The sequence below is a fragment of the Hypomesus nipponensis genome, chromosome 14, assembly GCF_054491055.1.
Source record: "Hypomesus nipponensis isolate SF chromosome 14, ASM5449105v1, whole genome shotgun sequence".
Taxonomy (NCBI): domain Eukaryota; kingdom Metazoa; phylum Chordata; class Actinopteri; order Osmeriformes; family Osmeridae; genus Hypomesus; species Hypomesus nipponensis.
Window position 1 is genome coordinate 8271879 of NC_140374.1, and position 72089 is coordinate 8343967.

At 39.7% G+C, this 72089-nt stretch overlaps 2 protein-coding genes across 4 annotated transcripts; one reads left to right on the forward strand and one right to left on the reverse strand.

Annotated features, from left to right (window-relative positions):
• Positions 1–9981: 9981 nt before the first annotated feature.
• On the reverse strand, positions 9982–47170 carry LOC146258487 (uncharacterized). Of its 3 annotated transcripts, none has more exons than XM_084673152.1 (2): positions 42798–47170; positions 9982–10250 (listed from the first exon to the last, which is right to left on the reverse strand). In XM_084673152.1, exons 1-2 carry the CDS (start codon positions 43695–43697, stop codon positions 10239–10241), a joined length of 912 nt encoding a protein of 303 aa, XP_084529278.1. In that variant the 5' UTR covers positions 43698–47170; the 3' UTR covers positions 9982–10238. The 3 variants fall into 3 exon arrangements, with proteins under 3 accessions (XP_084529278.1, XP_084529276.1, XP_084529277.1); XM_084673150.1 differs by having other exon boundaries at positions 42794–47170; XM_084673151.1 differs by lacking the exon at positions 9982–10250 and adding an exon at positions 38675–39391.
• Positions 14745–15837, forward strand: LOC146258488 (uncharacterized). Its single transcript, XM_084671690.1, has 4 exons — positions 14745–14862; positions 14997–15152; positions 15229–15321; positions 15541–15837. Exons 1-4 carry the CDS (start codon positions 14779–14781, stop codon positions 15835–15837), a joined length of 630 nt encoding a protein of 209 aa, XP_084527816.1. The 5' UTR covers positions 14745–14778.
• Positions 47171–72089: the final 24919 nt, after the last annotated feature.

The window sequence follows — 72089 nt, forward strand, 5'->3', positions numbered from 1 at the left end:
TGTCTGAATGGTTTTCTTGATGTTTGAAGTGTTATAACATGCGTCTGTGACTGTTTATACATGGAAAAGGCGTTTAGTGAAGAAGTCTATTCCGTGGAATCACTTTTTGAGACTTTCATTTTTGTATTGCTCTAAAGTGCTTTTCAGCTCCTGAATAGCGTTTTCAATGCATTTACAATTTTTGGCATGTAACTTCTGTCTGAATGGTTTTCTTGATGTTTGAAGTGTTATAACATGCTCGTGGCTGTTTTTACATGGAAAAGGTGTTTTGTGAAGATGTTTAGCCCTTAGATTCACTTTTTGAGTGTTTCATTTCTTTATTGCTCTAAATCGCTTTTCAACTCCCATATAGAGTTTTCAATGCATTTACAGAGTTTGGCATGTAACTTCTGGCTGGATGGTTTTCTTGATGTTTTAAGAGTTATAACATGCTTCTGTTGCTTTTTATACGTGGAAAATGTGTTTTATGTAGATGTTTAGCCTTTAGATTCAGTATTTGAGACTTTCATTTCTTTATTGCTCTAAAGTACTTGTCAGGTCCTGAATAGCGTTTCAATGCATTTACAAAGTTTGGCATGTACCTTCTGTCTGAATGGTTTTCTTGATGTTTGAAATGTTATAACATGCTCGTGGCTGGTTTTACATGGAAAAGGTGTTTTGTGAAGATGTTTAGCCTTAAGATTCTCTTTTTGAGACTTTCATTTTTTCTTTGCTCTAAAGTGCTTTCCAGCTCCTGAATAGCGTTTTCAATGCATTTATAGAGTTTGGCATATAACTTCTGGCTGGATGGTTTTCTTGATGTTTTAAGTGTTATAACATGCTTCTGTGGCAGTTTATACATGGAAAATGTGTTTTATGTAGCTGTTTAGCCTTTGGATTCAGTATTTGAGACATCCATTTCTTTATTGCTCTAAAGTACTTTTCAGGTCTTGAATAGCGTTTTCAATGCATTTACAAAGTTTGGCATGTACCTTCTGTCTGAATGGTTTTCTTGATATTTGAAGTGTTATAACATGCGTCTGTGACTGTTTATACATGGAAAAGGCGTTTAGTGAAGAAGTCTATTCCTTGGAATCACTTTTTGAGACTTTCATTTTTGTATTGCTCTAAAGTGCTTTTCAGCTCTTGAATAGCGTTTTCAATGCATTTACAATTTTTGGCATGTAACTTCTGTCTGAATGGTTTTCTTGATGTTTGAAGTGTTATAACATAATCGTGGCTGTTTTTACATGGAAAAGGTGTTTTTTGAATATGTTTAGCCCTTAGATTCACTTTTTGAGACTTTCATTTTTTTTTGCTCTAAAGTGCTTTCCAGCTCCTGAATAGAGTTTTCAATGCATTTACAGAGTTTGGCATGTAACTTCTGGCTGGATGGTTTTCTTGATGTTTTAAGAGTTATAACATGCTTCTCTGGCAGTTTATGCAAGGAAAAGGTGCTTTGTGAAGATGTTTAGCCCTTGGATTCACTTTTTGAGACTTTCATTTTTTTTTGCTCTAAAGTGCTTTCCAGCTCCTGAATAGCGTTTTCAATGCATTTACAAAGTTTGGCTTATAACTTCTGTCTGAATGGTTTTCTTGATGTTTTAACTGTTTTACCTGATGTTTGCTTGATGTTTACTTGATGTTATACTGTTTTCAGGTCCTGAATAACGTTTTCAATGCATTCACAAAGTTCGGCATTTAACTTCTGGCTGAATGGTTTTCTTGATGTTTTAACTGTTATAACATGTTTCTGTGGCTGTTTATACATGGAAAAGGTGTTTTGCGAAGATTTTTATTCCTTAGATTCACTTTTTGAGACTTTCATGTTTTTATTGCTCTAAAGTGCTTTCCTGCTCCTGAATAGCGTTTTCAATGCATTTACAAAGTTTGGCATGTAACTTCTGTCTGAATGGTTTTCTTGATGTTTAAAGTTTTAAAACATGCTTCTGTGGCTGTTTATTCAAGGAAAAGGTGTTTTGTGAAGATGTTTAGCCATTAGATTCTGTTTTTGAGACTTTCATTTTTTGGTTTCAATACATGGACAAGGTGTTTTGTTAAGATTTTTAGCCCTTAGATTCACTTTTTGAGACTTTCATTTTCTTATTGCTCTAAAGTGCTTTTCAGGTCCTGAATAGCGTTTTCAATGCATTTACAAAGTTTGGCATGTAACTTCTGTCTGAATGGTTCTCTTGATGTTTGAAGTGTTATGACATGTTTCTGTGGCTGTTTATACATGGAAAAGGTGTTTTGTGAAGATGTTTAGCCTTTAGATTCCGTTTTTGAGACTTTCATTTTTGTATTGCTCTAAATTATTTTTCAGCTCCTGAATAGCGTTTTCAATGCATTTACAAAGTTTGGCATGTAACTTCTGTCTGAATGGTTTTCTTGATGTTTGAAGTGTTATAACATGCTTCCCTGGCTGTTTATATATGGAAAAGTTGTTTAATGAAGAGGTTTAGCTATTCAATTCCTTTTTTGAGACATTTATTTTTTTATTGCTCTAAAGTGCTTTTCAGCTCCTGAATAGCTTTGTCAATGCATTTAAGAAGTTTGGCTTATAACTTCTGTCTCAATCGTTTTCTTGATGTTTTAAGTGTTATAACATGCTTCTGTGGCTTTTTATACATATTAAAGGTGTTTTGTGAAGATGTTTAGCCTTTAGATTCTCTTTTTGAGACTTTCATTTTGTCTTTGCTCTAAATTGCTTTCCAGTTCCTGAATAGCGTTTTCAATGCATTTACAAAGTTTGGCATGTAACTTCTGTCTGAATGTTTTTCTTGATGTTTGAAGTGTTATAACATGTTTCAGGGGCTGTTTATACGTGGAAAAGGTGCTTTGAGAAGATGTTTAGCCCTTGGATTCACTTTTTGAGTCTTTCATTTCTTTATTGCTCTAAATTGCTTTTCAACTCCCATATAGCGTTTTCAATGCATTTACAATGTTTGGCATATAACCTCTGTGTGAATAGTTTTCTTGATGTTTTATGTGTTATAACATGCTTCTGTTGCTTTTTATACATGGAAAATGTGTTTTATGTAGATGTTCAGCCTTTGGATTCAGTATTTGAGACATTCATTTCTTTATTGCTCTAAAGTACTTTTCAGGTCTTGAATAGCGTTTTCAATGCATTTACAAAGTTTGGCATGTACCTTCTGTCTGAATGGTTTTCTTGATGTTTGAAGTGTTATAACATGCGTCTGTGACTGTTTATACATGGAAAAGGCGTTTAGTGAAGAAGTCTATTCCTTGGAATCACTTTTTGAGACTTTCATTTTTGTATTGCTCTAAAGTGCTTTTCAGCTCCTGAATAGCGTTTTCAATGCATTTACAATTTTTGGCATGTAACTTCTGTCTGAATGGTTTTCTTGATGTTTGAAGTGTTATAACATGCTCGTGGCTGTTTTTACATGGAAAAGGTGTTTTGTGAAGATGTTTAGCCCTTAGATTCACTTTTTGAGTCTTTCATTTCTTTATTGCTCTAAATTGCTTTTCAACTCCCATATAGAGTTTTCAATGCATTTACAGAGTTTGGCATGTAACTTCTGGCTGGATGGTTTTCTTGATGTTTTAAGTGTTATAACATGCTTCTGTGGCAGTTTATACATGGAAAAGGTGCTTTGTGAAGATGTTTAGCCCTTTGATTCACTTTTTGAGACTTTCATTTTTGTATTACTCTAAAGTGTTTTTCAGCTCCTGAATAGCGTTTTCAATGCATTTACAAAGTTTGGCATATAACTTCTGTCTCAATCGTTTTCTTGATGTTTTAAGTGTTATAACATGCTTCTGTGGCTTTTTATACATATTAAAGGTGTTTTGTGAAGATGTTTAGCCTTTAGATTCTCTTTTTGAGACTTTCATTTTGTCTTTGCTCTAAAGTGCTTTCCAGTTCCTGAATAGCGTTTTCAATGCATTTACAAAGTTTGGCATGTAACTTCTGTCTGAATGTTTTTCTTGATGTTTGAAGTGTTATAACATGTTTCAGTGGCTGTTTATACGTGGAAAAGGTGCTTTGAGAAGATGTTTAGCCCTTGGATTCACTTTTTTAGTCTTTCATTTCTTTATTGCTCTAAATTGCTTTTCAACTCCCATATAGCGTTTTCTATGCATTTACAATGTTTGGCATATAACCTCTGTGTGAATAGTTTTCTTGATGTTTTATGTGTTATAACATGCTTCTGTTGCTTTTTATACATGGAAAATGTGTTTTATGTAGATGTTTAGCCTTTGGATTCAGTATTTGAGACATTCATTTCTTTATTGCTCTAAAGTACTTTTCAGGTCTTGAATAGCGTTTTCAATGCATTTACAAAGTTTGGCATGTACCTTCTGTCTGAATGGTTTTCTTGATGTTTGAAGTGTTATAACATGCGTCTGTGACTGTTTATACATGGAAAAGGCGTTTAGTGAAGAAGTCTATTCCTTGGAATCACTTTTTGAGACTTTCATTTTTGTATTGCTCTAAAGTGCTTTTCAGCTCTTGAATAGCGTTTTCAATGCATTTACAATTTTTGGCATGTAACTTCTGTCTGAATGGTTTTCTTGATGTTTGAAGTGTTATAACATGCTCGTGGCTGTTTTTACATGGAAAAGGTGTTTTGTGAAGATGTTTAGCCCTTAGATTCACTTTTTGAGACTTTCATTTTTTTTTGCTCTAAAGTGCTTTCCAGCTCCTGAATAGAGTTTTCAATGCATTTACAGAGTTTGGCATGTAACTTCTGGCTGGATGGTTTTCTTGATGTTTTAAGAGTTATAACATGCTTCTGTGGCAGTTTATGCAAGGAAAAGGTGCTTTGTGAAGATGTTTAGCCCTTGGATTCACTTTTTGAGACTTTCATTTTTTGGTTTCAATACATGGACAAGGTGTTTAGTGAAGATTTTTAGCCCTTAGATTCACTTTTTGAGACTTTCATTTTTGTATTGCTCTAAAGTGCTTTTCAGGTCCTGAATAGCGTTTTCAATGCATTTACAAAGTTTGGCATGCAACTTCTGTCTGAATGGTTCTCTTGATGTTTGAAGTGTTATAACATGCTTCTGTGGCTGTTTATACATGGAAAAGGTGTTTTGTGAAGATGTTTAGCCTTAAGATTCTCTTTTTGAGACTTTCATTTTTTCTTTGCTCTAAAGTGTTTTCCTGCTCCTGAATAGCGTTTTCAATGCATTTACAAAGTTTGGCTTATAACTTCTGTCTGAATGGTTTTCTTGATGTTTTAACTGTTTTACCTGATGTTTGCTTGATGTTTACTTGATGTTATACTGTTTTCAGGTCCTGAATAACGTTTTCAATGCATTCACAAAGTTCGGCATTTAACTTCTGGCTGAATGGTTTTCTTGATGTTTTAACTGTTATAACATGTTTCTGTGGCTGTTTATACATGGAAAAGGTGTTTTGCGAAGATTTTTATTCCTTAGATTCACTTTTTGAGACTTTCATGTTTTTATTGCTCTAAAGTGCTTTCCTGCTCCTGAATAGCGTTTTCAATGCATTGACAAAGTTTGGCATGTAACTTCTGTCTGAATGGTTTTCTTGATGTTTAAAGTTTTAAAACATGCTTCTGTGGCTGTTTATTCAAGGAAAAGGTGTTTTGTGAAGATGTTTAGCCATTAGATTCTGTTTTTGAGACTTTCATTTTTTGGTTTCAATACATGGACAAGGTGTTTTGTTAAGATTTTTAGCCCTTAGATTCACTTTTTGAGACTTTCATTTTCTTATTGCTCTAAAGTGCTTTTCAGGTCCTGAATAGCGTTTTCAATGCATTTACAAAGTTTGGCATGTAACTTCTGTCTGAATGGTTCTCTTGATGTTTGAAGTGTTATGACATGTTTCTGTGGCTGTTTATACATGGAAAAGGTGTTTTGTGAAGATGTTTAGCCTTTAGATTCCGTTTTTGAGACTTTCATTTTTGTATTGCTCTAAATTATTTTTCAGCTCCTGAATAGCGTTTTCAATGCATTTACAATGTTTGGCATGTAACTTCTGTCTGAATGGTTTTCTTGATGTTTGAAGTGTTATAACATGCTTCCCTGGCTGTTTATACATGGAAAAGTTGTTTAATGAACAGGTTTAGCTATTCAATTCCTTTTTTGAGACATTTATTTTTTTATTGCTCTAAAGTGCTTTTCAGCTCCTGAATAGCGTTGTCAATGCATTTTAGAAGTTTGGCTTATAACTTCTGTCTGAATGGTTTTCTTGATGTTTTAACTGTTTAACCTGATGTTTGCTTGATGTTTACTTGATGTTATACTGTTTTCAGGTCCTGAATAACGTTTTCAATGCATTCACAAAGTTCGGCATTTAACTTCTCGCTGAATGGTTTTCTTGATGTTTTAACTGTTATAACATGTTTCTGTGGCTGTTTATACATGGAAAAGGTGTTTTGCGAAGATTTTTATTCCTTAGATTCACTTTTTGAGACTTTCATGTTTTTATTGCTCTAAAGTGCTTTCCTGCTCCTGAATAGCGTTTTCAATGCATTTACAAAGTTTGTTATGTAACTTCTGTCTGAATGGTTTTCTTGATGTTTAAAGTTTTAAAACATGCTTCTGTGGCTGTTTATTCAAGGAAAAGGTGTTTTGTGAAGATGTTTAGCCATTAGATTCTGTTTTTGAGACTTTCATTTTTTGGTTTCAATACATGGACAAGGTGTTTTGTTAAGATTTTTAGCCCTTAGATTCACTTTTTGAGACTTTCATTTTCTTATTGCTCTAAAGTGCTTTTCAGGTCCTGAATAGCGTTTTCAATGCATTTACAAAGTTTGGCATGTAACTTCTGTCTGAATGGTTCTCTTGATGTTTGAAGTGTTATGATATGTTTCTGTGGCTGTTTATACATGGAAAAGGTGTTTTGTGAAGATGTTTAGCCTTTAGATTCCGTTTTTGAGACTTTCATTTTTGTATTGCTCTAAATTATTTTTCAGCTCCTGAATAGCGTTTTCAATGCATTTACAATGTTTGGCATGTAACTTCTGTCTGAATGGTTTTCTTGATGTTTGAAGTGTTATAACATGCTTCCTTGGCTGTTTATACATGGAAAAGTTGTTTAATGAACAGGTTTAGCTATTCAATTCCTTTTTTGAGACATTTATTTTTTTATTGCTCTAAAGTGCTTTTCAGCTCCTGAATAGCGTTGTCAATGCATTTTAGAAGTTTGGCTTATAACTTCTGTCTGAATGGTTTTCTTGATGTTTTAACTGTTTAACCTGATGTTTGCTTGATGTTTACTTGATGTTATACTGTTTTCAGGTCCTGAATAACGTTTTCAATGCATTCACAAAGTTCGGCATTTAACTTCTCGCTGAATGGTTTTCTTGATGTTTTAACTGTTATAACATGTTTCTGTGGCTGTTTATACATGGAAAAGGTGTTTTGCGAAGATTTTTATTCCTTAGATTCACTTTTTGAGACTTTCATGTTTTTATTGCTCTAAAGTGCTTTCCTGCTCCTGAATAGCGTTTTCAATGCATTTACAAAGTTTGTTATGTAACTTCTGTCTGAATGGTTTTCTTGATGTTTAAAGTTTTAAAACATGCTTCTGTGGCTGTTTATTCAAGGAAAAGGTGTTTTGTGAAGATGTTTAGCCATTAGATTCTGTTTTTGAGACTTTCATTTTTTGGTTTCAATACATGGACAAGGTGTTTTGTTAAGATTTTTAGCCCTTAGATTCACTTTTTGAGACTTTCATTTTCTTATTGCTCTAAAGTGCTTTTCAGGTCCTGAATAGCGTTTTCAATGCATTTACAAAGTTTGGCATGTAACTTCTGTCTGAATGGTTCTCTTGATGTTTGAAGTGTTATGACATGTTTCTGTGGCTGTTTATACATGGAAAAGGTGTTTTGTGAAGATGTTTAGCCTTTAGATTCCGTTTTTGAGACTTTCATTTTTGTATTGCTCTAAATTATTTTTCAGCTCCTGAATAGCGTTTTCAATGCATTTACAAAGTTTGGCATGTAACTTCTGTCTGAATGGTTTTCTTGATGTTTGAAGTGTTATAACATGCTTCCCTGGCTGTTTATATATGGAAAAGTTGTTTAATGAAGAGGTTTAGCTATTCAATTCCTTTTTTGAGACATTTATTTTTTTATTGCTCTAAAGTGCTTTTCAGCTCCTGAATAGCGTTGTCAATGCATTTAAGAAGTTTGGCTTATAACTTCTGTCTGAATGGTTTTCTTGATGTTTGAAGTGTTATAACATGTTTCAGTGGCTGTTTATACGTGGAAAAGGTGCTTTGAGAAGATGTTTAGCCCTTGGATTCACTTTTTGAGTCTTTCATTTCTTTATTACTCTAAATTGCTTTTCAACTCCCATATAGCGTTTTCAATGCATTTACAATGTTTGGCATGTAACCTCTGTGTGAATGGTTTTCTTGATGTTTTATGTGTTATAACATGCTTCTGTTGCTTTTTATACGTGGAAAATGTGTTTTATGTAGATGTTTAGCCTTTAGATTCAGTATTTGAGACATTCATTTATTTATTGCTCTAAAGTGCTTTCCTGCTACTGAATAGCATTTTCAATGCATTTTCAATGTTTGGCATGTAACTTCTGGCTGAATGGTTTTCTTTATGTATGAGGTGTTATAACATGCTTCTGTGGCTGTATTTACACTGTAAAAAATATTTTTGGAAGGTGGTAATTATAACCCATGCAAATCGTTTATATTTTACTCGAAGTGTATTAGTCAGCAAGCAAATATACAATTATGGGTAACTTACACTACTTATTTTTCAACAGTAATAATTGCAGCCTACAAAAAACATAATAAAATCTACCCAAAAATGATTAGTCTGTTATACACCGTGCGCTTGCTTCAACGCTGGTTCTTTGCGCCATGGTCTATCCTTTCGTTCATTCGGCGGGATCCTGTCTGGTGTTGGGTTGTTCCCTTTAAGGTAATATTGCTTTTTACCAGGTTGCTGTGTGTCATATTTAATTTTAAATGTATATGGTATTGTCGGCTTGCTTCTGTGTAAGACAAATACTTTTAATTTGTAGCCTTCTCTAGGCTGTTAACAAGTTAGTCTAGCTAGTTACTCAATGGCAGTCTTTCAGCAAGCTAGCTAATAACCAAATGCAAGCTAATGCCGGAGTTGAAAGTTTAGCTAATCCTACTAACCCTAAAACGTGGGTTCGTATAATGGAGATGATGGAAGATATGTTGGTTATGTTAGCTACTTTAAACTAGCTAACGTTACCTATCGCGGTACTCATATGTATTGCTTTCACGGCTGTACAACCTGTAGTGTAAGGCTCCAAATTTAAGCTAACTGCTAGCTAGCTAGCTAACGTTACAGGTAATGTAAGCTACCTAACGTTATCGCTATCAAACCTAGCTAAAAAAGGCGTTAACCGGATGGTCACTTTGCCTATATAAAAAAAGTAGCTAGCTTTTTTTTAAGGCAGCGGTTTTAAGCATTTTTTTTTTATTCAGTGTGTTATAGGTATTAGTTTAACATTAGCGTTAGAGCCAGAATAGTAGATGCGTTGAGGGAGCGACCGGTACCAGTGCGGCAATGTGAGAGAAACACGTGAGAAAAAAGAGATGGACAAGACGATATAAAGTGAGTTGAAAAGTGTCCAATAAAACAGCAAGTTTTTATGGCTTCGTCAGTTTTCAATACTGCTTGCAAGACGCACGTAAATTCATATTTTTGCATCGATGGTGTACAGTGGCGGCATGACCGTCCATAGATTGATCAACCTTATCTTTTTTCGAGCTGGTTACAAGTGGCACACAGGTTTCCAGGGGACTCAAAAACGGGTGAACCCAAGCGGGTGAAATTAATCTATCGTCAGCCTTTTTCTCATATGTTTGAGATATTTGATATATGTATAACCTTCCATTTCAAATAAGCGGACGAAATACACAATTAATTGTGATCCATTGTTATAAAAGTAGCGTAGCTATTGAAGGATTTAGATTGTTTGTGTCTATTCCAATATGTAATGATGGTATTCAATGACACAAATATGTGTTCTAGAAAGAGTGGTCTGGAGTCGCAGAGGTCCGATAATATCAGCTTTAATGCAGCAGTTGGAAATCAACAAGTACAGAGCTCTGGGGCTGTCTACGCTTCCCTACCCGCAACAGAGTTTGGGTTGGTTCACAAAGTCCAACTGGCTATCTGTCCCTGCCCCAGCATATGTTATACAGTGCAATTGAAACAGAAATATCAAAAAAGGGTTGAGCTTGTTCTCTCCTGTATCAGGGAGTTGTTCTTCCTTACGCATCCCACCTGCTCGGGCTCTCTCTCAGCCCGCATTCAAGGTTGCTTCTGAAATGGAGAGATAACAACACAAAATACAGCCTGTTTCCCACACCCTGTGTGAGACACAATGATTTAAGCCTGAACACACTTCTTAGTTCATAAGACATACATTTAATAAGCACAATACATAATTTTAATACATGCATCCTTTATAAAGTCTTATGAGCATTGTTCCCGTTGCTATATAATGCACAGTGCCCGTGAAGCATTTGGTGATTAAGTTGCCACAAATATTAATAACTGGGATTATAGATAGTGCCATGCCCGTGATACAGCTAATGACTATAGTTCTAGAATTGTAATGTATTATAAATTCTTTACTATACATAGGTCAGTGTTGAGGAAGTGTGTGTGGTCGAGGGAGAGAGAGAGTGAAGGTGAATGTGCACAGAAGCCCCGCTTGGAGCAGAGGAGAAATAAGCTGAATTTTTTTGTACTGTTAACTGTAACCCAAATTATTGTCATGTCTAGACATCACTACTGCTCTCCACTTATGAACTGTTGTTGTTGTGATTATGTACCATGTATAAATAGCTGTGTGTAGCTTATGTGTCAAGCCAAAATGCTTTGATTTAATGTCCTGCCTAAATCTTCAGCTGATACAATTACAATAAACAATGTCTTGTGTTTCTGAATATCTTTTTCTTCCACAGGTGGATCTAACGGAAACCATTGAAGAGCATTTGAGAGGCATTCAGGTATGCCAATTTTCACAAAAGATACATAAACTTTTGATACTTTAACAGAACTGAACACTGACCAAAGACCCTCAATTGAGGAATATTATGGGTGTGCTGCCTCATTGCAAATGAACTGGCTGTACAAAATATGTCACTTTACAACATCCAAACGGTTGGACCTATTCAAACACTATAGATTACAACATGGGCATTTTGGTTGAAACCAGTCCATACCCTGTCTCCATTCGGATTGCCCTTGCAACTTCAGGACATGGGGTGCAGTGCGGACACATTTGTCCAGGTATCACTCACACACAACTGACCCAGGCCAGCTCCTTTCCTTCAAATGTTTAGTGTGTAATTCACACAGTTTCCACACAGAGATACTCTATTTTGAGCACCTTGGTGTCCACCTTAAAAAGTTTGAAACTGTGTCTTGTGTTTTTAAAGATTGTGATTACAAGACTAATATATATATACACAACATTCCACAGTCATAATAGCAGGAAACATTGTCCCCATTCACTGGAAGACTTTAAGACCTCTGTTTTCTTTAACTACCAAAGTCAAACACATGAAGAAAGATCTGTTGAAAGTGAAAACTACTGTGACTCTCCCCTTGTGGAGGATAAAGACTTGAACAAAACTATTATCAAGAGACTAGGTTTTCTCCTCCTTAAATTGGAATGCATTTTCAATGTGTCTAATACATGCATAGATGAACTAGTAGAGGAACTTAACTTCCTTACATCATCTGCATCTGGCCCAGTTATTAAAGAAATCATATTGAGCACTTTGAGCAAGAATGGTTGTACTTTTGAAGATTCAGTGATTTCAGAACTGGTAAAAGATCTTTGCCAGCTAAACCCTTTCACTGCAGCTTTAGGGGTGGATGGGCCCTTAAGCACACACAATAGGAGAGATCAATTTATAAAGGAACATCTCTCACTGACTGAGCCAGTTGAGTACATACTTGATGTAGGTGAGAAAAAAACCTTTCAGTATGTACCAATTCTACAATTATTGTCTCAACTTGTAAACAACAAACACATCCAAGACACAATATTACAGAATAGAAAGCAATCTGATGCTTCTTCTGGATACAAATCATTGCATGATGGATCATACCTAAGGGAAAACAGCTTATTATCTGGAGATGAGCTTAAACTCCCACTCAACCTTTACTTAGATGATTTTGAAGTATGTAACCCTCTGGGGACGTCCCGCAAGAAGCATAAAGTCACGGCTGTATACTGGGTGTTTGCAAACATCCCTGCTACCTTGCAATCTACTCTAACATCCATTTACCTAGCCATTCTTTGTAAGGCAGATGATGTCAAGAAATATGGATACACCAAAGTGTTGGAGCCACTGTTGAGAGATCTAAAATGCTTGGAAGATGATGGTATTTTTGTACCAAGTCTGGGCAAAGTGTTCAAAGGTACTGTGTTCTCCGTAATTGCAGATAATCTTGGAGCACATTCTATAGGTGGATTTGTTGAAAGCTTTTCTTCCTCACACTTTTGTCGCTTTTGCATTGGAGATCAATCACAGGTCCAGGAGCATGATGTTACAGAAGGAATGTTTCCTCTACGGACTATGTCCAACCATAACAAGCATGTCAAAGCAGCATTGTCTGACACGTCTAAGTCTCATCATTTTGGAGTAAAAAGACAGTGTCCCATCTCTGACAAATTGAGTTACTTTCATGCCACATCAGGTTATCCCCCCGACGCTTTGCATGATTTGCTTGAGGGGATCGTACCTTTGGAATTGGCACTGTGTTTCAATGTGTTTATAAAGAAGAAATACTTTTCTCTTGCGGAGCTTAACAGTTCCATCCGTCAATTTCCTTACAAGTGGTATGACAAAACAAACCGTCCTCAAGATATTCCCCTGAGTTTTGCATCACGCAAGAGTGTAGGAGGAAATGCACATGAAAACTGGTGCTTGTTGCGGATGCTAGCTTTTATGATTGGAAGTACCAGAAGATGACAGAGAATGGCAAGTTTTGATGACCCTGAAAGCTTGTCATGGCTCATTACCACACAGTTGAGACACTAGGATACCTGGAAAGCAAGATCAGTGAACACCATTACAGGTATTTGGATGTGTTCCCAGAGGAGAAATTAAAACCAAAACATCACTTCCTTGAACATTATCCACGGCTTACAACTGCTTTTGGGCCGCTTGTGGCTCTCTGGACTATGCGTTTTGAAGCCAAACACAGATTCTTTAAAAGGATTGTGAGGCAGACCGGGTCTTTCAGAAACATTCTAATGACCAAGGCAAGAAAACACCAATTAATGATTGCATACCACACTCATGATGCTACTATTCAAAAGCCAACATTATTGGTTTCTAGAATGACCCAGGTGTCCATGGAGGTTCTAACAGACATCATTAAAGAGTCAATTGCAAGGAAGTTTCCCAGTGCATCGGTCGTTAACATGACAAACAAGGTGACCATATTCGGCACCGACTATTGTGTTGGAATGTTGTTACATTTTGGGTCAACAGGAGGATTGTCGGACTTTGGAGAACTACTCCAAATAATCATTGTGCATGAAAACCCTGTCTTTGTTCTGAAGTTGCTGAGTGGGTGGTACCATGAGCACTTGAGAAGCTTCAAAGTAGAGCCCACAGCCAAGATCGTAGTCATTCAGCACGCAGAAATGAAAGATGCATACCCCTTGGCTGCATAATATACAGCAGATGGTCGAATGGTGTCCCTAAAACACTTCATTTGCACATCAGAGTAGGTTTTACACTTCATTGAATTATTCTGTTATCATGCCATAACAATCATGTGTGTCTAACATTTCAAATTTTAACATGCTGCAATCATTTCTCTTTCTTTCTCGCTACAGGTGATGACAACACATACTCCAAACACGTCAGTCGTGTTGCGAGTCATTCTTGAAGAACATGATATACGAAAAATAAAGCTTCCATCCAGAATTCCAAATACGGTGGAAGATCTTGTTTCAATCATCGTTGAAACATTACAATTACATGGGGAGTTTGGATTATTGAACGAGGACCAACATTTTGGGAACCAATTTTTCAGTGTCACCTCAACAGCCAACCTGTACGACAAGGCCACTGTGAAAATTGTAAGAAAAGAGCCTCTGGTCAAGCTTGACCTGTGTCCACTAGATGAATCTTGTCTGTCCTCTACCCTGAGTTCAGCAGACAGCTACCCTGCAGATAATAGTGAAGTAGACACCAACGCTGTGGATGACTCTGCATCATCCAGCTCACAAGACACCATTCTTCTCACTGCGTCATGCCGCTCTGCTCCATGGCCAGTGCCGTTTCAAGTCCCAATGTTTTCCCGCGATGTTGAACTTATCCTCGCAGAGGCAAATAAGACATATCATACCAATGGAACACACTTCCATGATGCCAGTGTTAAATCGGCAATAATGCAAGACCTTGCGAAAGACATATTCTCTTACTCAGCCTACCCTTCAGGTCAGCAAATTTGCTCAGTGGCTGAAGCCCTCGTTGAGAAGTTTCCATGCCTTAAGGAGCTTGGGTCCTTCGCAGGGATGTATGGTTGGCAGCAACGCCTCAAGTATAAGATGCACAACTACCGTGCCAAGCTGAAATCACGAAAATATGCCTATCCTGAAATAGAAGTAAACACATTAAAGAGGAAGCAAATGAGCGATGCAGCCCAAGCCTAAAATGTTAAAAGGCCAAAAAAAGCAGAGGTCAATTATCTTCCTCCCCACCCTGTTGGAGAAAATGATGACACGTTGGAGAAAGAGAGGCTTGAGTTAGTTGAAGAAACGAAAAAGAAGAACAACGAAAAGATAATCGGAGATAAAACGTCCAAAACCTTTTCAATGCGAAGAGTGGAGGTGGTGACCCTCAGCCCAGCTGTCAGTGTCTTCAAAGAGAGGTGGCCTGTATTATTCAGTGAGGCTCAAGTAAGAATGTTTTGTTAATATTTTTTCAGTTCATCTCATTTGTCTACTTAAACTTCGTTTTGGGTCTTTTAGAATTGGTGACTATCATTGAGAAAGTTGTGTGAATTGAAAATGTTCCTTTACTCATTTCCTAGATCAAAGAGGAGTTCCAACGTATAACAACAATTTCCCTGGAACAGACGTTCATGCTGAAGCTTGATGGGTACACACCACGTCTTCTGCAGTTGATGCGGGCCAAAGGAGGAGCTGCTGGTACAAGGATGCTTAATCTCTTGAACACTGTATATGAGGTATAGTTGTTTTTTCACAAAAAGTGTAAAGAATTTGCAGAAATAAGTTTAGTCACTAAAATGCATCTATTTACAGTCCCAATGTGTCGAGCAAAAGAGGGATGCAGTTGTCTGTTGCCTAATTGAGTACCTTGGGGAATGTCAAGAGGAGCTCTTCCAAGACTGCCAGGTATGTTATTAAATGATCGATCAACTAAGGTATCACATGGCTTGCCCTGATGTAATTGTTTAGTCTTGGATACCAGTCACACATGGATATATATGCGTAGATATGGCATCGGCCACTGCTGTTTATTGGAGCGATATGTCAGCAATGTGGCCATTTTAGGACTGACATGCCACGCCTCCTAATGCAAATGTTGTTTTTGTGTCATTTTTTAAGATGGAGGACGTACATGAGGGCCACATGGACCAAACAATGAAGGTCCTTGTGATCCACAATCCTGCAGGTGAGGAGGATCCAGCAGAAGTGTCAATTGTAATAGAGGGAAACCAAGTGCACACGTGTGGATACCGAACCAAGGCATGTGTGCTGTTGATGGGCTTGATCTACGCCCTCAACCTGGAGTATCCGAAGAAGCTCAAGTACACTTTTGAAGTGTTTCAGAAACTTTTTTTGGAGCTTGATGGAGCAAAACTGCTCAAGAAGGTCCAGAGCCTCAAAAATAAGCTACTGATGAACTGATATTAACTGTGTTGCAGCACAGACTCTTTTCTTCTTCATCCCAAAGGACTCTTTGGATCTTGGAACTTGCGTTAGATTTTCTTCTATCTTAAATGGGTTGGAAATGTACCTCATTGCCTATGTAAAATGTCTCTCTAAATGAGATTGAGTGAACACTGAGTTAAACATTTCATGTTACTGCTCAAGAAGGTCCAGAGCCTCAAAATACATATATTAACAACATAAATAGTGAGATCATCAAGACATCATATATATTATATTATTTGGAAATACAAAAAATGGATTGCACATATAATGTAATTGAATCTGTAGTGGAGAGGGCTGTTTTGAACATTTGATTGAATAAAAAAAATTGTGTTCAATTATATCCTGTGTCTGACAATATTTTTAAGTAAAGCTTACTTTCCCCGAATAAGTAATGGTTAATAAGTCATACAGTTTGATTACAATTATTAGGTATTAAGTACTTACAATCTAGAGTTTATATGACCTACTTTTTGTAAGTAATCAGTTGTATAAAGTGTTGATTAATGTTGGGTAGACTATACCTAATTTATTTTAGTGTATCATAGTAGTAAAACGTAGGTACACTTTACTTAACACATGTGGTGGAATCTACACAGACAGAGTGCAAATTGTTATCTCACATTTATTAAGTAAATTCTATAGGTTGTTTTTTATAGTGTATATGAAAAGTTGTTTTGTGTAGATGTTTAGCCATTAGATTCACTTTTTGAGACTTTCATTTTTTATTGCTCTAAAGTGCTTTTCAGCTCCTGAATAGCGTTTTCAATGCATTTACAATGTTTGGCATATAACTTCTGTCTGAATGGTTTTCTTGATGTATGAAGTGTTATAACATGCTTCTGTGGCTGTTTATACATGGAAAAGGTGTTTTATGAAGATGTTTAGCCTTTACATTCAGTATTTGGAACATTCATTTCTTTATTGCTCTAAAGTGCTTTTCAGGTCCTGAATAGCGTTTTCAATACATTTACAAAGTTTGGCATATAACTTCTGTCTGAATGGTTTTCTTGATGTTGTATGTGTTATAACATGCTCCTGTGGCTGTTTTTTACGTGGAAAAGGTGTTTTTTGAAGATGTTTAGCCTTTAGATTCCATTTTTGATAATTTCTTTTTTTTATTGCTCTAAAGTGCTTTTCAGGTCCTGAATAACGTTTTCAATGCATTTACAAAGTTTCGCTTTTAACTTCTGTCTGATTGGTTTTCTTGATGTTGAAGTGTTATAACATGCTTCTGTGGCTGTTTATACATGTAAAAGGTGTTTTATGAAGATGTTTAGCAATTAGATTCCGTTTTTGAGACTTTCATTTTTGTATTGCTCTAAAGTGCTTTTCAGCTCCTGAATAGCGTTTTCAATGCATTTACAAAGTTTGGCATATAACCTCTGTCTGAATGGTTTTCTTGATGTTTGAAGTGTTATAACATGCTTCTGTGGCTGTTTATACATGGAAAAGGTGTTTTATGAAGATGTTTAGCCTTTAGATTCCATTTTGAACACTTTCTTTTTTGTATTGCTCTAACGTGCTTTTCAGCTCCTGAATAGCGTTTTCAATGCATTTACAATGTTTGGCATGTAACTTCTGTTTGAATGGTTTTCTTGATGTTGTATGTGTTATAACATGCTCCTGTGGCTGTTTCTACATGGAAAGGGCGTTTTGTGAAGATATTTAGCCATTAGATTCACTTTTTGAGACTTTCATTTTGTATTGCTCTAAAGTGCTTTTCAGCTCCTGAATAGGGTTTTCAATGCATTTACAATGTTTGGCATGTTACTTCTGTCTGAATTGTTTTCTTGATGTTTGAAGTGTTATAACATGCTTCTCTGGCTGTTTATACATGGAAAAGGTGTTTTATGAAGATGTTTAGCCTTTACATTCAGTATTTGGAATATTCATTTCGTATTGCTTTAAAGTGCTTTTCAGGTCCTGAATAGCGTTTTCAATACATTTACAAAGTTTGGCCTATAACCTCTGTCTGAATGGTTTTCTTGATGTTTGAAGTGTTATAACATGCTTCTGTGGCTGTTTATACATGGAAAAGGTGTTTTATGAAGATGTTTAGCCTTTACATTCAGTATTTGGAATATTCAATTTGTATTGCTCTAAAGTGCTTTCAGGTCCTGAATAGCGTTTTCAATACATTTAAGAAGTTTGGCATATAACCTCTGTCTGAATGGTTTTCTTGATGTTTGAAGTTATAACATGCTTCTCTGGCTGTTTATACATGGAAAAGGTGTTTTATGAAGATGTTTAGCCTTTAGATTCCATTTGTGAGAATTTCTTTTTTTTTGTGTGCTCTAAAGTGCTTTTCAGGTCCTGAATAACGTTTTCAATGCATTTACAATGTTTGGCATATAACTTCTGTTTGAATGGTTTTCTTGATGTTTGAAGTGTTATAACATGCTCCTGTGGCTGTTTATATATGGAAAAGGTATTTTGTGAAGATGTTTAGCCTTTACATTCAGTATTTGGAATATTCATTTTGTATTGCTCTAAAGTGCTTTTCAGGTCCTGAATAGCGTTTTCAATACATTTACAAAGTTTGGCATATAACCTCTGTCTGAATGGTTTTCTTGATGTTTGAAGTGTTATAACATGCTTCTGTGGCTGTTTATACATGGAAAAGGTGTTTTATGAAGATGTTTAGCCTCTAGATTCCATTTTTGACACTTTCTTTTTTTATTGCTCTAAAGTGCTTTTCAGGTCCTGAATAGCGTTTTCAATACATTTACAAAGTTTGGCATATAACCTCTGTCTGAATGGTTTTCTTGATGTTTGAAGTGTTATAACATGCTTCTGTGGCTGTTTATACATGGAAAAGGTGTTTTATGAAGATGTTTAGCCTTAACATTCAGTATTTGGAATATTCAATTTGTATTGCTCTAAAGTGCTTTTCATGTCCTGCATAGCGTTTTCAATGCATTTACAACGTTTGGCATATAACCTCTGTCGCAATGGTTTTCTTGATGTTTGGAGTGTTATAACATGCTTTTGTGGCTGTTTAGACATGGAAAATGTGTCTTATGAAGAGGTTTAGACTTTAGATTCAGTATTTGAGACATTCATTTCTTTATTGCTCTAAAGTGCTTTTCAGCTCCTGAATAACGTTTTCAATGCATTTACAATGTTTGGCATTTAACTTCTGTTTGAATTGTTTTCTTGATGTTTGAAGTGTTATAACATGCTTCTCTGGCTGTTTATATATGGAAAAGGTGTTTTGTGAAGATATTTAGCCATTAGATTCACTTTTTGAGACTTTCATTTTTTATTGCTCTAAAGTGCTTTTCATGTCCTGGATAGCGTTTTCAATGCATTTACAAAGTTTGGCATATAACCTCTGTCTCAATGGTTTTCTTGATGTTTGAAGTGTTATAACATGCTTTTCTGGCTGTTTATACATGGAAAAGGTGTTTTATGAAGATGTTTAGCCTTTACATTCCATTTGTGAGACTTTCATTTTTTATTGCTCTAAAGTGCTTTTCATGTCCTGGATAGCGTTTTCAATGCATTTACAAAGTTTGGCATATAACCTCTGTCTGAATGGTTTTCTTGATGTTTGAAGTGTTATAACATGCTTCTGTGGCTGTTTATACATGGAAAAGGTGTTTTATGAGGATGTTTAGCCTTAACATTCAGTATTTGGAATATTCATTTTGTATTGCTCTAAAGTGCTTTTCAGGTCCTGAATAGCGTTTTCAATACATTTACAAAGTTTGGCATATAACCTCTGTCTGAATGGTTTTCTTGATGTTTGAAGTGTTATAACATGCTTCTGTGGCTGTTTATACATGGAAAAGGTGTTTCATGAAGATGTTTAGCCTTAACATTCAGTATTTGGAATATTCAATTTGTATTGCTCTAAAGTGCTTTTCAGGTCCTGAATAGCCTTTTCAATACATTTAAGAAGTTTGGCATATAACCTCTGTCTCAATGGTTTTCTTGATGTTTGAAGTGTTATAACATGCTTTTGTGGCTGTTTATACATGGAAAAGGTGTTTTATGAAGAGGTTTAGACTTTAGATTCAGTATTTGAGACTTTCATTTTTTATTGCTCTAAAGTGCTTTTCATGTCCTGCATAGCGTTTTCAATGCATTTACAATGTTTGGCATATAACCTCTGTCTCAATGGTTTTCTTGATGTTTGAAGTGTTATAACATGCTTTTGTGGCTGTTTATACATGGAAAATGTGTCTTATGAAGAGGTTTAGACTTTAGATTCAGTATTTGAGACATTCATTTCTTTATTGCTCTAAAGTGCTTTTCAGCTCCTGAATAAGTTTTTCAATGCATTTACAATGTTTGGCATGTAACTTCTGTCTGAATGGTTTTCTTGATGTTTGAAGTGTTATAACATGCTTCTGTGGCTGTTTATACATGGAAAAGGTGTTTTATGAAGATGTTTAGCCTTTAGATTCCATTTTTGACTCTTTCTTTTTTGTATTGCTCTAACGTGCTTTTCAGCTCCTGGATATCGTTTTCAATGCATTTACAATGTTTGGCATGTAACTTCTGTTTGAATGGTTTTCTTGATGTTGTATGTGTTATAACATGCTCCTGTGGCTGTTTCTACATGGAAAGGGCGTTTTGTGAAGATATTTAGCCATTAGATTCACTTTTTGAGAATTTCATTTTTTATTGCTCTAAAGTGCTTTTCAGCTCCTGAATAGGGTTTTCAATGCATTTACAATGTTTGGCATGTTACTTCTGTCTGAATGGTTTTCTTGATGTTTGAAGTGTTATAACATGCTTCTGTGGCTGTTTATACATGGAAAAGGTGTTTTATGAAGATGTTTAGCCTTTACATTCAGTATTTGGAATATTCAATTTGTATTGCTCTAAAGTGCTTTTCAGGTCCTGAATAGCGTTTTCAATACATTTAAGAAGTTTGGCATATAACCTCTGTCTGATTGGTTTTCTTGATGTTTGAAGTGTTATAACATGCTTCTCTGGCTGTTTATACATGGAAAAGGTGTTTTATGAAGATGTTTAGCCTTTAGATTCCATTTGTGAGAATTTCTTTTTTTTTAGTGCTCTAAAGTGCTTTTCAGGTCCTGAATAACGTTTTCAATGCATTTACAATGTTTGGCATGTAACTTCTGTTTGAATGGTTTTCTTGATGTTTGAAGTGTTATAACATGCTTCTCTGGCTGTTTATACATGGAAAAGGTGTTTTATGAAGATGTTTAGCCTTTACATTCCATTTGTGAGACTTTCATTTTTTATTGCTCTAAAGTGCATTTCATGTCCTGGATAGCGTTTTCAATGCATTTACAATGTTTGGCATTTAACTTCTGTTTGAATGGTTTTCTTGATGTTTGAAGTGTTATAACATGCTTTTCTGGCTGTTTATACATGGAAAAGGTGTTTTATGAAGATGTTTAGCCTTTACATTCCATTTGTGAGACTTTCATTTTTTATTGCTCTAAAGTGCTTTTCATGTCCTGGATAGCGTTTTCAATGCATTTACAAAGTTTGGCATATAACCTCTGTCTCAATGGTTTTCTTGATGTTTGAAGTGTTATAACATGCTTCTGTGGCTGTTTATACATGGAAAAGGTGTTTTATGAAGATGTTTAGCCTTTACATTCAGTATTTGGAATATTCATTTTGTATTGCTCTAAAGTGCTTTTCAGGTCCTGAATAGCGTTTTCAATACATTTACAAAGTTTGGCATATAACCTCTGTCTGAATGGTTTTCTTGATGTTTGAAGTGTTATAACATGCTTCTGTGGCTGTTTATACATGGAAAAGGTGTTTTATGAAGATGTTTAGCCTTAACATTCAGTATTTGGAATATTCAATTTGTATTGCTCTAAAGTGCTTTTCAGGTCCTGAATAGCCTTTTCAATACATTTAAGAAGTTTGGCATATAACCTCTGTCTCAATGGTTTTCTTGATGTTTGAAGTGTTATAACATGCTTTTGTGGCTGTTTATACATGGAAAAGGTGTTTTATGAAGAGGTTTAGACTTTAGATTCAGTATTTGAGACTTTCATTTTTTATTGCTCTAAAGTGCTTTTCATGTCCTGCATAGCGTTTTCAATGCATTTACAATGTTTGGCATATAACCTCTGTCTCAATGGTTTTCTTGATGTTTGAAGTGTTATAACATGCTTTTGTGGCTGTTTATACATGGAAAATGTGTCTTATGAAGAGGTTTAGACTTTAGATTCAGTATTTGAGACATTCATTTCTTTATTGCTCTAAAGTGCTTAAGTTTTTCAATGCATTTACAATGTTTGGCATGTCACTTCTGTCTGAATGGTTTTCTTGATGTTTGAAGTGTTATAACATGCTTCTGTGGCTGTTTATACATGGAAAAGGTGTTTTATGAAGATGTTTAGCCTTTAGATTCCATTTTTGACACTTTCTTTTTTGTATTGCTCTAACGTGCTTTTCAGCTCCTGGATAGCGTTTTCAATACATTTACAAAGTTTGGCATATAACCTCTGTCTGAATGGTTTTCTTGATGTTTGAAGTGTTATAACATGCTTCTGTGGCTGTTTATACATGGAAAAGGTGTTTTATGAAGATGTTTAGCCTTTACATTCAGTATTTGGAATATTCATTTTGTATTGCTCTAAAGTGCTTTTCAGGTCCTGAATAACGTTTTCAATACATTTACAAAGTTTGGCATATAACCTCTGTCTGATTGGTTTTCTTGATGTTTGAAGTGTTATAACATGCTTCTCTGGCTGTTTATACATGGAAAAGGTGTTTTATGAAGATGTTTAGCCTTTTGATTCCATTTGTGAGAATTTCTTTTTTTTTAGTGCTCTAAAGTGCTTTTCAGGTCCTGAATAACGTTTTCAATGCATTTACAATGTTTGGCATGTAACTTCTGTTTGAATGGTTTTCTTGATGTTTGAAGTGTTATAACATGCTTCTCTGGCTGTTTATACATGGAAAAGGTGTTTTATGAAGATGTTTAGCCTTTACATTCCATTTGTGAGACTTTCATTTTTTATTGCTCTAAAGTGCTTTTCATGTCCTGAATAACGTTTTCAATGCATTTACAATGTTTGGCATTTAACTTCTGTTTGAATGGTTTTCTTGATGTTTGAAGTGTTACAACATGCTTCTCTGGCTGTTTATACATGGAAAAGGTGTTTTATGAAGATGTTTAGCCTTTACATTCCATTTGTGAGAATTTCTTTTTTTTTAGTGCTCCAAAGTGCTTTTCAGCTCCTGAATAACGTTTTCAATGCATTTACAATGTTTGGCATGTAACTTCTGTTTGAATGGTTTTCTTGATGTTGTATGTGTTATAACATGCTCCTGTGGCTGTTTCTACATGGAAAGGGCGTTTTGTGAAGATATTTAGCCATTAGATTCAGTATTTGAGACTTTCATTTTTTATTGCTCTAAAGTGCTTTTCATGTCCTGCATAGCGTTTTCAATGCATTTACAATGTTTGGCATATAACCTCTGTCTCAATGGTTTTCTTGATGTTTGAAGTGTTATAACATGCTTTTGTGGCTGTTTATACATGGAAAATGTGTCTTATGAAGAGGTTTAGACTTTAGATTCAGTATTTGAGACATTCATTTCTTTATTGCTCTAAAGTGCTTTTCAGCTCCTGAATAAGTTTTTCAATGCATTTACAATGTTTGGCATGTAACTTCTGTCTGAATGGTTTTCTTGATGTTTGAAGTGTTATAACATGCTTCTGTGGCTGTTTATACATGGAAAAGGTGTTTTATGAAGATGTTTAGCCTTTAGATTCCATTTTTGACACTTTCTTTTTTGTATTGCTCTAACGTGCTTTTCAGCTCCTGAATAGCGTTTTCAATGCATTTACAATGTTTGGCATGTAACTTCTGTTTGAATGGTTTTCTTGATGTTATGTGTTATAACATGCTCCTGTGGCTGTTTCTACATGGAAAGGGCGTTTTGTGAAGATATTTAGCCATTAGATTCACTTTTTGAGACTTTCATTTTTTATTGCTCTAAAGTGCTTTTCAGCTCCTGAATAGGGTTTTCAATGCATTTACAATGTTTGGCATGTTACTTCTGTCTGAATGTTTTTCTTGATGTTTGAAGTGTTATAACATGCTTCTGTGGCTGTTTATACATGGAAAAGGTGTTTTATGAAGAGGTTTAGACTTTAGATTCAGTATTTGAGACTTTCATTTTTTATTGCTCTAAAGTGCTTTTCATGTCCTGCATAGCGTTTTCAATGCATTTACAATGTTTGGCATATAACCTCTGTCTCAATGGTTTTCTTGATGTTTGAAGTGTTATAACATGCTTTTGTGGCTGTTTATACATGGAAAATGTGTCTTATGAAGAGGTTTAGACTTTAGATTCAGTATTTGAGACATTCATTTCTTTATTGCTCTAAAGTGCTTTTCAGCTCCTGAATAAGTTTTTCAATGCATTTACAATGTTTGGCATGTAACTTCTGTCTGAATGGTTTTCTTGATGTTTGAAGTGTTATAACATGCTTCTGTGGCTGTTTATACATGGAAAAGGTTTTTTATGAAGATGTTTAGCCTTTAGATTCCATTTTTGACACTTTCTTTTTTGTATTGCTCTAACGTGCTTTTCAGCTCCTGAATAGCGTTTTCAATGCATTTACAATGTTTGGCATGTAACTTCTGTTTGAATGGTTTTCTTGATGTTGTATGTGTTATAACATGCTCCTGTGGCTGTTTCTACATGGAAAGGGCGTTTTGTGAAGATATTTAGCCATTAGATTCACTTTTTGAGACTTTCATTTTTTATTGCTCTAAAGTGCTTTTCAGCTCCTGAATAGGGTTTTCAATTCATTTACAATGTTTGGCATGTTACTTCTGTCTGAATGGTTTTCTTGATGTTTGAAGTGTTATAACATGCTTCTGTGGCTGTTTATACATGGAAAAGGTGTTTTATGAAGATGTTTAGCCTTTACATTCAGTATTTGGAATATTCATTTTGTATTGCTCTAAAGTGCTTTTCAGGTCCTGAATAGCGTTTTCAATACATTTACAAAGTTTGGCATATAACCTCTGTCTCAATGGTTTTCTTGATGTTTGAAGTGTTATAACATGCTTCTGTGGCTGTTTATACATGGAAAAGGTGTTTTATGAAGAGGTTTAGACTTTAGATTCAGTATTTGAGACATTCATTTCTTTATTGCTCTAAAGTGCTTTTCAGCTCCTGAATAAGGTTTTCAATGCATTTACAATGTTTGGCATGTAACTTTTGTCTGAATGGTTTTCTTGATGTTTGAAGTGTTATAACATGCTTCTGTGGCTGTTTATACATGGAAAAGGTGTTTTATGAAGATGTTTAGCCTTTACATTCAGTATTTGGAATATTCATTTCGTATTGCTTTAAAGTGCTTTTCAGGTCCTGAATAGCGTTTTCAATACATTTACAAAGTTTGGCATATAACCTCTGTCTGAATGGTTTTCTTGATGTTTGAAGTGTTATAACATGCTTCTGTGGCTGTTTATACATGGAAAAGGTGTTTTATGAAGATGTTTAGCCTTTACATTCAGTATTTGGAATATTCAATTTGTATTGCTCTAAAATGCTTTTCAGGTCCTGAATAGCGTTTTCAATACATTTAAGAAGTTTGGCATATAACCTCTGTCTGAATGGTTTTCTTGATGTTTGAAGTGTTATAACATGCTTCTCTGGCTGTTTATACATGGAAAAGGTGTTTTATGAAGATGTTTAGCCTTTAGATTCCATTTGTGAGAATTTCTTTTTTTTGTGTGCTCTAAAGTGCTTTTCAGGTCCTGAATAACGTTTTCAATGCATTTACAATGTTTGGCATATAACTTCTGTTTGAATGGTTTTCTTGATGTTTGAAGTGTTATAACATGCTCCTGTGGCTGTTTATATATGGAAAAGGTATTTTGTGAAGATGTTTAGCCTTTACATTCAGTATTTGGTATATTCATTTTGTATTGCTCTAAAGTGCTTTTCAGGTCCCGAATAGCGTTTTCAATACATTTACAAAGTTTGGCATATAACCTCTGTCTGAATGGTTTTCTTGATGTTTGAAGTGTTATAACATGCTTCTGTGGCTGTTTATACATGGAAAAGGTGTTTTATGAAGATGTTTAGCCTCTAGATTCCATTTTTGACACTTTCTTTTTTTATTGCTCTAAAATGCTTATCAGCTCCTGAATAACGTTTTCAATGCATTTACAATGTTTGGTATTTAACTTCTGTTTGAATGGTTATCTTGATGTTTGAAGTGTTATAACATGCTTCTCTGGCTGTTTATACATGGAAAAGGTGTTTTATGAAGATGTTTAGCCTTTACATTCCATTTGTGAGAATTTCTTTTTTTTTAGTGCTCCAAAGTGCTTTTCAGCTCCTGAATAGCGTTTTCAATGCATTTACAATGTTTGGCATGTAACTTCTGTTTAAATGGTTTTCTTGATGTTTGAAGTGTTATAACATGCTCCTGTGGCTGTTTATATATGGAAAAGGTGTTTTGTGAAGATATTTAGCCATTAGATTCACTTTTTGAGACTTTCATTTTTTATTGCTCTAAAGTGCTTTTCAGCTCCTGAATAGGGTTTTCAATTCATTTACAATGTTTGGCATGTTACTTCTGTTTGAATGGTTTTCTTGATGTTTGAAGTGTTATAACATGCTCCTGTGGCTGTTTATATATGGAAAAGGTATTTTGTGAAGATGTTTAGCCTTTACATTCAGTATTTGGAATATTCATTTTGTATTGCTCTAAAGTGCTTTTCAGGTCCCGAATAGCGTTTTCAATACATTTACAAAGTTGCACAAAACACGCATCGCACTCACACACACACGCACATTCTCACCACACACACACACATAACCACTGAAAACACACACACATTCACATCCTCTCAGTCTTTGTCTTTTCTCCTCGTTTCAAATACCCCCACCCTGTCTCCATCTCTCTCTCTCTTTTTCTCTCACACACACAGAAACACACACACACTCATTCCCAGTCACACTCACACACACAAACGCATATATCCACAAACACTTTCACACACACCCAGCCACCCACTCATTCCCAGTTACACACACTCACGTACACATACATCCACAAACATTCTTACACATATTTAAACTAACGTCCCTCTCAGACACACACACACACCCGCACACACACACTCGTTCCCAGTCACACACACACATACGCACACACACATCTATCCACAAACACTTTCACACACACACACACTCACTCAGTCCCAGTTGGCATACTAGATAACAGTAATATAAAATACTACTTCTTACTTATTCTACTTTGATTAATGCACACAGACACAGTAGTATTTTGATAAAAAAAAAAAAAAAACACACATTTGGAAAAATGAGAATTGACAGAATGCTCAGCTTTTAAACTTAAAAACTTGGCAGATTGGCTAATAACAAATTCTGCCCTAAAAGAGAATTTTTCCCTGACGTGTCTTAACAGTAACACAATTGGCTAACTCTACAGGTCGGGCCTAGGTTGGAACAGACCACAGTAGCCACTATCCTAGTGACTTCCGTCCAAAAGTGCCAGTAGGGCACACAATAGTAGTGTGGGACAGGCCAGTCACATATCCATCTCTCAATATCACCGTTGTTCCCAGTAGGCTAAGTGAGGATAGGAAGGTAGGATTATACTACCAGACCTCCCTAAGCAATAGACAGAAGAGGCTGGTGTAGGACCCCAACTTAGCTCCAGTGAGCTAACTGGGACAACTAATGAGCTATTTTGTAGAAATTAAGAAAACGGACGACCAACCAGAGTTTCCCAGAGTTTCCCAGGTCCTTGGTCAGCAGAACACATTTATACAGGGATCATTCACGGGAAAAACTGTGGGAAGGCTTTGGACAGCCAGGTGACAGCTCCAATGGAGGTAATACAAAATAAAGATACCACCCAGACGACAAAAAGTTAATTAAACAGTTCATGAAGAAATGGCATGCTCGCAATTCAGTTTGGCCGAAAGGAGGATCCTTTGATTTAGCGTGCTGTGAGGAGGTGGAGGTCAACATAAAGCCCCATAAAATCTTAAGTTTTGAAAGAAAGACGAGGGAAAAGGAAGTGATAGGTTGGGTTAGAAAGGAAGGACACAGACGCCAGCAGATGGCAAGAAAAAGACGGAAAATACGAAGTGATGAAAGAAGACAGAGAAAATAACCAATCCAACAGAGACAGGAATAAGAGAAGCACAGTGACAGAGCCCCACCGCACCAGTGTGGCCATTGGAGCCACCCCCATATTTAGACTAACCCATTCAGAGTAGGACAGTATCCGTTCATGAACACAGGTCTTGAAGGAGAGACAATGACAGGTCAGCTACAGGGAGATTTCACTTTTAGACAACGGAAGTGGAGTCAACTTAAGAGGGTCTTATCATTGGGACAACATGACCATCCAGACGTCCAACCTAAGGAGTGTGAGGAAACTGACGCAGCACCTACAATGCAACCATCAACAGATTGCACATTAGGGGCATGCCCCAAACAAAGCAGCAGAGAGCAATCGCTGGAAGGGGACAACATCAATCAGAAATGTCAAGACTGGGAGGAATCAATACAAAGGATGGAGTATGAAATAAACAACCTGAAGGCAAAATTACAAAACCGCAGTGACAAGATGTCCACAAACTGGCCAACACCTGAAATCAGACCAAACAAGAACCCCCACAGCGCATGGCAACAGGTCAGCGGCAGAGGGGCCGTGCACTCAAGTCATCACACACATAAAGAACAACCACAGTGTTGGGTGAGAGATGGAGGAAAACTTGGGAGAAGATCCAGCCTAACTGACAACCTACATGGGAGGAGAACAGAGGATCCAGATGACCTGATCCAGCATTGCCCACTGGTGGTAAAAGGACCAAATGCACAACTGCCAAGAGTGGTGACCGGAAATCAAGTGGACAGCGTAGGGTTCGGAGGTCACCGCAACCAAGTATGGGCAAAGCTAAGGAAACACTACCCAGCGAAGATGGATCCCTCCAAGCTAGACGGCGAATTGCTGAAAGATGACCAATGTCCATCTAAGGTTCTGCATGCTTTACAACGCAGGTGGAGAATTGAGACTGGGAGTGCCTGGAACACAAACAACACCACACAGAGACTGTTTATGCTAAGGATGATAGAGGCATTGCTTCAAGATGTACAAAAGTGTCTAGACGGTATGGTAGGCCTGATGAGAATGGACTGGCCAAAACACATTCCAACAGTCCATCACGTCAGTAACTGCGGAGAAGAAAAACAGGAAGTGGAGGCCCAGGTTCCCGAGAACCCAACACCCCAGGCCCCAGTGACATTCCAGCCACAGCCCCAACCTCCTGCTCCACCAGGACCAGTGATGTTCCAGCCACAGCCCCAACCTCCTGCTCCACCAGGACCAGTGCAGGCAGCACCAGTCAACCCCCCAGATACCACCCTGCCTACAATCCAAGGGTATGGCGGCCCCTCAGATGACAACTATCGGTCCTGGAAGGGAAGAGGTGGACCTATGCAACGTGGAGGGAGACCCCGTGGGGGAGGAGGACGAGGCCAACCCCCACAGCAAGATGGACAAACACAGTCCAACCCCAATCCGACGAACAATCAGCCACAAACTGCGTGCTGGGGATGTACACAACAAGGACATTACAAACGAGGCTGTCCAACAACCCCGCCCGTGGGGCCAGCGACAGGCTGGCAATAGAGGTGCCCAGAGAAGCCGGAGGGGGAAACGATGTCGCCAGTTATCTCATTACAGCCACGAGAAGAACCCACCATACCAGTTACAGTGCAAGGGCGAGAACATGCCTTCATGGTGGATACAGGAGCGACGTACTCATGCATTGGAAAAAATGGCTTCAATCTCCCCCTCTCAAGTTCATCCATCCGAACTGTAGGCTTTTCTGGGAAAACACAAGTGATTCCACTTACGGAGCCACTCACAATGAAAATTGAAGGAAAAACTATTGTAGCGCCTCTACTGTACTTAGCGCATACTCCCATCAATCTATTAAGAAAATACATTCTCTGCAAAATCTAATATCGTGTGCACCCAAAGCGGCCTGCGAGTGGAGTTCCAAGAAGATCCCTCAGCAAACCAGATGATGCCACTGACGGTTGAAAAAAGGAACTACAATATGTCTTAAGTCCACTAATGAATGTAACAACACAAGAGCCCCAGAGCCAGACACCACCACTAAGCGAACTGGCTACAATTTTGGCCCCACAAGAATGTTCATTGATCCAGGAATGGGAAGAATGGGAGCCTTGGATCCAAGCACTAGGACATAGCGCACCAATCAACAGCAAAACTAAGAGGCTAATGTTCATCTGCTGTCCCCTGCCAGATGTTTGAAGGCAGCCTAAAATTATGCAGACTGTTGGATAGAGATGATTAAAAAAAACAAGTACTCTATCAACAACCAGGATATCTTTGTAGGTCCCGAAGGAACTGCCAAAGCGATAACACTCCCACCAGAATTTTTTTTATTTTTTTATGTTACATTAATGACAATCTCGCGAATTAGGCATTAGAACAGGCATTAGAATGGAGGCCCACAAATAATACACATATCCCCTGACACATGGTATTATAGAATGTCAGTAAAGTTAGGGACAGCTGAGACAGTGTTAGTGAATATAAAAACACCAACAAAACTATCTAAATGTAAAAATATAATGTAATGTCAACTTTGAGAGCATTTGTTAGGACCGAAACCCCCCTCGTTATGATTAAAACATAACACAGATGTAGGTTAAATTAAGGCAGCAGAACCCATACATGTAAAAGTAAAGCAAGGAGCAAGATTACCCTACCAGAGACAACACCCTCTACGACACCACGCTATAGACAGGATTAGACCCACTATTAAGAATCTAGTGAATGCAGGAGCCCTAGAAACAAAAAGCTCCTGTAAAACACCCATCTTTCCAATAATGAAGCCACACTCTGATTATCGATTGGTATGTGATCTGCGGGCTATTAACTCCATTGGAGACGTTCCAAAGGTGATTGGTCCTGATAACCACACCATACTATCCAATATTCCGCCAGGCACCAAATAGCACACAGTTGTTGACCTGTGCTTTTTTCTGTTTCAGGGGCCCGTTCGTCGTAAGGGTTGAAGCTAAGTTAATCATTTGTCCCTTTAGCCCGTTAACATTAGCGAGCTAACTGAGAACCGCAAATATCGGTTCGTCGACGGCTGATCCGCATCGAAATCATGTGGTTAATTTCAATCAGGCTAAACTTATCAGGGCAAGTGCACGAGCACGTACTACTTCAAAAGGCAGGAAAGGTATGATGGCGGAAAAGACGAAAGAGAGAGAGTGGTAATATTCTCGCCACTATTATGATGAGTCTACGAAGACAATAAGCATATTATTATGGCTAAATCAAACACTGCTGCCAGAGCAAGCTTGGCAAAAAAATTGCTGATAAACTAATTGCGTATTTTGGTAAAATGTATATGCTCATCTTTAGTGGCTTATTACCCTGATCAATCAGATCACATTTCTTTAAATGTGCCTGCTTGGCAGTAGGCTTAATGGAAATTTATCATCTAATAAGATCTTGCTAGCGAAAATAATGATATAAACTCTTTCAGAATAAGTATAAAAACAAGGCCAAAGAGTATCTAATTGAGATGAATTCATAGACACTTATGAGGATATATGTAGGCCTACTGAAAGCGCATGTACCAGGGTGATATCAGGTAAAATGGGCCACTTAAATCGTTTGGGACAATAGTAGGCTACAGTAGCATGCCTTTTCCATGTGTTTTTATGATTACTAATTACTGTTTTTGATCATCTTTTGTTGAAATGATGTAATAAAATTATTTAGGCCCTACAGTTCTTGAAACACCAGCTGTGCCAACTTTTTTGGCACAAGCAGTTTCAGGTAAAATGGACCTGCTGTTCAGGTAAAATGGGCCAGTGAAACTGCAAAGGGAAATAGTAATTTATCATCAATTTTAATTTTAAACACAGTTGCTTATACAGCCACAAAACATTTAAACTGCATTAAACAAACATGTTCATATGTGCCATAATAAAAAAAATGATCCTAAAGCCCAGACTCGTCACAGTTCCATATATATGTGACGGTGTGCCCTCAATACCCAGCTCGACCAAAAAGCTCTCATACTGGTTAAACCACTGGCTAACCACCTCTTTGTTGAGTCCAGCAGCCCATGCTGCAGACAGGACCTCTGGCTTGCGCATCCCAAGCTCTGGGTTGCGCTTTAGAAAATTCTTAAACCAGTCAAATCTGGCCCTCCCTGCTGTCTTGGAGAAACCCGATATGTTGTTCTTGGCTGCAAAATCAAAGGCCACTTGCTGGACATCACATTTTGTGAAGGGAAACCCCCTATGCGCCAATGTGTTGAGGGTGGCAGCAAGCTCCCTTTCCGCCTCCTGTGGAAGGTTGGGCTTCCGCCCTGACACATGTTCACTGCCAGTCACCTTTCCACTGATACGTCTTTGCAGTGTGGATTGCGGCACACCCCATGCTCTTGATAAGAGGTGCACACTCACTGTAATTCCTTTCTTCTCTCCCTCCATGTATTCATCTAAGGCCCCCTTCATCCTCTCCTCTTTCCACAGATTGTAATTGTTTGGCCTTCCTTTCCATCCCTGTTTTATCTTTGTATCCTTTCCTCTCTGGTCCTTGCTCCTCCTCTCTTTTCTCTCCCTTTCCTTCTCCCTCTCTCCTCTCGCTTCCTTCTCGTTCGCCATACTCACTATACATAAAATATCTACTACCATTATTACTGTTGGGGTAATAATGGTGTGACACAAAAACACACCCTCACACACACACACACACACACTCACACTCCAACACATGTGTATGTGTGTTTGTGGGGGACACAGATGATGGCTCATTTTACCTCAGTGGGTTAAGGTAAATTGGGCCACCAAGAAAAACATAACTTTTGCAAAAAATATGTTAACATACCAAACTAACAACATTATTTCTGATTGATGCCATCGAGACAGATATTATGCATAGTTTTTGAAGTGCATGTTTTTTTTTTTTTTTTGATTTTTCATCCTTATAATAGTTAAGTTAGACTTGGTATGCCAGGCTACTTACCATGCAGCTTTCTGGTGCAGTCTTGTTTGAATTATTGGCCCGCCCACCATAGCAACCATAAAGCAATCAAATCCCCTATTACTTGTCAGGGCTGGGACCCCCAAACCTTAAATGGCCCATTTTACCTGATGGCCCATTTGACCTGATATCATATGTGTACATGCATGTAGGCCTATATGTAAATCCCTCTTTGATTTCATTGACTGGGACATGGCCAGGGAATATGAATTGATTCCTCAGCTGTTTAAGCGCCAATAGCCTACACTTTTCTCACAGCAACCCATGCTGCGGCTTTACCAATGTTTTCTGCATCGCCTATACTGTATAAAAATGTAGCCTACCTGACGCGAAAAACCTCAAGGCTATGCATAGAATCTGAAGCACAGTAAAAGTTTCAAGTAGCTTTATTGTCAATTTCTTCACGTCAAGACATAAAAAAGAATCGATATGACGTTTCCCACTCTCCCACAGTGAAACATAAAAAGGACAGGCACAACAGATAAGACATATTCGTTACATATTCACATACAGCAGCATAAGCTCATGCATAGCTTGCTGCGGCGTGTGATATTTGCAATGTACGGCCCGAGAAGGTCTTGCAAATAAATGAGTCCTTGTCGGCTGAATCGATATCGCTCAAACAAGAACTCATCCGTGTGAAATAAAGGATCTTGGCGATCGCAAAGAACTCTATTGGTATGGAAAGCTAATCGAACTATATATCTCCTTGGTCAGCTGGGTATCTCAAAAAGGGAGCTGCCAATAATTTTCCGGGGGTGTGGCAAGCTTATCCAGCTACACTCACGTTAGCCTGCTCTCGAGCAGGTTAGTGCTAATTGATATGTTACTATGGTGATTTATCTAAACTTGCTTCCACGAACCAAAAATAGGAGCGTGTTTTATCTTAGCCTGAAAATTTGCTCGCTAAACTGCTTAGCGAGCTACGACGAATACCCCCCAGTACATTCAGACTCACAACACCTATTTGTTTTCACCTTTGAAGGTAAACAAATTACTTACACCCGATAACCCCAGGGATTCCTGGACAGTCTAGCTGTTTCATCAGTGTTGGCCCAGGACTTGCAGAATCTGCAGGTTACCAGTACCGTTATCCAGCAGGCTACATAAAGTAAGTAGGGACAAGTTACAGTTTGTGTCAGATGATAGTTGATTTTCTGGGCAGGCAGCTTAGTGGGGATAGGAGACAGATAGCCCTGTCACAGATTGACACCATAGTCAAGGCTCCGAAGCATCAGACGATAGGGTTAATGCTTACCTTGTTGGGAATGACGGGATACAGCAGACCATGAATTTGTGATTATGCCCTCAAATCAGCACCTTTGCGAGCCCTTACTAGGGCTGCAGGGCAGGCAAGTAGTGCTGCTACATTGCAGTGGACCAAAGAGGTGGAGGGAGCTTTTTAGCTCTCAACAGTGACATGCAATCCGCCCTCACCCTTGGCAATCCCGTTTACCCAAAACCATTTCATCTATATGTTGCAGAATGATCTGGATATGCTACTGCTGTATTGTTGAAAGACACGCCCATGGGGAAACAACCATTAGCCTATTACAGTACACAACTAGATAATGTAGAGGCAGGGCTGCCACTCTGCTATCAGAGACTGGCAGCCACTGTTCTTTGGTTTCAAACAAGCATCATCACTGACAATGGGACACCCAGTCATTTTCTACACATCCCATCAACTATATGCCTTATTCACAAGCCCACATTTAGTTTTTGTTGTGGACTCAATTTGCTCTCTCTATGGTCCAAGGTCAGTTGATGTGGACAAGAACGATGTCTGCAAGTCGTAGTCGATTATAACAAAGGTCTTACTTTATTGTGCCCGGAACAGAATACATACACGAGGCTCGCCTCAGCTCTGAGACCAACCTAAAACTTTCACAGTCTCACAGGACAATTTATACAGGCTATGCACGTCATACAGATATTTCATTGGCACTCGGCCTGCACCGTTTATACAGATGGCCCAGTCGCGCAACACATGTTGTTGCGCACAACCGCCACTTCAAGTCACTGTGACCTTTACAGTTATCAGAAATGGAACAGAGCTGCCGCTTCATATAAGGCTACTCCCTGTGGCAGTTTGGCAAACCTATCTGGCCAGCCCTTGCTAGTGCTGTTAATTGATACCAGAATGGGACAACCTGTTCTAACTAGCACCCTGTGCTTCAGTAGTTTGTCTGAAACTACTACAAATCCCTCCTCTCAAGGATCCACTTCCTTGAGTCCCTGTATTACAACTAATATGATAGGTGACTCTTTATTTAAAAAAAATTTCCAAAGGGGAAAGAAAAACCTTTTAAAAAACAGAAAACATAGAAACCTTAAAATGAAACTTATACTGAAACTAAAATAAAAGATTATGTGGTTGAAATAAGCTGGTGTCTGTCTTGGTGTATTGGTTCAGATTAATGTTATGTAACAAGGGTTCCCCTTTTTTCTGAGGATACCTTGGTGTTGTCTACTCGTATGGTTGTAAGCTTAGCACATGTGTGAGTATATATTTATTTCCCTTTCCTCCATGGTGCAGTTACCCCAGATTTCAAACACAGTTTTACAAAAACAAGATGGTATTTGATCAGACATTTAGTTCACACACACTAGTTCCAATAACTGGTGCTGTGTCTAGCAGTTGTTCAGAATTGCCTTTGTTATTCTGTGGCTTAAAAAAAAAAAAAAAAAAAATTGTTATTCTGTGGCTCCCCCTCCGTGAGTCACCACCTTACCGCGGTGGAGGGGTTTGCGTGTCCTAGTGATCCTGGAAGCTATGTTGTCGGGGGCTTTATGCCCCTGGTAGGGTCTCCCAAGGCAAACAGGTTCCAGGTGAAAGACCAGACAAAGCGTGGCTCAAAAAACCAACCATGAAGAAACACAACAATGGTTCCCAGTTGCCCCTGCCCGGAAGCGGGTCACCGGGGCCCCCCCCTGGAGCCAGGCCCGGGGGTGGGGCTCGATGGCGAGCGCCTGGTGGCCGGGCCTTTTCCCATGGGGCCCGGTCGGGCACAGCCCGAAGAGACAACGTGGGACCCTCTTCCAGTGGGCTCACCATCCGCAGGAGGGGTCATGGGGGTCGGGTGCAGTGTGAGACGGGCGGCGGCCGAAGGCGGGGGCCTTGGCGGTCCGATCCTCGGCTGCAGAAGCTAGCTTTAGGGACGTGGAACGTCACCTCGCTGGCGGGAAAGGAGCCTGAGCTGGTGCGCGAGGTAGAGAGTTTCCGGCTAGATATAGTCGGCCTCGCCTCGACGCACAGCACGGGCTCCGGAACCAGTCTCCTTGAGAGGGGCTGGACTCTCTTCCACTCTGGAGTTGCCCTTGGTGAGAGGCGTCGAGCTGGGGTGGGTATACTTGTTTCCCCTCGGTTCGGTGCCTGTACATTGGGGTTCACCCCGGTGGATGAGAGGGTAGGCTCCCTCCGCCTTCGGGTGGGGGGACGGGTCCTCACTGTCGTTTGTGCTTATGCACCAAACGGCAGCTCAGAGTACCCACCCTTTTTGGAGTCTCTGGAGGGGGTGCTGGAAAGCGCTCCTCCCGGGGATTCCCTCGTCCTCCTGGGGGACTTCAATGCTCATGTGGGCAATGACAGTGAGACCTGGAGGGGCGTGATTGGGAGGAATGGCCCCCCCGATCTGAACCCGAGTGGTGTTCTGTTGTTGGACTTCTGTGCTAAACACGGCTTGTCCATAACGAACACCATGTTCAAGCATAAGGGTGTCCATATGTGCACCTGGCACCAGGACACCCGAGGTCTCAGTTCGATGATCGACTTCGTAGTCGTGTCGTCGGACTTGAGGCCGCATGTCTTGGACACTCGGGTGAGGAGAGGGGCAGAGCTGTCAACTGATCACCACCTGGTGGTGAGTTGGCTCCGATGGTGGGGGAGGACGCCGGTCAGGCCTGGCAGGCCCAAACGTAATGTGAGGGTCTGCTGGGAACGGCTGGCGGAACCCTCTGTCAGAAGGAGCTTCAACTCCCACCTCCGGGAGAGCTTCGATCATGTCTCGGGGGGGGCCGGGGACATTGAGTCCGAATGGGCCATGTTCCGGGCCTCCATTGTTGAAGCGGCTGACCGGAGCTGCGGCCGCAAGGCGGTCGGTGCATGTCGCGGCGGTAACCCTCGGACCCGGTGGTGGACTCCGGAGGTGAGGGATGCCGTCAAGCTGAAGAAGGAGGCCTATCGGGCTTTATTGGCTGGTAGGACTCCTGAGGCAGCTGATGTGTACCGGCAGGCCAAGCGGAACGCGGCTCTGGCGGTCGCGGAGGCAAAAACCCGGGCATGGGAGGAGTTCGGCGAGGCCATGGAGAATGACTTCCGAACGGCTTCAAAAAGGTTCTGGACCACCATCCGGCGACTCAGGAGGGGGAAGCAGTGCTCTGTCAACACTGTATACGGTAGGGACGGTGCGCTGCTGACTTCGACGGGGGACGTCCTGGATCGGTGGAAGGAATACTTTGAAGACCTCCTTAATTCCACCAACACGCTTTCCGACGTGGAGGCAGAGTCTGGGGACATCGGGGGGGGCCCTTCTATCTCTGGGGCCGAGGTCGCCGAGGTGGTTGAAAAGCTCCGCGGTGGCAGGGCCCCTGGGGTGGACGAGGTCCGCCCGGAGTTCCTTAAGGCTCTGGATGTTGTAGGGCTGTCTTGGTTGACACGACTCTGCAACATCGCGTGGACATCGGGGACAGTGCCTCTGGACTGGCAGACCGGGGTGGTGGTTCCCCTCTTTAAAAAGGGGGACCGGAGGGTGTGCTCCAACTTTAGGGGGATCACACTCCTCAGCCTCCCTGGGAAGGTCTATTCAGGGGTCCTGGAGAGGAGGGTCCGCCGGATTGTCGAACCTCGGATTCAGGAGGAGCAATGTGGTTTTCGTCCTGGCCGTGGAACAGTGGACCAGCTCTATACCCTCCGCGGAGTCCTGGAGGGTACATGGGAGTTCGCCCAACCAGTCTACACATGTTTTGTGGATTTGGAAAAGGCGTTCGACCGTGTCCCTCGGGGGCTCATGTGGGGGGTGCTCCGAGAGTACGGGGTACCGGATTCCCTGATCGGGGCTGTCCGGTCCCTGTACGACCGGTGCCAGAGTTTGGTCCGCATTGCCGGTAGTAAGTCGAACTTGTTTCCGGTGAGGGTTGGACTCCGCCAGGGCTGCCCTATGTCACCGATTCTGTTCATTACCTATATGGACAGGATTTCTAGGCGCAGCCAGGGTGTTGAGGGGGTCCGGTTTGGTGACCTCAGGATCGGGTCGCTGCTTTTTGCAGATGATGTGGTCCTGTTGGCTTCATCGGGCCGTGACCTTCAGCTCTCACTGGAGCGGTTCGCAACCGAATGTGAAGCGGCTGGGATGCGAATCAGCACCTCCAAATCTGAGGCCATGGTTATCGACCGGAAAAGGGTGGAGTGCCATCTCCGGGTCGGGGAGGAGATCCTGAACCAAGTGGAGGAGTTCAAGTATCTCGGGGTCTTGTTCACGAGTGAGGGAAGAATGGAGCGCGAGGTCGACAGGCGGATCGGTGCGGCGTCCGCAGTGATGCGGGCTCTGCATCGGTCCGTTGTGGTGAAGAAGGAGCTGAGTCGAAAGGCGAAGCTCTCTATTTACCAGTCGATCTACGTTCCTACCCTCACCTATGGTCACGAACTATGGGTAGTGACCGAAAGAACGAGATCGCGAATACAAGCGGCCGAAATGAGCTTCCTCCGCAGGGTGTCCGGGCTCTCCCTTAGAGATAGGGTGAGAAGCTCGGTCATCCGGGAGGGGCTCAGAGTAGAACCGCTGCTCCTCCGCGTCGAGAGGAGCCAGCTGAGGTGGCTCGGGCATCTGATTAGGATGCCTCCTGGACGCCTCCCTGGTGAGGTGTTCCGGGCACGTCCCACTGGGAAGAGGCCCCGGGGAAGACCCAGGACACACTGGAGGGACTATGTCACTCGGCTAGCCTGGGAACGCCTCGGGGTCCCCCAGGAAGAGGTGGTGGAAGTGGCCGGGGAGAGGGAAGCCTGGGCCTCCCTGCTTAGGTCGTTGCCCCCGCGACCCGATCCCCAGACAAGCGGAAGATGACGAGACGAGACGAGACGAGATTCTGTGGCTCATGAAATCCTGGAGTAAAACTCCCCCTGGCCCCTGTTAGGCCATATTTTATGGGGAGAAACCATGGACAGCCATTCTTACAATACCTCATAGATTTGGAAGGGCAGTCCTTCACAAACCTCTTACAATTTTCCACACAGGCATGGGTTTATGACCCACGATCACTTTACAATCCCTTAAAATTAAAACAAAAAAAATCAACAAACTTAATCATCTATTGATACTCATTGAGTAGTTGTCCACGCCTTGCTGTGGCTCGAACGGCTGTCGAGGCCTGGCGTGGCTTCGTCTGGATACTCTCCAGCCCGCTTATCCTTCCACAATGACTCCCTCCTTTTTCCATCCGGGCACCGGGTAGAGCTCAGGGAGGGAGGCCCTGGTTTTGAGCAGATAAGCGGATTTGACATCAGTCTCTCTTAGGGATCCCACAGTCCCCACAGGGAAGGCATAGTGGGTTTTGACACGAGACCAGAAATTGGGTATGCAACAGCAAATGATAAATGACAAAATTATCAAAGTTAGTACTACTGCCAGTCCTATTTTTAGAAGACTCGCTCCCCATCCCTCCAGATCTAATTTCAAAAACCCAAACCACTCGGTTCCCTGTCCCGCATTAGCTCTCACCTCATTTCTTAGTGTTTTTAACTCAGCCATGGCCTGGGTGAATTTACCTTCTGGGGCAGTATGTTCTGGTATGAATGTGCAGCATACCTGTGCTATCAGGGCACACACTCCGCCCCGCTCCGCCAACAGCCAGTCCAATACCTGTCGGTTCTGCCAAGTCATGGCAGAAGTAGAAGACAGCTGCTGCCCCAGAGCGAGGAGTGCGTCACCTCATTTCTGGCCTTGAAGTCATTGGGCACCCCCCTTGGCTGGCCTATTGCATCAATAGTTACGTCAGATGTGAAGGCGCGGCGCGCCCGTGAGGCCTCCTGGATCTTATCTGTGGCTTTAGCTAATTTAAAGTGAACGACATGAGTTACTGCATGCACCCTAGCACACCTTCCTCCCCACCCCAACGGCAGAGTTGATCTTAAACCCGCTTTGTAGTCACACAGCCAAAAAACATCAGCAACTACTTGATTTTGGTAGTGGTATGGGCAAGACGGTGGAATAGGGCGCCTGGTCTTTCCTCCCTTTATCTGTCTGGCCTGTCCATCTATCAGTTTAGTGCAGACTCCACCCACTTCCCAGATGTAGCTACAGTCCTCTTCTGGAACTGTTCCCACCCCAACTGCTCCTTGCTTCTCATAACATTCAAATGATTTTTCCAGAATGAGAGATACTCCTGTTGGGATGGCTACCTCTTCCTTTAACTGGGGCAACATACCGTCCAAATACCGACAGCTAACCTTGATGTCATCCCTTGATGTTTTTCCCAACAGTCCATCCACTCCCTCTGTGTACTCACGAGACCCCAATTAGGCGAGGCATGCTGCTTCACAGGTGGGGATGTTGTCCTCCAGCCTGTTGGCAGGAGCCGCCAGCCATTGATTGGTCTTTTCCTCACATTGCTCCCAACCTAGGTGAGTGGAGGTAACATACAACTCCTCTGGCCGAGGCTTAGAGCAAACATAACAATCGGTCAGGCCGTTGGCTTGTGCGGTGAATTCAGTCCATAAATACCACTAGTTGTACTGCGCCTCCTTCAGCAGCCCTCTAGCGTGCGTTCGTTTTGCGGGTCCAGTTTCTGCTCCCCACTCCAAGGGGACCAGAGCTGGGTCGGGGGCTGCTTGTCTAATCTGGACGGGGGCCTGAACCTGTATCTCATACTCAACTCCCTGGCTGCAAGTCCACTGGGGCGCGAATCGGACCACCACATCCCAGCCCCTTACTGCCCTGGTGATCGTGAATGTGCATTCAGACTCACCCCACGCCAGCAAGGGCTCCTGGGTTCCCCTGTGGGCCAACCCGCAGATGTTATTTTCCCCTGACTTCACTGTCACTGGATGGGTGAATCGTGACTCTCTTGGGGTGGCAAAAGGTATTTTAGTTGACAACATCAAATTTCGTGCTACCGGTGGTGCTGCCAGCGCCACGGGGCCCGCCTGTCGCTTACGCCTTCTGAAGGCACTCTGGTTAGGTGGCAACTCTAGATAGTATCCATCATTTTCCTCCACCTTTCCCTCGATGATTGGCTGTGGCCAGTATATTTTTGCCTGAGCCTCAGTCATCCATGGTGAGTGGATTCGGTCCACCATACATTCATTCTCAAAACACCCGATTCTGGCAGTCACATGTCTGGGGCCTTCCTCCTCACTTGTCATACAATACTTAGTCTGGACGTCCGAGGCCCACCTCCATAGTCCCGAAATCGTTTGTATGGACAGGAATGCTGCTCCCTCGTGTCGCGAGAAAGTCCCTCTCACCTCGCAAATCTGATTTTTACTCTGGTAGGGCACCAACAATGCCATGACACCCATAATACAGTTTTCTAGATGGAAGGTGGAAACACGATTTGCTCGAGCGTACGGAGTCTCTGTAGGACTGACTCCGAAAAGTCTATCTACCTGGTACCTGTTAGCCGGTCTTTCCTGTCCCCCCGTGGTCAGAAAAATCTGTGTGCTCTGCAGTGTCACGCGTCCATGCGGGAGATCCCTTCTGTCTAGCCATTGTCCCGCCTGGCGTGCGAGGGCACACCTTCTTTCCTCACACACAACTGTCATGGGGAGTCTGAAGTTGTTAAAGCTTCGGAGGTGGCACGTACCTACATCTGCCGTAGCTGCTAACCGATACCCTGGATAGTCGTCCAACTGAATATCCCACCATGTATCGCTTTCCTCTATTTTGAACGTGATCGTCAATCGCCAGTGCATCATTGCTGGCAGATGTCGTGGCGCCGCCATCATCCAAATCTGTAGGGCACAGTCCCTCATGTCCCTCTGGGCCCAATTAGTTAGTAACTTACCTTCTATTGGGGTTTTGTATGGTCTTAAAGGATAACTCTGGGGGCCCTCATCGTGACAATCTTCTGGGAATCTTCCAATCCAGTTTTTATCTTGCATATTTGAGTGGTCCCTCTTCCCTGTGTTAGCTTTATTGAATCTCACAATTAACTCTTTGGGTGTCCCTCAATTAGTATCCCTCCTGGTTGGCTTAACTGGGCATGACAGATCGTGGTCCAGCAACTGACCCTCCTATTGACCTTTTGACCGGGGCCCCTCATAACACATTTTCCATACGTCACATCCTTCACCAAAAGTTTCCACTCCTCTTCCTCTGCTGCAATTTCTAGCTAGTATTGCAGGTAACCAAATCAGTGTTAAAGAGCACAAATGCATCTCCAGTTGTAATGGGAGGGCCGTGGCTAGTGCATTTACCGCACATAGTATTAGGCTATAGACATTTTTCCCTGGCCCTCTGACACCGCTTGGTATTTCTTAAGAGGGTAGTCACTTTCCATGGTTAGTTGGCCAAGAGATCTGAGACCCCTTCCTTCTTTTTCAAACTGTTCTGTGTTCTGAGAGGGTGTTAGCTTGGTTTCACCTGTTCCTGTCTGCCATGCAGACCCTGCCACTGAGAATGCTCCATCCACACAGTTTGCCACCACTCGTACATGCTCTCTACCGAGATTCTCATACCCACACAGTTTTGGTGTCACAATCATCCAAACCTCTCTTAACTCTATGTACAGGTGATGCTGTGAAACCTTTAGTTCGCCCTCGAACCTTTCTAGTGTCTTTGTTGGTGGTATTGCATGGGCAATTACTTGCGCTACACACACAGTTTTGGTGTTAGTACTGCTCACCCCACTTTCCACATTGTCTCGTGTCCTCACCTACCTCTCCCTCGCCGAGCCTGTTACTCGGAGGGGGATACTGTGGTGTGAGGTCGCGGTCTGGCAGGTCCGCCACTCCCTCTTCCGGGGGTGGTTTCTGCAGTGGCAGTGTGGGGTTTGTCTGGCCCGTCTCCCTCTCGCTCAGCTGCCCGTCTCCTGGTGGTTGCCCGAGTAATGGCACCCCCAGGTTTTCTGGCCGGGCTGCTGGAGGTTCGTCTGCCTCCTTCACTGGCTCCCGTTGCAGGACCCTCCCCGGCTCGAGCCCTGGCTCTGGATCTGGTTTGTGGTCCAGACTGTCTCTCCCCTCCTCTGGGGGGTTCACCAGCATGGTTCCCCCAGCTCTACTGTCTCCCCTCCTTCTTTCAGGAGGAGCACACACAAAAGAAGATTTCTCATTATTGACTGACAAATTTTTCCTTTGGTCTGAATTTTGTGTCAGGGTGTCAGAGGGTGTTAGCAAACTCGGACGGGGGTCCTTAACGCAATGGTTTAGATGAAACCACGTGTTTGAACCCTCGACCTGTACTGCTGTGGCTGTTGCTTTTGTCACAGTGTAAGGGCCGTCTCTCCGGGGAGTGTTCCACTTCCTCCGGTAGGTCTTGACAAAGACCCGGTCACCAGGTTGGATTTTGATGACGTCTGGGGCCCTTCCCTCCAGCAACCGCTCCTCCCTCTTCCTCTCCTGCACCTGGATTGCGTCCTGGATCTTAGAGACCTGTTTCACAAAGGCATGTAGTTCTGAAGTTGACGTTTCTAACTTTACCTTGGTCTGGCTTTGATGCCTGTACGCCGGTACTGGCATATCACGACCCGTTACTGTTTGGTGCGCGGTCAGCTTGGTTACGCGATGCTCCTGACTGCGATATTTCATTAGAGCGATAGGAAGAGCGTCAACCCAATTCATTTTAGTCTCCGCACAGATCTTATTTAATTTTGCCTTTAGAGTGCCGTTTGCTCGTTCCACGATACCTTGTGACTGAGGGTGATACACACACCCCAGTCTCTGCTGAATCCCCAGCCGGTGGTAAAAGCCTTTTTATAACCGTTTTATCAACAAAGGCCTTTCCATTATCTGAGCTTACTATCATGGGAATTCCAAAACGGGGAATAACTTCCCTGGTCAGGAATTGTATTACCGTTTCAGCACTCTGGTGTCTCGCTGGTGTGGCCTCTATCCATCTGCTAAAGCGATCCGTCAACACCAACATGTAACGCTTGCCATAAACAGGAATAATCATGTCAACGAAATCAACACAAATGTGCTGGAATGGTCCTCCAGCCATTGGCGTCAAACCCAATGGCCGTCTCTAAACCTTTTTTAGAATTGTTTTTTAAACAGATGTCACAATTGTTTAAAACCTGACACTTCTTGCGCTTTTAAGTTTGGAGACCACAGCCCTATTCTCCGTATCCGGACCATGGTCTCGCCCCGCGCACAGTGATCCACACCATGGGCCTCTGTTATCACAGGAAACAAAACATCAATGGGTGCCACAATCAATCCCTCATGATTTCTCCACACCCCATCCTGTGCCTGTGCAGTCCCTCTGTGCTCCCACAACTGTTTCTCCGACTCTGAAGCCGCTGCCTGGGCCTCTGCCATGTCCCTCTTGATCAATTCTGGGGTTATTTGTACTACCGTTAATACAGCACCCTGTTTCTCCTGCGCTGCCTGTTTTGCAGCCTCGTCTGCTCTGTTGTTTCCCGGAGTGATGGTGGAAGAATCATTCTGGTGTGCCTTGCACTTTATTATTGCTATCCTGTCTGGCAGCATCATGGCGGTAATTAAAGACATTACTTGGCCGTGATGCTGAATGGGGGATCCATCAGTTTTTCTGAATCCCCTAGACCTCCATAATGACCCAAACAGATGACATACCCCCAGCGCATAGGACGAGTCTGATACATACAAACTGAAGGGTCTGTCATAATCCGGGAGGGCCAGAGCTGGAGCCTGCTGCAGACTTTGTTTGATGGTTATAAACGCTTTCTCTCCCTCCTCTGTCCACCTCAGCTTGGCTTGTAGTGAGGTGACTCCTGCTTCCTTCATCATGTCTCTGAGGGGAGCGACCACAGCTGTGTACTCGCTTACCCATTCAGCACTGTAGCCAGTCATGCCAAGAAACGTCATCAAGTCCCCCACCGTCTGGGGTTTTGGAGCCTGGGATATTCCCAGCAGATGTGCTGGCGAAATTCCTTTGGTTCCCGCTCCCAGCGTTCTGGATAGGTACTGCACTCGTGGCTGACAATACTGGAGCTTTTCTTGAGAGGCTTTATGCCCTCTCTCTGCAAGCGTTGTTAGCAAAACAATCGAGTCCCTTGATAGTTGGTTCAATGCCAGCTTCAGTCTCTTTCTTCAGGGACTACTGACGCACTCGAGGGGGTCGGCATCCTGGTCTTAGTGTGACGTGAACGGCCTGTGCAGATTTTATTAGGCCCACATCCGTCTCATGGGTTGACCACAGCTCTGGTGGGACTACTGCCATCATTTCCGCCCACCGTTCTTCCGCAGTCATCTTTTCGGCCTTTCTTTCTGGCAGTCTGATAGCCTGGGGGGTTGACGGGCCCTCCTTGATGACTTGGAGTTGGGTGTATTTTCCTTCCTCTGATGTCCACACTTGTGGCCTGTCCGTAGGTTTCCATTGCGTATTTACCGCTTTTACCATGGGACCCAGGTCGCGGGCCCTGTATCCAGGGTTAATCAGTAGCGTGACATGGGGGAGGGAGTTGTCATCCGAGAATTGCTTCTTTAGGTAAGGTGTTTCGTTCATCATTACTGCTGCCCCCTGAGGGCCAATGATGACATCTCTGAGAGTGATGGGTACAGTCTGTGGTTGTTCTTTCAGCCATTTATCATTTCTTTCTTTTTCTGTGTTGGGGAAATACCGCAGTGTACAATGATACTTCAGGGCTGGGGGATGGGCTTTTGGCAACAGAGTCTTTAGCTCCAGAGTCCAACGGTCTAATATGGACTCAACTATCATCTGTATTTCTCCAAGCCAAAACACAGTGGCTTCCTTGTTTGGTTGTTGCATCATCATTTGGGGCACTGGTTGGTACTACCCCATGTCTTGTGGTGCAGGTGAGACTGCAGTTCAATTACCAGAGTGCATCTCTTCCGAGAGAGGTGTTTTGTCAGACACCACAAGAGACAACAGCAATTTCTGTTGTTAATCTTCAATTTTGCTTGAAATGTCCTGGGAGGCCGCAGCCCCAACACCCTTGTTCTTTGTCTTCGGCCCTCCTTCTTATCTTGTCCTCTGGTTTCCCCACTGTCTATTTTTGCTGGAGACAGGAAGGGGAGAAACGAGCACTGCTTGCAGCCCAACTTTTAGTTGGATCTTATTCAACTTTCTCACATCGTCTCTGTCTTTTTCTAGCCTCTTCTCTGCTCCGGTCTCTTGACACCGCGTGAGCAATGTGTTCACCAAACTGTGCGAACGGCATTGAGTGGAGACTTACTACATCTCCCAGCTTTCCCTGTACAGCCTCAGACAGTCCTTGACTTTCACCCTTTTGACACATAGCTTGCTGCAAGACCTCGTCTTCTGTATTACTTCCAAGCTCCGCCCTCCATGTTCCCAGGATTCGGTGAATAAATGCCACAGGTGGTTCGGTTGGCTTGATGGTTTCTCCTGTCAGCATGTCCAGCCTGACCTTATCCGGGAAAAGGACTCTCAGCCTGTCCCACACCTCTTGTCGCCTCTCTGAGCAGTTCTTTAATATGGTGATACGCCCCCACTTTTTTTCCTTTCTCTTTCCACAATCCCTTCTGGAGCTTTCAGAAGCTCTCTGACGTGGCTATATGCCCCTTTCAGCAGGACATTGTCTCTTATCGACTTCTTCTCATATGGTGGAGCCTTGGCATGTTGATAGGCTCTAGGCCTCTCCCCCCCAGCCATAGAGGGGTGGGGGGAAGCACCTTTTTCTCTATTATATGGGGGAGGTGACATTCCCCTTAAAGTCTCGTGATCAGCTTTGGCAGCCTGCCTACAAGCTTTTATAGAGGCACAATAGTCTTGACCTTGAGTCTCATATAGTTTCAAGATTTCAGATTCTTCTGCTCGCTTTTCAAGTTTGTCCTTTGTACTTCCAGAGTGCTTATAATTAGCAATCAGCACTCTCATATCGCCACACAGGCTTAGATCGAAAGTTCCGTTTTCTGGCCACATCGTCGTCAGCTTGGCAGTGCGCTTGGCCCACTTTCTGTTCATGAGCTGGAGACGATCGCGGAGAAGGGGATAGCGAAGGCTGAGGACCTCCTCTGCTGTCACGCGCGGAGGTCTCTCCGGTGAAGTCTGGTCAGCACCCTGGCTCGCTCTGGCCCCTCCCTCTGGATTCTCATTATCACTCATGGCAGTTCGAGGCGAGAACAGACCTAGGCTTAAAGATATAAGCGTTATTAACCAATAATAACACATTAATCCATCTTTTCCTATGTGTGCTTATCTACATGTTCATGCAAGGTCAATTTGTTGAACGTGGTAAACTTCAACCAACACCCACGGAGCCACACTCATTTTTTCTTTATTCCTTTATTTTTATACAATCTTTAGATAAACCTTCTTTAACAGCTCACTCAGAACGGTGTGTCCACATGCCCGGATCAGCGTCTGTAATGTTCAAAAAACAACATGTGAGCCACTTATCCGGCATTGGTACATTTTCACTTGAACATCAATTTTTTCCTTTTCTTTTATTCTATGTCTACTTTTATCCTCAGGGTGCTATACTTAGCTTTTTTGGCCAACCGCCCACACCCTCCTGTTCAGACACCATTTTCCTGTGTCTCAGTTTACTTTTTTCGCTGTTAACCTTTTAAGTCCTTTTTATTTAGTTACAAAACAACTTGTGTGGTTATTTTCCTACTAAATCTTACTTGTTATTATCTGACTTTTGTCATAGTTCATAGCTTTTCCGCGAGACAAAATTCCTACCACATCTCTTCAAGTAGACAGCCGCTCAGCTGTTTTCCTAAATGCAGTTAACAAGGAACTCTATTCAGTCTCTTACTATCAACCATCTGACTCCATCCATGGTTTATAGCCCTTCGCGAGGCAAAATTCCTACCACATCTCTTCAAGTAGACAGCCACTCGGCTGTTGTCCTAAATGCAGTTACCAAGGAACTCTATTCAGTCTCTTTGCTATTACACATCTGACTTTACGTGATTTGTAACTCCCTCGCGAGGCAAAATTCCTACCACATCTCTTCAAGTAGACAGCCGCTCGGCCGTTGTCCTAAATGCAGTTAACAAGGAACTCTATTCAGTCTCTATTGTTATCAAACCACGTGTTACATTATTCCGTTTCTTAATTTAAATATTAATTTGCCGTCGTTTATCCAGCGCGTTTATTGTGACTTTTATGGGTCATGACTCCATTTATTTTCACACAAACTAAAAAACATAAGCTTCTATTTTTTGCTGGCTTACTGATGTTAGTTCAGTTAAAAAATGTTGACGGTTATTTATATTTACATACTGTAACAAGAATTCTGCCGTAAGTCTGTTGAGGGTTAATTCCTAGATGTCCTGATCCTAGCATCTCTGGTTTAACATAATTTCCTTTCAACTCCTCACAATTGCTAGCGTAGCCTCTTTTTAGGACAGCTACACACGATTTTAATCTTTTATGATTAAATTTCGCTTTTCAGGTTCATGACTGTAGTGCGCTAGTCATTTACCAAGGTCATGGCATTTAAGACAGTTTTTCCCGTAACTTTTCTGCCTACCATCTTGTACCTAGTGCTCAGTTATAAATAGACCTGTCCGGCCAGGCCCTTGCCGATTCTATATCGGGTACCTTGAAGAAGCTTTTTTTGGGGAAAAAAGCACACTTGCCTTCTTACATTTCCTCTTTCATTCAGGGAAACGTACGGGTATTTGACAAACACACATGTTCCGGCACAATACAAGCCTTTGCTTATCAACATTTCATCAATCTTGACCTTTTACTTTTGCCAGTTCAATCCTTATCTAAACATTACAACGTGGGTGTTTTACTTGCCCACTTCCATTAATGTAGATTTCCAGGAATCTCGTCGGTCGTCACCAAATATGTTGTGGACTTAATTTGCTCTCTCTATGGTCCAAGGTCAGTTGATGTGGACAAGAACGATGTCTGCAAGTCGTAGTCGATTATAACAAAGGTCTTACTTTATTGTGCCCGGAACAGAATACATACACGAGGCTCGCCTCAGCTCTGAGACCAACCTAAAACTTTCACAGTCTCACAGGACAATTTATACAGGCTATGCACGTCATACAGATATTTCATTGGCACTCGGCCTGGACCGTTGATACAGATGGCCCAGTCGCGCAACACATGTTGTTGCGCACAACCATCACTTCAAGTCACTGTGACCTTTACGGTTATCAGAAATGGAACAGAGCTGCTGCTTCATATAAGGCTACTCCCTGTGGCAGTTTGGCAAACCTATCTGGCCAGCCCTTGCTAGTGCTGTTAATAGATACCAGAATGGGACAACCTGTTCTAACTAGCACCCTGTGCTTCAGTAGTTTGTCTGAAACTACTACATTTTGAAACAGGCCAAAATAACTGATTACGAGGTCATACTGTCAGCTCCAGAACTAACCATTCAAAGGTGTGGCACGGTGAACCCATACCTGTGGTCATGTCACTGATGTCTTTGCTGTTAGGGATGCGCATGGTGGTCACCATTGCGCCAGGGGGGTGATTATAGATCACTTTCAAATCGTACGGCGGTCATCATATTTAGCAGCCACAGTTGACAGTGTTACGCGAATGCAAAGTATGTGAACATTATAATATCAGGAAAGCATTTTCCGCTCCCATTTCACACAGTCCAACAGCAGACGGACCATTTAGACATCTAATGATAGACTATGTAGACAAAATGCAACGTATAAGAAGACTGAGATACATCTTGGTAGTGATCTGTCGGTTCAGTAGATGGGTAGAGGCAGTGCCAATTGTAGATCCAGATTCCTGATCAGTAGCAACATTTTCTGTGTAGAGAGGTCTTTCCAAGATTTGGGATCCCGGATAGCATAAGCTCAGACAATGGACTACATTCTGTGTCCGAAACCTTTAAATTGGCATTAAAACTGTTAACAATCAAACAAGGTCTGGCAGTGTTTATGAACTCGCCGAGATAGCCAGGCCCCTTCGAGAACTTACTACTGGTAAAGACTGTCAGACAACCTTAACATGGTCACCCAAAGCAGAGGAGGCTTTTATGACATTGAAACAACAGTTGTCAAGTGTACCTGCGTTAGGACTACCAAACTACTCCAAAGATTTCCACCTCTTTGTAGAAGAGAAACAGGGTTTCTGCAACTCAGTTTTAGCTCAGAAAGAACAGGGAAAGTATAGACCTATAGGTTACTACTCGACCAGGCTAGACGAGACAGCCAGAGGGCTACACACATGTGAGAGGGCCTTGGCAGCAACAGCAGTCGCAGTGGAGAAAACAGCAGGTCTAGTGATGGACCACCCATTGACAGTCTATGTAAGACACGCTGTACACGTCCTACTAAACTCCAGACTTTCACTTCTCACCCCAAGGCGGCACGCTGCTTATGAGGTGATTTTGACGCAGACACACATCACATTGAGAAGATGCACTGTAGTAAACCCAGCAGAGTTATTGACAACAGAAGACGAGGGGGATGGTAATCAGGGACATGACTGTCTGGCCACCATGGAAATGGAATCAAAAACCCGACCAGACTTATCTACTGTAGCATTAAAGGATTCTGACCTTACCTTGTTTGTAGACGGATCATCATGGATAGACCAGGCCTCAGGGATATGCTACACAGGTTATGGGATTGTAGACAGTGTGGGGGAAATACACATAGCCAACTCACTGCCGGCCTATTACTCTGCACAAGCAGCTGAACTAATAGCGTTAACAGAAGCATGTAGGTTGGCACAAGGAAAGGATTTGACTGTTTATTCTGACTCAGCTTATGCCACAGGTGTAGTGTGTAACTGGGCCCAGGTTTGGGCGGCAAGAGATTTTAAAACAGCATCTGGAACAACTATCAAGAACGCTAGCTTGGTTAAAGAGCTTTTGACTGCGATGCGCCTCCCAGAAAACTAGCCATAGTGAAGTGCGCAGCCCACACCAATGCAACTAACCCCATTTCAGAGGGTAATGAGAGGGCTGACAGGGCCGCAAAACAGGGGAGCCAGTATCCTTTACTCATGACCATGACTCCTGCAAAGGCAGATTGTCTAGATGTCTCTCACATTCTAGACTTGCATAACAAGACTGATGAAGCTCAGAAAATGTTTTGGGCCTCACGAGGCTGTGCTCTGGATCCCCAAATAGGCCTTTGGTAGAACTATCCCACGAGAAGAGTGGTGGCCCCGACTGATTTGATTAGTGAACTTTGCCGTGATGCCCACGGTGTGTCACACCGTGGAAGAGGGGAGATGGTGGAGATACTGAGTAAAAATTGGTTTATCCCTTTCTGTCGAAACCACTGTGACATCCACCTGAGAAGCTGTACAATATGCTTAGCATACAATATAAAGAAAGGGATTTAGGTAAAACCTGGACAGGTACCACCACCAAAAGGCCCATTTACAAATCTCTGCATGGATTTCATAGATTTAGCAGATAGAAAGGAAGGTAAGAGATTTTGTCTGGTGATAGTAGATGAGTTCACAAGGTGGATAGAGGCATTTCCCTGTAACAAAGCAGACGCTTTGTCTGTTGCTAAAGCATTTACACGCGAGATCTTCCCTCGCTTTGGCGTCTGCCAAAACTTGCATTCTGACAACAGCACTCACTTCACTGGCATGGATGTGGTAAAACCATGCCAGCATTTGGGCATCCGACAAACATTTTCCTGTGTCTACCACCCTGAAGCCAACGGGATGGTAGAACGAGCAAATAGAACGTTGAAGGCGACACTCGGTAAGTGCTGCAAAGAGACAGGTCTAGCATGGCCGGCCTGTCTGCCTTTGGCACTAATGTGAATGAAAAGCGCCGTGAATCGAGGAACGGGACTTTCCCCACACAAAATTATTTTAGGGAGACCCATGGTGGTACCCGCCGTAAGACCACCACCTCCATCCTCCCAAAATTTGGAAGAGCTAAGTACAGATTTGTCCATATATGTCAGGGCTCTAACATTGTCTTTGAGGTGTCTGTATGCCACTGTTTACCAGGCACAGGAGAAAGGCGCACCTGATGACCCAGACGAAACCATTAGATTCTTCCCAGGTGACCAGGTGTACGTGAAGGTGTTCAAACGGAAATGGAATCAACCTCGATGGACGGGTCCTCACAGAGTGAACCTGGCCACTCCAACCGCCGTCAAGCTGGAAGGTCGGAGTGGGTGGATCCATTTGGCACATGTCTACAGGTCGCCGCCGTTGTCTTCTTCATTGGAGGCATAGCATGCCTCCTCACCAACACTGATGAGAACGGAGGGAATCTACACCCCCCCCCCCTGTTCCGGATGCCCCTGTAGTAGCCCCCACCCCTCGTTTCGACACCCCCCCCCCCCTGTTGATAGCCCCCACCCCAGAAAGAAGAGACATAGTGGTGACCAGTTCACCACCAACAAATGGCTACAGTTTGTCCACAATACAAGCACAATGAGTCGGTTGTGCTAATAATGAAGAAACCAAGATCTGTTGAAGAACTTTTTGCTACTACAGCTTCTCCCGCTATGTTATCAGAGGAGACATGTACAATGGTAAAATCCCTTGGCCCCAAATTAATGTGTGAGAAATGTGCGTATGCCTATGTTATTAATGAAGAGGGGTCAGTGGGTGTTGGGAGTGCCCACAAAGAACTACTGACACACCGAAGCCCCCTCATTGCCCTGAAACCCCTGTCCGTATCAAACCTGGAAGATATGAAAAGCACATTCTCCCAGGCTTGGGAGAGAGCAGTGCTACACTGAACGTGACTGATGGGTTTGGATGCCCGATCACCTGTGACTATAAACCTAAAGATCTAACTTTTTCCACTATACCTCCTGTACCTCTTGCCAAAGATGTAATCATAGATGTGTTGCCTCCACTGTGTGTATGTGCTATAGGGGGCATTTATACTAACCAAAATGACCAATCACAACCTGCTTTCCATTTTTTAGTAGTGTCCCAGACATATATAACTATTACAGGAAGCCGGTTGCCAAAAAAAATTGAGACGGATTGGGGAATTACAGCCATACGTGCTGAGGTCATAGATATTTATCTAGGAAGACGGCTAAGGAAAGAGAGGCTTCATTTGGGATGGGGCTGGTCGCTCCCCTGGGATACGCATATTTATGTAATTCTACTGCTTATCATTTCCTCCCCAGAGACTGGAGAGGTTGTTGCTCCCTTGTAACATTGAGAACAACTATGGCCATCATCCCCATTTCTAAAGCCCACTGCCTGATCGAGCCCTGTAACAACACAAACCAAACCGCAGCACGGGGAGGCCAAAAAGGTTTAGAGCAGTCTTCAGTGTGGAGGCCGCTAGGAACTGGCGCATTACTGAAGCCGAACGTGTGGGTTGGTCCCTTATACCTGCTTTTGGAGTTGGATTTCTGGCAAAACATATTAATAATATTTCCTGTTCACTAAGTACATTTGCAGATCTCACTATAGATGGATTTAAGACACTGAACGCCGAGGTGCAAAACCACCGTCTGGTATTGATAAAACATGGTCTGGCCATAGACTACCTCATAGGCACCTTGGGAGGGATGTGCAATGTGTTAAACCTGAAAGGAGACAGATGTGCCACTCTGTTCCCAGCCTCCAACAACATGTCCACCATCATTCAAAACCTTGAAACGCTGGCCAAAACATTTGGTAAATCCACCCAAGTTGATAGGTGGCTAGGGAAAATAAGTTCATGGTTAAGGGGCAAATTTGGGAATCTGGGAGGGATTGTTCTTTCCTTCCTCATTCCAGTGTTTGCTGGCATATTGACCACCATTGCTGTAATTTTGTGCTCCTGTTGTGCTGTGAAGCTTGTGTGTAAACGCTGTACCAAGACAGCCTTCCCTGAGGCCTTAATGATGAATATGATCCGTAGAGAACACCCCCACAGACAACTCCCAGTGCGTATGTGTGGCCAGAGTAGGCCCCTACAAGACCTATGCCCCTTGCCCTCTTCCAAGGGAAGGCAGCACAGATATACAGTCCCTGTTGCAGGCACTCCTCACTACCCTTGAAGCCCCCACTGACTATTGTTGCATAATCTAATACCAAGTACATTTTGTGAGGAGTCAGAGAATCCTCAAGAGGGGATTCTTAAATTTATCTCCCAATACTAACATAATAGACTCCTGTTGTCGAGTTCCAGAGACCTCGAAGAGGGGAATGAAGAGGTCTGCCCTTAAACCATTTATCAGTTAACAACAATTAAAGAAAATGATTACTTTATTATTTCTATACTGTTTAAAATGTTTTGAATTTAAAAAACAATGTTTGATCTATACCTTGCAATATTAAGCTTATTAGCACATAGCCTTTGGTTATGTCCAGGAGAGAAAAATGCTTATCTGTTTATTATGTTTCTTGTATCATTGATAAATTGATATTATTCTGTTTTAAGTTGGGTCTTTGTAAGGTGTGACTATGAAAGGCCTGGGTCACTAAAGCAAGTCAGAGGTCACAATATTGCCGAAGTGTATAATGCCATGCAACTTTGTATGAGGGAAATAGAAGGAACGACAAGGCCATTTTCTGGGAGCCCTATCAAAAGACCCAAACAAAAGCTATTTAGCAGGCAGTGTCCAATCATATTGTATCCTCCCATATCGTGATACCATATACTCTCTTGATTTCCTGTATTGGGGCCCAGTCTTCTGTGATACTGTACTTGAGTGTAACAGACACCTGCACCACACAAATGTGTAATAAATGCTTTGATTTTGTCTTAACCTTGTCTCGACTAGATCTTAACAATTCCTTTTATTGACTTGGCACTTTCAGAGCAATTGGGTAAAAGAGAGGCTTCTTGATCCTGAATGACGTTTTCAATGCATTTACAAAGTTTGGCATGTAACTTCTGTCTGAATGGTTTTCTTGCTGTTTGAAGTGTTATAACATGCTTCTGTGGCTGTTTATACATGGAAAATGTGTTTATTGAAGATGTTTACCCCTTGGATTCACTTTTTGAGACATTCATTTTTGTATTGCTCTAAAGTGCTTTTCAGCTCCTAAATAGCGTTTTCAATGCAATTACAACATTTAGCATGTAACGTCTGTCTGAATGGTTTTCTTGATGTTATATGTGTTATAACATACTTCTGTGGCTGTTTATACATGTAAAGGTGTTTACTGAAGATGTTTAGCCCTTGGATTCACTTTTTGAGACATTAATTTTTTTATTGCTCTAAAGTGCTTTTCAGCTCCTGAATAGTGTTTTCAATGCATTTACAATGTTTGGCATGTAACTTCTGTCTGAATGGTTTTCTTGATGTTTGAAGTACTATATAACATGCTGCTGTGGCTGTTTATGCATTGAAAATGTGTTTAGTGAGGAGGTTTAGCCCTTAGATTCAGTTTTTGAGACATTCATTTTTGTATTGCTCTAAAGTGTTTTTCAGCTCCCATATAGTGTTTTCAATACATTTACAAAGTTTGGCATGTAACTTCCGTCTGAATGGTTTTCTTGATGTTTGAAGTGTAATAACATGCTTCTGTGGCAGTTAATACATGGATAAGGTGTTTAGTTAAGAGGTTTAGCCCTTAGATTCAGTTTTTGAGACATTCATTTTTGTATTGCTCTAAAGTGCTTTTCAGCTCCTAAATAGCGTTTTCAATGCAATTACAACATTTAGCATGTAACGTCTGTCTGAATGGTTTTCTTGATGTTATATGTGTTATAACATACTTCTGTGGCTGTTTATACATGTAAAGGTGTTTACTGAAGATGTTTAGCCCTTGGATTCACTTTTTGAGACATTAATTTTTTTATTGCTCTAAAGTGCTTTTCAGCTCCTGAATAGTGTTTTCAATACATTTACAAAGTTTGGCATGTAACTTCTGTCTGAATGGTTTTCTTGATGTTTGAAGTGTTAAAACATGCTTCTGTGGCAGTAAATACATGGAAAAGGTGTTTTGTGAAGATTTTTAGCACTTAGATTCACTTTTTGAGACTTTCATTTTTGTATTGCTCTAAAGTGCTTTTCAGCTCCTAAATAGCGTTTTCAATGCAATTACAACATTTAGCATGTAACGTCTGTCTGAATGGTTTTCTTGATGTTATATGTGTTATAACATACTTCTGTGGCTGTTTATACATGTAAAGGTGTTTACTGAAGATGTTTAGCCCTTGGATTCACTTTTTGAGACATTAATTTTTTTATTGCTCTAAAGTGCTTTTCAGCTCCTGAATAGTGTTTTCAATGCATTTACAAAGTTTGGCATGTAACTTCTGTCTGAATGGTTTTCTTGATGTTTGAAGTGTTCTAACATGCTTTTGTGGTTGTTTATACATGGAAAATGTGTTTAGTGAGGAGGTTTAGCCATTAGATTCACTTTTTGAGACTTTCATGTTTTTGTTGCTCTAAAGTGCTTTTCCGCTCCTGAAAAGCGTTTTCAATACATTTACAATTTTTGGCATGTAACTTCTGTCTGAATGGTTTTCTTGATGTTTGAAGTATTATAACATGCTGCTGTGGCTGTTTTTGTATGGAAGATGTGTTTAGTGAGGAGGTTTAGCCCTTAGATTCAGTTTTTGAGACATTCATTTTTGTATTGCTCTAAAGTGCTTTTCAGCTCCCATATAGCGTTTACAATACATTTACAAAGTTTGGCATTTAACTTCTGTCTGAATGGTTTTCTTGATGTTTGAAGTATTATAACATGCTGCTGTGGCTGTTTATACATGAAAAGGTGTTTATTGAAGATGTTTAGCCCTTGGATTCACTTTTTTAGACATTCATTTTTGTATTGCTCTAAAGTGCTTTTCAGCTCCTGAATAGTCTTTTCAAAGCTTTACAAAGTTTGTCATGTAATTTCTGTCTGAATGGTTTTCTTGATGTTTGAAGTGTTAGAACATGCTGCTGTGGCTTTTTATACATGGAAAAGGTGTTTTGTGAAGATTTTTAGCACTTAGATTCACTTTTTGAGACTTTCATGTTTTTGTTGCTCTAAAGTGCTTTTCAGCTCCTGAATAAGGTTTTCAATGCATTTACAAAGTTTGGCATGTTACTTCTGTCTCAATGGTTTTCTTGATGTTTGAAGTGTTATAACATGCTTTTGTGGCTGTTCATACATTGAAAAGGTGTTTAGTGAAGAGGTTTAGCCCTTAGATTCAGTTTTTGAGACTTTCATTTTTGTATTGCTCTAAAGTGTTTTTCAGCTCCCATATAGCGTTTTCAATGCATTTACAATGTTTTGCATGTAACTCCTGTCTGAATGGTTTTCTTGATGTTTGAAGTGTAATAGAATACTTCTGTGGCAGTTAATATATGGATAAGGTGTTTAGTGAAGATGTTTAGCCCTTAGATTCACTTTTTGAGACTTTCTTTTTTGTATTGCTCTAAAGTGCTTTTCCGCTCCTGAAAAGCGTTTTCAATACATTTACAATGTTTTGCCTTTAACTTCTGTCTTAATGGTTTTCTTGATGTTTGAAGTGTTATGACATGCTGGAAGATGTGTTTAGTGAGGAGGTTTAGCCCTTACATTCAGTTTTTGAGACATTCATTTTTTTATTGCTCTAAAGTGCTTTTCAGCTCCCATATAGCGTTTTCAATACATTTACAATGTTTTGCCTTTAACTTCTGTCTTAATGGTTTTCTTGATGTTTGAAGTGTTATGACATGCTGCTGTCGCCTTTTATGCATGGAAAAGGTGTTTATTGAGGATGTTTAGCCCTTAGATTCAGTTTTTGAGACTTTCATTTTTGTATTGATCTAAAGTGCTTTTCAGCTCCTGAATAGTGATTTCAATGCATTTACAAAGTTTGGCATGTAACTTCTGTCTGAATAGTTTTCTTGATGTTTGAAGTGTTATAGCATGCTTCTGTGGCAGTTAATATATGGATAAGGTGTTTTGTGAAGATTTTTAGCTCTTAGATTCACTTTTTGAGACTTTCATGTTTTTATTGCTCTAATGTGCTTTTCAGCTCCTGAATAGTGTTTTCAAAGCTTTTACAAAGTTTGGCATCTAACTTCTGTCTGAATGGTTTTCTTGATGTTTGAAGTGTTATAACATGCAGCTGTGGCTTTTTATGCATGGAAAAGGTGTTTAGTGAGGAGGTTTAGCCCTTAGATTCAGTTTTTGAGACTTTCATTTTTCTATTGCTCTAAAGTGCTTTTCAGCTCCTGAATAGTGATTTCAATGCATTTACAAAGTTTGGCATGTAACTTCTGTCTGAATAGTTTTCTTGATGTTTGAAGTGTTATAGCATGCTTCTGTGGCAGTTAATATATGGATAAGGTGTTTTTTTGAAGATGTTTAGCCCTTAGATTCAGTTTTTGAGACTTTCATTTTTCTATTGCTCTAAAGTGTTTTTCAGCTCCCATATAGCGTTTTCAATGCATTTACAATGTTTTGCATGTAACTTCTGTCTGAATGGTTTTCTTGATGTTTGAAGTATAATAGCATGCTTCTGTGGCAGTTTATATATGGATAAGGTGTTTTGTGAAGATTTTTAGCTCTTAGATTCATTTTTTGAGACTTTCATGTTTTTATTGCTCTAAAGTGCTTTTCAGCTCCTGAATAGTGTTTTCAAAGCTTTTACAAAGTTTGGCATCTAACTTCTGTCTGAATGGTTTTCTTGATGTTTGAAGTTATAACTTCAAACATCATGCTGCTGTGGCTTTTTATGCATGGAAAAGGTGTTTAGTGAGGAGGTTTAGCCCTTAGATTCAGTTTTTGAGACTTTCATTTTTCTATTGCTCTAAAGTGCTTTTCAGCTCCTGAATAGTGATTTCAAAGCTTTTACAAAGTTTGGCATCTAACTTCTGTCTGAATGGTTTTCTTGATGTTTGAAGTGTTATAACATGCAGCTGTGGCTTTTTATGCATGGAAAAGGTGTTTAGTGAGGAGGTTTAGCCCTTAGATTCAGTTTTTGAGACTTTCATTTTTCTATTGCTCTAAAGTGCTTTTCAGCTCCTGAATAGTGTTTTCAAAGCTTTTACAAAGTTTGGCATCTAACTTCTGTCTGAATGGTTTTCTTGATGTTTGAAGTGTTATAACATGCAGCTGTGGCTTTTTATGCATGGAAAAGGTGTTTAGTGAGGAGGTTTAGCCCTTAGATTCAGTTTTTGAGACTTTCATGTTTTTGTTATTCTAAAGTGCTATCCTGCTCCTGAATAATGTTTTCAATGCATTTACAATGTTTTGCATGTAACTTCTGTCTGAATAGTTTTCTTGATGTTTGAAGTGTAATAGCATACTTCTGTGGCAGTTAATATATGGATAAGGTGTTTAGTGAAGAGGTTTAGCCCTTAGATTCACTTTTTGAGACTTTCTTTTTTGTATTGCTCTAAAGTGCTTTTCCACTCTCGAATAGCGTTTTCAATACATTTACAATGTTTTGCCTTTAACTTCTGTCTGAATGGTTTTCTTTATGTTTGAATTATTATAACATGCTGCTGTTGCTGTTTATGTATGGAAGATGTGTTTAGTGAGGAGGTTTAGCCCTTAGATTCAGTTTTTGAGAAATTCATTTTTTATTGCCTAAAGTGCTTTTCAGCTCCCATATAGCGTTTACAATACATTTACAAAGTTTGGCATTTAACTTCTGTCTGAATGGTTTTCTTCATTTTTGAAGTGTTATGACATGCTGCTGTCGCCTTTTATGCATGGAAAAGGTGTTTATTGAGGATGTTTAGCCCTTAGATTCAGTTTTTGAGACTTTCATTTTTGTATTGCTCTAAAGTGCTTTTCAGCTCCTGAATAGTGTTTTCAAAGCATTTACAAAGTTTGGCATCTAACTTCTGTATGAATTGTTTTCTTGATAATTGAAGTGTTATAATATGCTTCTGTGGCTGCTTATACATGGAAAAGGTGTTTAGTGAAGAGGTTTAGCCATTAAATTTCGTTTTTGAGACATTCATTTTTTTATTGCTCTAAAGTGCTTTTCAGCTCCTGAATAGTGATTTCAATGCATTTACAAAGTTTGGCATGTAACTTCTGTCTGAATAGTTTTCTTGATGTTTGAAGTGTTATAGCATGCTTCTGTGGCAGTTAATATATGGATAAGGTGTTTTGTGAAGATTTTTAGCACTTAGATTCACTTTTTGAGACATTCATTTTTTTATTGCTCTAAAGTGCTTTTCAGCTCCTGAATAGTGTTTTCAAAGCTTTTACAAAGTTTGGCATCTAACTTCTGTCTAAATGGTTTTCTTGATGTTTGAAGTTATAACATGCTGCTGTGGCTTTTTATGCATGGAAAAGGTGTTTAGTGAGGAGGTTTAGCCCTTAGATTCAGTTTTTGAGACTTTCATTTTTCTATTGCTCTAAAGTGCTTTTCAGCTCCTGAATAGTGATTTCAATGCATTTACAAAGTTTGGCATGTAACTTCTGTCTGAATAGTTTTCTTGATGTTTGAAGTGTTATAGCATGCTTCTGTGGCAGTTAATATATGGATAAGGTGTTTTTTGAAGATGTTTAGCCCTTAGATTCAGTTTTTGAGACTTTCATTTTTCTATTGCTCTAAAGTGTTTTTCAGCTCCCATATAGCGTTTTCAATGCATTTACAATGTTTTGCATGTAACTTCTGTCTGAATGGTTTTCTTGATGTTTGAAGTATAATAGCATGCTTCTGTGGCAGTTAATATATGGATAAGGTGTTTTGTGAAGATTTTTAGCTCTTAGATTCATTTTTTGAGACTTTCATGTTTTTATTGCTCTAAAGTGCTTTTCAGCTCCTGAATAGTGTTTTCAAAGCTTTTACAAAGTTTGGCATCTAACCTCTGTCTGAATGGTTTTCTTGATGTTTGAAGTGTTATAACATGCAGCTGTGGCTTTTTATGCATGGAAAAGGTGTTTAGTGAGGAGGTTTAGCCCTTAGATTCAGTTTTTGAGACTTTCATGTTTTTGTTATTCTAAAGTGCTATCCTGCTCCTGAATAATGTTTTCAATGCATTTACAATGTTTTGCATGTAACTTCTGTCTGAATAGTTTTCTTTATGTTTGAAGTGTAATAGCATACTTCTGTGGCAGTTAATATATGGATAAGGTGTTTTGTGAAGAGGTTTAGCCCTTAGATTCACTTTTTGAGACTTTCTTTTTTGTATTGCTCTAAAGTGCTTTTCTGCTCCTGAATAGCGTTTTCAATACATTTACAATGTTTTGCCTTTAACTTCTGTCTGAATGGTTTTCTTTATGTTTGAAGTATTATAACATGCTGCTGTGGCTGTTTATGTATGGAAGATGTGTTTAGTGAGGAGGTTTAGCCCTTAGATTCAGTTTTTGAGAAATTCATTTTTTTATTGCTCTAAAGTGCTTTTCAGCTCCATATAGCGTTTACAATACATTTACAAAGTTTGGCATTTAACTTCTGTTCGAATGGTTTTCTTCATTTTTGAAGTGTTATGACATGCTGCTGTCGCCTTTTATGCATGGAAAAGGTGTTTATTGAGGATGTTTAGCCCTTAGATTCAGTTTTTGAGACTTTCATTTTTGTATTGTTCTAAAGTGCTTTTCAGCTCCTGAATAGTGTTTTCAAAGCTTTTACAAAGTTTGGCATCTAACTTCTGTCTGAATGGTTTTCTTGATGTTTGAAGTGTTATAACATGCTGCTGTGGCTTTTTATGCATGGAAAAGGTGTTTAGTGAGGAGGTTTAGCCCTTAGATTCAGTTTTTGAGACTTTCATGTTTTTGTTGCTCTAAAGTGCTTTCCTGCTCCTGAATAATGTTTTCAATGCATTTACAATGTTTTGCATGTAACTTCTGTCTGAATGGTTTTCTTGATGTTTGAAGTGTAATAACATGCTTCTGTGGCTGTTTATACATGAAAAGGTGTTTATTGAAGATGTTTAGCCCTTGGATTCACTTTTTTAGACATTCATTCTTTAATGCTCTAAAGTGCTTTTCAGCTCCTGAATAGTCTTTTCAATGCTTTACAAAGTTTGTCATGTAATTTCTGTCTGAATGGTTTTCTTGATGTTTGAAGTGTTAGAACATGCTGCTGTGGCTTTTTATACATGGAAAAGGTGTTTAGTGAAGATGTTTAACCATTAGATTCTGTTTTTGAGACTTTCATTTTTTAATTGCTCTAAATGGCTTTTCAGCTCCCATAAAGCGTTTACTATACATTTACAAAGTTTGGCATTTAACTTCTGTCTGAATGGTTTTCTTCATGTTTGAAGTGTAATAACATGCTTCTGTGGCTGTTTATACATGAAAAGGTGTTTATTGAAGATGTTTAGCCCTTGTATTCACTTTTTTAGACATTCATTCTTTAATGCTCTAAAGTGCTTTTCAGCTCCTGAATAGTCTTTTCAATGCTTTACAAAGTTTGTCATGTAATTTCTGTCTGAATGTTTTTCTTGATGTTTGAAGTGTTAGAACATGCTGCTGTGGCTTTTTATGCATGGAAAAGGTGTTTTGTGAAGATTTTTAGCACTTAGATTCACTTTTTGAGACTTTCATGTTTTTGTTGCTCTAAAGTGCTTTTCAGCTCCTGAATAAGGTTTTCAATGCATTTACAAAGTTTGGCATGTTACTTCTGTCTCAATGGTTTTCTTGATGTTTGAAGTGTTATAACATGCTTGTGTGGCTGTTCATACATTGAAAAGGTGTTTAGTGAAGAGGTTTAGCCCTTAGATTCAGTTTTTGAGACTTTCATTTTTGTATTGCTCTAAAGTGTTTTTCAGCTCCCATATAGCGTTTTCAATGCATTTACAATGTTTTGCATGTAACTCCTGTCTGAATGGTTTTCTTGATGTTTGAAGTGTAATAGAATACTTCTGTGGCAGTTAATATATGGATAAGGTGTTTAGTGAAGAGGTTTAGCCCTTAGATTCACTTTTTGAGACTTTCTTTTTTGTATTGCTCTAAAGTGCTTTTCCCCTCCTGAAAAGCGTTTTCAATACATTTACAATGTTTTGCCTTTAACTTCTGTCTGAATGGTTTTCTTGATGTTTGAAGTATTATAACATGCTGCTGTGGCTGTTTATGTATGGAAGATGTGTTTAGTGAGGAGGTTTAGCCCTTACATTCAGTTTTTGTAACATTCATTTTTTTATTGCTCTAAAGTGCTTTTCAGCTCCCATATAGCGTTTACAATACATTTACAAAGTTTGGCATTTAACTTCTGTCTGAATGGTTTTCTTCATTTTTGAAGTGTTATGACATGCTGCTGTCGCCTTTTATGCATGGAAAAGGTGTTTATTGAGGATGTTTAGCCCTTAGATTCAGTTTTTGAGACTATCATTTTTGTATTGATCTAAAGTGCTTTTCAGCTCCTGAATAGTGTTTTCAAAGCATTTACAAAGTCTGGCATCTAACTTCTGTATGAATTGTTTTCTTGATAATTGAAGTGTTATAATATGCTTCTGTGGCTGCTTATACATGGAAAAGGTGTTTAGTGAAGAGGTTTAGCCATTAAATTTCGTTTTTGAGACATTCATTTTTTTATTGCTCTAAAGTGCTTTTCAGCTCCTGAATAGTGATTTCAATGCATTTACAAAGTTTGGCATGTAACTTCTGTCTGAATAGTTTTCTTGATGTTTGAAGTGTTATGACATGCTTCTGTGGCAGTTAATATATGGATAAGGTGTTTTGTGAAGATGTTTAGCCCTTAGATTCAGTTTTTGAGACTTTCATTTTTCTATTGCTCTAAAGTGTTTTTCAGCTCCCATATAGCGTTTTCAATGCATTTACAATGTTTTGCATGTAACTTCTGTCTGAATGGTTTTCTTGATGTTTGAAGTATAATAGCATGCTTCTGTGGCAGTTAATATATGGATAAGGTGTTTTGTGAAGATTTTTAGCACTTAGATTCACTTTTTGAGACTTTCATGTTTTTATTGCTCTAAAGTGCTTTTCAGCTCCTGAATAGTGTTTTCAAAGCTTTTACAAAGTTTGGCATCTAACTTCTGTCTGAATGGTTTTCTTGATGTTTGAAGTGTTATAACATGCAGCTGTGGCTTTTTATGCATGGAAAAGGTGTTTAGTGAGGAGGTTTAGCCCTTAGATTCAGTTTTTGAGACTTTCATGTTTGTATTGCTCTAAAGTGCTTTTCCACTCTCGAATAGCGTTTTCAATACATTTACAATGTTTTGCCTTTAACTTCTGTCTGAATGGTTTTCTTTATGTTTGAATTATTATAACATGCTGCTGTTGCTGTTTATGTATGGAAGATGTGTTTAGTGAGGAGGTTTAGCCCTTAGATTCAGTTTTTGAGAAATTCATTTTTTATTGCCTAAAGTGCTTTTCAGCTCCCATATAGCGTTTACAATACATTTACAAAGTTTGGCATTTAACTTCTGTCTGAATGGTTTTCTTCATTTTTGAAGTGTTATGACATGCTGCTGTCGCCTTTTATGCATGGAAAAGGTGTTTATTGAGGATGTTTAGCCCTTAGATTCAGTTTTTGAGACTTTCATTTTTGTATTGCTCTAAAGTGCTTTTCAGCTCCTGAATAGTGTTTTCAAAGCATTTACAAAGTTTGGCATCTAACTTCTGTATGAATTGTTTTCTTGATAATTGAAGTGTTATAATATGCTTCTGTGGCTGCTTATACATGGAAAAGGTGTTTAGTGAAGAGGTTTAGCCATTAAATTTCGTTTTTGAGACATTCATTTTTTTATTGCTCTAAAGTGCTTTTCAGCTCCTGAATAGTGATTTCAATGCATTTACAAAGTTTGGCATGTAACTTCTGTCTGAATAGTTTTCTTGATGTTTGAAGTGTTATAGCATGCTTCTGTGGCAGTTAATATATGGATAAGGTGTTTTGTGAAGATTTTTAGCACTTAGATTCACTTTTTGAGACATTCATTTTTTTATTGCTCTAAAGTGCTTTTCAGCTCCTGAATAGTGTTTTCAAAGCTTTTACAAAGTTTGGCATCTAACTTCTGTCTGAATGGTTTTCTTGATGTTTGAAGTGTTATAACATGCTGCTGTGGCTTTTTATGCATGGAAAAGGTGTTTAGTGAGGAGGTTTAGCCCTTACATTCAGTTTTTGAGACTTTCATTTTTCTATTGCTCTAAAGTGTTTTTCAGCTCCCATATAGCGTTTTCAATGCATTTACAATGTTTTGCATGTAACTTCTGTCTGAATGGTTTTCTTGATTTTTGAAGTGTTATAACATACTGCTGTGGCTTTTTATGCATGGAAAAGGTGTTTAGTGAGGAGGTTTAGCCCTTAGATTCAGTTTTTGAGACTTTCATGTTTTTGTTGCTCTAAAGTGCTTTCCTGCTCCTGAATAATGTTTTCAATGCATTTACAATGTTTTGCATGTATCTTCTGTCTGAATGGTTTTCTTGATGTTTGAAGTGTAATAACATGCTTCTGTGGCTGTTTATACATGAAAAGGTGTTTATTGAAGATGTTTAGCCCTTGGATTCACTTTTTTAGACATTCATTCTTTAATGCTCTAAAGTGCTTTTCAGCTCCTGAATAGTCTTTTCAATGCTTTACAAAGTTTGTCATGTAATTTCTGTCTGAATGGTTTTCTTGATGTTTGAAGTGTTAGAACATGCTGCTGTGGCTTTTTATACATGGAAAAGGTGTTTAGTGAAGATGTTTAACCATTAGATTCTGTTTTTGAGACTTTCATTATTTAATTGCTCTAAATGGCTTTTCAGCTCCCATATAGCGTTTACTATACATTTACAAAGTTTGGCATTTAACTTCTGTCTGAATGGTTTTCTTCATGTTTGAAGTGTTATGACATGCTGCTGTCGCCTTTTATGCATGGAAAAGGTGTTTATTGAGGATGTTTAGCCCTTAGATTCAGTTTTTGAGACTATCATTTTTGTATTGATCTAAAGTGCTTTTCAGCTCCTGAATAGTGTTTTCAAAGCATTTACAAAGTCTGGCATCTAACTTCTGTATGAATTGTTTTCTTGATAATTGAAGTGTTATAATATGCTTCTGTGGCTGCTTATACATGGAAAAGGTGTTTAGTGAAGAGGTTTGGCCATTAAATTTCGTTTTTGAGACATTCATTTTTTTATTGCTCTAAAGTGCTTTTCAGCTCCTGAATAGTGATTTCAATGCATTTACAAAGTTTGGCATGTAACTTCTGTCTGAATGGTTTTCTTGATGTTTGAAGTATAATAGCATGCTTCTGTGGCAGTTAATATATGGATAAGGTGTTTTGTGAAGATTTTTAGCACTTAGATTCACTTTTTGAGACTTTCATGTTTTTATTGCTCTAAAGTGCTTTTCAGCTCCTGAATAGTGTTTTCAAAGCTTTTACAAAGTTTGGCATCTAACTTCTGTCTGAATGGTTTTCTTGATGTTTGAAGTGTTATAACATGCAGCTGTGGCTTTTTATGCATGGAAAAGGTGTTTAGTGAGGAGGTTTAGCCCTTAGATTCAGTTTTTGAGACTTTCATGTTTGTATTGCTCTAAAGTGCTTTTCCACTCTCGAATAGCGTTTTCAATACATTTACAATGTTTTGCCTTTAACTTCTGTCTGAATGGTTTTCTTTATGTTTGAATTATTATAACATGCTGCTGTTGCTGTTTATGTATGGAAGATGTGTTTAGTGAGGAGGTTTAGCCCTTAGATTCAGTTTTTGAGAAATTCATTTTTTATTGCCTAAAGTGCTTTTCAGCTCCCATATAGCGTTTACAATACATTTACAAAGTTTGGCATTTAACTTCTGTCTGAATGGTTTTCTTCATTTTTGAAGTGTTATGACATGCTGCTGTCGCCTTTTATGCATGGAAAAGGTGTTTATTGAGGATGTTTAGCCCTTAGATTCAGTTTTTGAGACTTTCATTTTTGTATTGCTCTAAAGTGCTTTTCAGCTCCTGAATAGTGTTTTCAAAGCATTTACAAAGTTTGGCATCTAACTTCTGTATGAATTGTTTTCTTGATAATTGAAGTGTTATAATATGCTTCTGTGGCTGCTTATACATGGAAAAGGTGTTTAGTGAAGAGGTTTAGCCATTAAATTTCGTTTTTGAGACATTCATTTTTTTATTGCTCTAAAGTGCTTTTCAGCTCCTGAATAGTGATTTCAATGCATTTACAAAGTTTGGCATGTAACTTCTGTCTGAATAGTTTTCTTGATGTTTGAAGTGTTATAGCATGCTTCTGTGGCAGTTAATATATGGATAAGGTGTTTTGTGAAGATTTTTAGCACTTAGATTCACTTTTTGAGACATTCATTTTTTTATTGCTCTAAAGTGCTTTTCAGCTCCTGAATAGTGTTTTCAAAGCTTTTACAAAGTTTGGCATCTAACTTCTGTCTGAATGGTTTTCTTGATGTTTGAATGTTATAACATGCTGCTGTGGCTTTTTATGCATGGAAAAGGTGTTTAGTGAGGAGGTTTAGCCCTTACATTCAGTTTTTGAGACTTTCATTTTTCTATTGCTCTAAAGTGTTTTTCAGCTCCCATATAGCGTTTTCAATGCATTTACAATGTTTTGCATGTAACTTCTGTCTGAATGGTTTTCTTGATTTTTGAAGTGTTATAACATACTGCTGTGGCTTTTTATGCATGGAAAAGGTGTTTAGTGAGGAGGTTTAGCCCTTAGATTCAGTTTTTGAGACTTTCATGTTTTTGTTGCTCTAAAGTGCTTTCCTGCTCCTGAATAATGTTTTCAATGCATTTACAATGTTTTGCATGTAACTTCTGTCTGAATGGTTTTCTTGATGTTTGAAGTGTAATAACATGCTTCTGTGGCTGTTTATACATGAAAAGGTGTTTATTGAAGATGTTTAGCCCTTGGATTCACTTTTTTAGACATTCATTCTTTAATGCTCTAAAGTGCTTTTCAGCTCCTGAATAGTCTTTTCAATGCTTTACAAAGTTTGTCATGTAATTTCTGTCTGAATGGTTTTCTTGATGTTTGAAGTGTTAGAACATGCTGCTGTGGCTTTTTATACATGGAAAAGGTGTTTAGTGAAGATGTTTAACCATTAGATTCTGTTTTTGAGACTTTCATTATTTAATTGCTCTAAATGGCTTTTCAGCTCCCATATAGCGTTTACTATACATTTACAAAGTTTGGCATTTAACTTCTGTCTGAATGGTTTTCTTCATGTTTGAAGTGTTATGACATGCTGCTGTCGCCTTTTATGCATGGAAAAGGTGTTTATTGAGGATGTTTAGCCCTTAGATTCAGTTTTTGAGACTTTCATTTTTGTATTGCTCTAAAGTGCTTTTCAGCTCCTGAATAGTGTTTTCAAAGCATTTACAAAGTTTGGCATCTAACTTCTGCATGAATTGTTTTCTTGATAATTGAAGTGTTATAATATGCTTCTGTGGCTGCTTATACATGGAAAAGGTGTTTAGTGAAGAGGTTTAGCCATTAAATTTCGTTTTTGAGACATTCATTTTTTTATTGCTCTAAAGTGCTTTTCAGCTCCTGAATAGTGATTTCAATGCATTTACAAAGTTTGGCATGTAACTTCTGTCTGAATAGTTTTCTTGATGTTTGAAGTGTTATAGCATGCTTCTGTGGCAGTTAATATATGGATAAGGTGTTTTGTGAAGATTTTTAGCACTTAGATTCACTTTTTGAGACATTCATTTTTTTATTGCTCTAAAGTGCTTTTCAGCTCCTGAATAGTGTTTTCAAAGCTTTTACAAAGTTTGGCATCTAACTTCTGTCTGAATGGTTTTCTTGATGTTTGAAGTTATAACATGCTGCTGTGGCTTTTTATGCATGGAAAAGGTGTTTAGTGAGGAGGTTTAGCCCTTAGATTCAGTTTTTGAGACTTTCATTTTTCTATTGCTCTAAAGTGCTTTTCAGCTCCTGAATAGTGATTTCAATGCATTTACAAAGTTTGGCATGTAACTTCTGTCTGAATAGTTTTCTTGATGTTTGAAGTGTTATAGCATGCTTCTGTGGCAGTTAATATATGGATAAGGTGTTTTTTGAAGATGTTTAGCCCTTAGATTCAGTTTTTGAGACTTTCATTTTTCTATTGCTCTAAAGTGTTTTTCAGCTCCCATATAGCGTTTTCAATGCATTTACAATGTTTTGCATGTAACTTCTGTCTGAATGGTTTTCTTGATGTTTGAAGTATAATAGCATGCTTCTGTGGCAGTTAATATATGGATAAGGTGTTTTGTGAAGATTTTTAGCTCTTAGATTCATTTTTTGAGACTTTCATGTTTTTATTGCTCTAAAGTGCTTTTCAGCTCCTGAATAGTGTTTTCAAAGCTTTTACAAAGTTTGGCATCTAACCTCTGTCTGAATGGTTTTCTTGATGTTTGAAGTGTTATAACATGCAGCTGTGGCTTTTTATGCATGGAAAAGGTGTTTAGTGAGGAGGTTTAGCCCTTAGATTCAGTTTTTGAGACTTTCATGTTTTTGTTATTCTAAAGTGCTATCCTGCTCCTGAATAATGTTTTCAATGCATTTACAATGTTTTGCATGTAACTCCTGTCTGAATGGTTTTCTTTATGTTTGAAGTGTAATAGCATACTTCTGTGGCAGTTAATATATGGATAAGGTGTTTTGTGAAGAGGTTTAGCCCTTAGATTCACTTTTTGAGACTTTCTTTTTTGTATTGCTCTAAAGTGCTTTTCCCCTCCTGAAAAGCGTTTTCAATACATTTACAATGTTTTGCCTTTAACTTCTGTCTGAATGGTTTTCTTGATGTTTGAAGTATTATAACATGCTGCTGTGGCTGTTTATGTATGGAAGATGTGTTTAGTGAGGAGGTTTAGCCCTTACATTCAGTTTTTGAGACATTCATTTTTTTATTGCTCTAAAGTGCTTTTCAGCTCCCATATAGCGTTTACAATACATTTACAAAGTTTGGCATTTAACTTCTGTCTGAATGGTTTTCTTCATTTTTGAAGTGTTATGACATGCTGCTGTCGCCTTTTATGCATGGAAAAGGTGTTTATTGAGGATGTTTAGCCCTTAGATTCAGTTTTTGAGACTTTCATTTTTGTATTGCTCTAAAGTGCTTTTCAGCTCCTGAATAGTGTTTTCAAAGCATTTACAAAGTTTGGCATCTAACTTCTGTATGAATTGTTTTCTTGATAATTGAAGTGTTATAATATGCTTCTGTGGCTGCTTATACATGGAAAAGGTGTTTAGTGAAGAGGTTTAGCCATTAAATTTCGTTTTTGAGACATTCATTTTTTTATTGCTCTAAAGTGCTTTTCAGCTCCTGAATAGTGATTTCAATGCATTTACAAAGTTTGGCATGTAACTTCTGTCTGAATAGTTTTCTTGATGTTTGAAGTGTTATAGCATGCTTCTGTGGCAGTTAATATATGGATAAGGTGTTTTGTGAAGATTTTTAGCACTTAGATTCACTTTTTGAGACATTCATTTTTTTATTGCTCTAAAGTGCTTTTCAGCTCCTGAATAGTGTTTTCAAAGCTTTTACAAAGTTTGGCATCTAACTTCTGTCTGAATGGTTTTCTTGATGTTTGAAGTGTTATAACATGCTGCTGTGGCTTTTTATGCATGGAAAAGGTGTTTAGTGAGGAGGTTTAGCCCTTACATTCAGTTTTTGAGACTTTCATTTTTCTATCGCTCTAAAGTGTTTTTCAGCTCCCATATAGCGTTTTCAATGCATTTACAATGTTTTGCATGTAACTTCTGTCTGAATGGTTTTCTTGATTTTTGAAGTTTTATAACATACTGCTGTGGCTTTTTATGCATGGAAAAGGTGTTTAGTGAGGAGGTTTAGCCCTTAGATTCAGTTTTTGAGACTTTCATGTTTTTGTTGCTCTAAAGTGCTTTCCTGCTCCTGAATAATGTTTTCAATGCATTTACAATGTTTTGCATGTAACTTCTGTCTGAATGGTTTTCTTGATGTTTGAAGTGTAATAACATGCTTCTGTGGCTGTTTATACATGAAAAGGTGTTTATTGAAGATGTTTAGCCCTTGGATTCACTTTTTTAGACATTCATTCTTTAATGCTCTAAAGTGCTTTTCAGCTCCTGAATAGTCTTTTCAATGCTTTACAAAGTTTGTCATGTAATTTCTGTCTGAATGGTTTTCTTGATGTTTGAAGTGTTAGAACATGCTGCTGTGGCTTTTTATACATGGAAAAGGTGTTTAGTGAAGATGTTTAACCATTAGATTCTGTTTTTGAGACTTTCATTATTTAATTGCTCTAAATGGCTTTTCAGCTCCCATATAGCGTTTACTATACATTTACAAAGTTTGTCATGTAATTTCTGTCGGAATGGTTTTCTTGATGTTTGAAGTGTTAGAACATGCTGCTGTGGCTTTTTATACATGGAAAAGGTGTTTTGTGAAGATTTTTAGCACTTAGATTCACTTTTTGAGACTTTCATGTTTTTGTTGCTCTAAAGTGCTTTTCAGCTCCTGAATAAGGTTTTCAATGCATTTACAAAGTTTGGCATGTTACTTCTGTCTCAATGGTTTTCTTGATGTTTGAAGTGTAATAACATGCTTCTGTGGCTGTTTATACATGAAAAGGTGTTTATTGAAGATGTTTAGCCCTTGGATTCACTTTTTTAGACATTCATTCTTTAATGCTCTAAAGTGCTTTTCAGCTCCTGAATAGTCTTTTCAATGCTTTACAAAGTTTGTCATGTAATTTCTGTCTGAATGGTTTTCTTGATGTTTGAAGTGTTAGAACATGCTGCTGTGGCTTTTTATACATGGAAAAGGTGTTTAGTGAAGATGTTTAACCATTAGATTCTGTTTTTGAGACTTTCATTATTTAATTGCTCTAAATGGCTTTTCAGCTCCCATAAAGCGTTTACTATACATTTACAAAGTTTGGCATTTAACTTCTGTCTGAATGGTTTTCTTCATGTTTGAAGTGTAATAACATGCTTCTGTGGCTGTTTATACATGAAAAGGTGTTTATTGAAGATGTTTAGCCCTTGTATTCACTTTTTTAGACATTCATTCTTTAATGCTCTAAAGTGCTTTTCAGCTCCTGAATAGTCTTTTCAATGCTTTACAAAGTTTGTCATGTAATTTCTGTCTGAATGTTTTTCTTGATGTTTGAAGTGTTAGAACATGCTGCTGTGGCTTTTTATGCATGGAAAAGGTGTTTTGTGAAGATTTTTAGCACTTAGATTCACTTTTTGAGACTTTCATGTTTTTGTTGCTCTAAAGTGCTTTTCAGCTCCTGAATAAGGTTTTCAATGCATTTACAAAGTTTGGCATGTTACTTCTGTCTCAATGGTTTTCTTGATGTTTGAAGTGTTATAACATGCTTTTGTGGCTGTTCATACATTGAAAAGGTGTTTAGT

Bases quoted from the DNA above. Each gene is read 5' to 3' on its own strand.
- LOC146258487 (XM_084673150.1), bottom strand. From the start codon at position 43,697: ATGAATTGGGTTGACGCTCTTCCTATCGCTCTAATGAAATATCGCAGT. The intron at 10,251-42,793 runs GTGAGGACACGA...TCTCCATTTCAG, and splicing joins GCTCGGCGAGGGAGAGGTAG to AAGCAACCTTGAATGCGGGC.
- LOC146258488 (XM_084671690.1), top strand. From the start codon at position 14,779: ATGCGAAGAGTGGAGGTGGTGACCCTCAGCCCAGCTGTCAGTGTCTTC. The intron at 14,863-14,996 runs GTAAGAATGTTT...CTCATTTCCTAG, and splicing joins TATTATTCAGTGAGGCTCAA to ATCAAAGAGGAGTTCCAACG. The intron at 15,322-15,540 runs GTATGTTATTAA...TTTAAGATGGAG, and splicing joins AGCTCTTCCAAGACTGCCAG to GACGTACATGAGGGCCACAT.